The 72089-nt window shown below is 41.5% G+C and overlaps 2 protein-coding genes across 2 annotated transcripts in view; one reads left to right on the forward strand and one right to left on the reverse strand.

The window, feature by feature from the left end:
* LOC144250789 (nuclear RNA export factor 2-like) overlaps window positions 1-5714 on the forward strand; it is a 12332-nt gene extending 6618 nt beyond the window's left edge. The window contains exons 11-20 of the mRNA XM_077793896.1: window positions 218-286; window positions 372-427; window positions 567-674; window positions 808-866; window positions 990-1102; window positions 1197-1239; window positions 1823-1895; window positions 2649-2831; window positions 5482-5542; window positions 5670-5714. Coding sequence (XP_077650022.1) covers window positions 218-286; window positions 372-427; window positions 567-674; window positions 808-866; window positions 990-1102; window positions 1197-1239; window positions 1823-1895; window positions 2649-2831; window positions 5482-5542; window positions 5670-5714 — 810 coding nt within the window. The remainder of the gene's footprint in view (window positions 1-217; window positions 287-371; window positions 428-566; window positions 675-807; window positions 867-989; window positions 1103-1196; window positions 1240-1822; window positions 1896-2648; window positions 2832-5481; window positions 5543-5669) is intronic.
* A 34719-nt stretch (window positions 5715-40433) lies between these two features.
* Window positions 40434-52773, reverse strand: LOC144250792 (nuclear RNA export factor 2-like). Its single transcript, XM_077793901.1, has 20 exons — window positions 52679-52773; window positions 52312-52465; window positions 51948-52031; window positions 51730-51834; window positions 51533-51613; window positions 51330-51399; window positions 48358-48446; window positions 48131-48238; window positions 47836-47945; window positions 46331-46367; window positions 45870-45938; window positions 45729-45784; window positions 45482-45589; window positions 45290-45348; window positions 45054-45166; window positions 44917-44959; window positions 44261-44333; window positions 43325-43507; window positions 40606-40666; window positions 40434-40478 (listed from the first exon to the last, which is right to left on the reverse strand). The coding sequence occupies exons 1-20, from the start codon at window positions 52717-52719 to the stop codon at window positions 40434-40436; spliced, it is 1689 nt and encodes a 562-aa protein (XP_077650027.1). The 5' UTR covers window positions 52720-52773.
* Window positions 52774-72089: the final 19316 nt, after the last annotated feature.

Raw genomic sequence — 72089 nt, forward strand, 5'->3', positions numbered from 1 at the left:
CACACACCCATACACACCCACTCACAGGGTGCATATACTGGTAGAGATTTCCAAGAGCTCATGATGCAGACACCAAGTGTGATCTCACCCATGGATTTTCCAGGGCCTATTTATACGTGGCCTCTGGCCCCTGTTTCCCCTTGGGCCTGTTCAACTCCTTGCTCATGCAGTGCCACCACCCTGAGCTGCACTGCTGACTTCCTCTTCCCTTCTCAAGGATGGCCAGGAGTTACCCACACCAATTGTCGTCAACCTTGAGGCCCCCAAGTTAATAAAACCCTGCACGGTGAGAAAGAAGCACCAAAAGAGATGGGGGTGTTGCAGGGTAGGCTCTAGCCACCACAGAGACTAAAATGACCTTTTAATTCCAGGAAGACTCTAAAGGAACTGAGACCCTAAAGAATCTAGTTCTGCAATTCCTGCAAGAGTAAGTCCCCTGAGACCTTGAGGAAGGGGAGGCCTGGGACAGTGTGGGCTACCGTAGCACAGGTCTGCACATAGGAGTTTTCTGGTCTCCTCTGGGCCCTCAGCCACAGAGTTAGCCTGTCCTCTTTGCTCCCTCACAGGTATTACTTGATCTATGATCACGGAGATCGAGAGGGTCTCCTCAGTGCTTACCACAACAAGGCATGCTTCTCTCTGACCATTCCCTTCCATCCTAAGGACTCAGCCCAGTGAGTATCTGTGATTAGCTCTGCCCTGGTCTGGGGCACTGTGACTCCCCCCACATCCCCGCAGACACATGCCAGCTCCTTGCCACACTGGCACTGGCTGGACCACGATTATTTGCTCCTCTTTTTCTCCTAGGAAGAGCTTGTGCAGATTCGCCAAGGATAGCAAGAATATGAGAAAGCTCAGGAATTCCTGTAAGTGTGTGATGGGGAAGACTGGGCAGCGGCAGCATAAGGGGGTGTCAAAGGGTCAGTCACGGGGGTCAAGGGCAAGGGTGTGGCAGCCCCCCTCATCTTTGCTTCTCCTGTCCTCTACAGACCAGTGGAAGCAACTGAAGCACACAAAACATGACATCTTGGATACCCTCTGCGTGCTGCCCAAGACTCGGCATGACCTCAGCTCCTTTGTGGTGGACATGTGGTTCCACACGGTGAGCACCTGCTTCCTCCCTGGGGTGGGACCAGAAAGCTGGAGGAGGGTAGGAGGTTAAGCAGATCCTGAGTTCCTGCATTGCCCCCTTTCAGGAAACAATGCTCTGCTTCTCTGTGAATGGTTTGTTCAAGGAAGGTGAGTGTCTATACAACCCCCTCAGATCGCCTGCTGCTCCCTCCCCTGGGTGGGCACCCTCTCAGAACTCCCCCAGCTTCCCTGATTCTGGGCCTTTCCTTCCTGTTCTTCCCTGGGGGCTCTTCCCTCGGTGCTCCCACTCTGCCCACAAAGCATCCTGGTCTGAACGTGGTCCATGCCTGTCTGCCCCACAGCTCCGGTGTGTGTTAGGGACATAGGCTGTGGGGTTCCATGGCTCTCCTCCCAGGTCCTTACTCTGTGGCCTTGGACCAACTAACTTGACCTCTCTTTTTCGCCATTTTTAAAATGGGGCTAGTAGAACCCATCTCTTGGGCAGGTGTGAGATGAAGATCAAGTGAACTTTTGAAGTGGTTTTCACAGGGCCCAACATGTGGTAGGGGCCCTATCGCTGGGAGTGGATTGTTCCAGTTGTCTTCCCCATTCCTGCTGTGCCCTCCTGACTCCAAGTGAACAATTGTCTGGGTCTGGCCTCCTCCAGTGGAAGAGCCCGACTGGGGGATGCTGTTTGAGCATGTGTAAAGCATGTGCAACTCCAAGGGAGTGTTGTTTGTTGTCCTTGAAGTGGAAGGAAAGTCTCAGGGATGTGTTCATGCCTTTACCCGGACCTTCGTTGCTACTCCTGGCAGCAATTCCAGGTGAGTGCTATGGGGCGGGTGAGAGCACCATTCTCAGCCTGGGACCAGTGGTATAGGAATGTGGTGGCAGAGTCATCAGGATATTCTCCACATAGTGGAAGACCAACAGGTAGATCCAATGAGCAGTCTAGCCTAGTGGTTAAGACTAAGGGCTTTTAACGGGGAATGACAGTTCTCTTCCTGATCCCAACACTCACTATGTCCTTGGTCAAATTACTTGACCTTTCGGTGAGACCCACTGTCCTCCCCTGAAAATGGGGACAAGAGTACCCAGGCTCTGGGGCTGCTGTGTAGGAGAAAATGCATTGGGGTTAAATCTACAAGTCCACTGGGCATGGCGGCACATGCCTGTAATCCCAGCAGCTTGGGAGGCTGAGGCAAGAAGATCACGAGTTCAAAGCCAGCCTCAGCAAAAGCGAGGTGCTAAGTAACTCAGTGAGACCCTGTGTCTAACAAAAACAATACAAAATAGGGCTGGGGATGTGGCTCAGTGGTTGAGTACCCCTGAGTTCAATTCCCAGTACCACCCCCCCCCCGCCCCGCAAAAAAATCTACAAATCCAGTGAAGCTGGTACAAAATCTCTCCAAAGGTGGGCACTATGGGTAGGAGCCTAGGAATCTGGGAGGCAGCTATAGTAGGGATATTGGAGGAATCCAGATGCTGCGTGGCAGTGGTTAAGGAGGTAGGCAGTGTGGGGTTATCTGCCTGGCCAGTTGTTTCAGGGAGTATTTGTTATTTTTTTCTCTCTCCAGCCTGTGCATCGTAAACGACCAGCTGCTTGTGAGGGATGCCAGCCCTGGTGAGATCCAAAGTGCCTTCTCCATCCCCATGCCCACACACTGCTCCAGCTTCATGTCCACCCTCTCCCAAGAGCAGCAAGAAACTGTGCAGGCTTTCTCCATCCAGTCTGGGATGAAACTTGAGTGGTCTCAGAAGTGAGTGTTGGGTATAAATGTGAGTGGGGCAGGGGAGTGAATAATGGAAACTCCCAGGATATTTGGGGGAAAAACCTGTGGGTATTTGTTGCTCAGTAAAAGTGGGCCCATGAAAAAAGTAGCACACTTTTTTACTGATGTATGTAAAGTATATCAAAAATAGTATAATGCTCAAATGTCATCACCTTCCATAAGAAGAGTCCAAAAGAACCCATCATGACAAGCCACTAGAACAAATATACAAGTTCAGCAAGTATTCAACATCAATGCACAAATTTCATGGGTATTTCTATGTACTTGCAGTAAACAATCCAAAATGAAATTAAGAAAACAAGCCCATTTACAGTAGCATCAAAAAGGGTAAAACAAGGCTGGGGCTGTAGCTCAGTGGTAGAGTGCTTGCTTAGCATGGGTGAGGCACTGGGTTCGACCCTTGGCGAAAGAAAGAGAGAGAGAGAGAGAGAGAGAGAGAGAGAGAGAGAGAGAGAGAGGGGGGGAGGGTGGGAGAGAGGGAGGGTGGGTGGGTGGGAGGGAGGAAGGAAGGAAGGAAGGAAGGAAGGAAGGAAGGAAGGAAAGATATTGTGATCACCTACAACTAACTAAAAAAATATTTTTAAAAGGATTAAAACACTTAGGAGCAAATGTAATCAAAGAAAGTAAAATCACATGTGCTGAAATCGTTGGCAAAGCATGGCTGAAGAAAAAAAGTAAAGAAGATGTAAGTAAGGGGAAAGACATCTCATGTTCCCAGGGTGGAAGACGTAATGTCAGTAAGGTGCCAGTGCTGTCCAGAGGAATCTTCGGATTCAACACAACCCCTACCAAAATCCCCAATGGTTCCTTTGCAGGAGTTGACAAGGTGATCCTAATGTTTATATGGAAATGCAGCAGATGCAGGATAGCCAGAATAGTTTCAAAGGAAAAGAACAATGTTAGGAGACTCACATTACCAACTTCAAAACCTGCTACAAAGCTGTAGCAATCAAGACCTTGTGGTACCAGCATACACACAAACATGACTCTATGGAAATGAACTGAGAGTCTACCTAATGCACCTTTACATTTATGGCCCAATTGTCTATCATCTGGGCTGTTGGAAAAAAGTGCCATGGAGTTATAAAATCAAAAAGGCGTGAACAAGGGGCACCAGGATGATTGAATATCCACTTGCAAAGCCATGAATTTGGACCCACACACCCAAGTCACACTGTAAGCAAACAGTGACTGAAAGTGATGAAGGACTTAAAAGAGCCACAGCTATACAACCCAAAGAAGAAAACATGGGTATAAATCATCATGACCTTGAATTAGGCATCTATTTCTTAGGTACACGGCAGAAACTCAAGGAACCAAAGAAGAATAGGTAAATTGGACTTCCTAGAGTTCATAGAATTTAAAAGCTTTTGTACATCATTGGATTCTATCAAGAAAGTGCAAAGACAGCTGACAGAATGAGAGACAGTTTTGCAGATCACACATCTGGCAAGAACACATGAACGTTTCTTAAAACTCCACCATAAAAAGACAAACATCCCAGGGAAAATGGGGAGAGGGCTTGACTAGGCATTTCTCCAAAGAAGAAATGCACACATGGCCACAGAGCCCTTGAAGAATTTCTCATCATCATTAGTCAGTAGGGAAATGCCAAGCAAAGCCATAGTGAGTTGGCTCTTCACATCCAGTAGGATGGCTTTAATTAATAAAATGAAAGTGAACAAGTGTGGCTGAAGATGTGGGGAAATTGGAAATCTCCCATTATACTGGTGGGAATATAAAATGGAACAGTCTCTGGGGGAAACATTTTGGCAGTTCCTCAGATAGTTAAACACGGAGTTACTGTATAGCCTGGTAATCCCACTCCTGAGTATATATACCATGAGCAATAAAAACGTGAACTCAAAAAAATTTTACTCGAATGTTTGTAGCAGAATTGTTTGTATTGGCCAGAAAGTAGAAACAGCTCAGATGCCTTCTTGCTGATGAACGCATAGGTAAATGTGGTACATACATCTAGCGGAATATCATTCAATCGTTAAGAAGAACATAGTGCTGATACATGCTATGTCAAGGATGAATCCTGACAACATCATGCTATGTGAAGAAAACAGTCACAAAAGGCCACGTACTGTATGGTTCTGCTTATATGAAATGTCCAGGATAGGCAAAGCCAAAGAGACAAAAAGCAGAATAGTGGTCGCCAGGGAAAATGGGGAGTGATATAAAGCTCTTGGAATCGGGTAGGTGGCATGGCTGCACAATCTTATGACTGTGCTACATGACCACTGAATTGTGTACCTTAAAAAAGTAAGTGCTGCAATGTATATCTGACATCTCAATTCAGACACAATTGGCCAGTCTTCCTCTTTGAATTTCAATTTGTTATTTTCTTGAGCATCTTTTCTTTATCAGTATGCTCGAGCTCCTTTATGCTTTTGAACACCCCTATTTTTCTGCTTTGAATTTGGGTGAGCATGAATGTTCATGACAGACATTTTCGTTTTCACAACATCTTTCTTCCTCATTACAGTGGTCCTCATTCTGGCACGTGCATCCCAGAAAAAGAGCAGCGTAGGTTAAGAGGTGGCATTTTGTGGCCAGCGTGTATGTCCTGTGGTAGTAATGGAGACCACCTGTTCTTGTTCCTCTGCAGGTGCCTGGAGGACAACCAGTGGAACTACATCAGAGCTGGTCAGGTCTTCACTATGCTCCAGGTGAGGCCTGGGGATCAAGTGGGTGAAAGATGATGTCTCTAGGCCATTGGGAAGGTAGAGACCATGTGGCCTAGGAATGGAACTTGGGGCACCTGCCTCTTCTGACATCCTGACTCCTTCCCTCCAGAACCAGGGAAAGATACCAGGGGAGGCCTTCAAACAGATGTCCTGAAAGGAGCCCTTGGATGCCATCTTCCTCTTCATGTACATTGTAGTTTTCTGTCACCAACTTAAGTCCACGCTCATCGCTGGGGTTGCAGGTCTGGCTGACTAAGAAGTCAGAGTTAACTTGTAGGCCAGGTAACATAACCTCCCAAATGGCTAGTTGTTATGTGTGTTTTCCCCACCAAAGATGGCTGTTTATCTTTACAATAAAGCTTGATATTACATGTTGTGTGCTTGTGTGTCCTGGGTTTCTTCTCTCCTGATGCAGGCATGAGCCAACAGGGCCAGGACCGAAAGGCCCTGTGCACCTCCGCTCCCATCCCGTAGACCCTGGCTGTTCTTAAGCAGATCCATCAGGCTTGCTCCAAGACAGTTTGTGAATAAATCCTCATGAGAAAAGACACATGCTACTTCTAGTGATTGGCATTTGGAGATTGTGAGACTGTGAGATGCTCTCCCCAGAGGCCTGCAGAAGCAGCCATGTGACCTGACACAATGGGGGCTTCTCAAGGGATGCTTTCTGGCTGTTGGGGGCTGTGGAAACAAGGAATGATTGAGGCATGGAACAAAGCAAAATAGGGAGGTACTTGAGGGCTGACGTATTTTACTTCTCTTTCCTAATATTTTTAGATTTTCATACACCATACCAGGTTCAGCTTTGTTTTTTGTTTGTTTGTTTTTTGTTTTTGCACAGCTGAATAGGAATCGGGCCTCTCTGCATCTCTGCCCTAGCTTCCGTTTATCTACCCCACATGCCTATCCCACCCTCTCCTCTTAGGCTGCTCCCCTAGGAATCTTCTGTTAGCACCTATAGTTGGTGTGGAAGGAGTAGTCCATTCAGGATGCCCAGCACATCCTTCACAGAATTGGAAGAAGATCCTCCATATCTGTGATTTTTTTTTTTTTTTTTTTTACCATTGATTGAATCCATGGATACTTAGCCACTGATCTACATCCCCAGTCCTTTTTTATATCCCATTATATTTATTTTCATTTTTATTTTGATACAAGTTTTCACTAAGTTGCTCTTGTCCTCGACAAATTACTGAGGCTGGTTTTGAACTTGTGATCCTCCTGCCTCTGCCTCCTGAGCCATGGGGATATGTCCATATTCTTTAGTTGTTTCAGACACTCATGTTTTACCTCCATATGACAACAGCAGTAGTCCAAAATTTCATTTTGTGGATAGTTTTGTGGAAATTTTCCCAATGACTTATGGTTGGCAGTTCCAAATTTCAGGAAATTATTAAATATGACATCTGTCCAATTTATTGCCCACACTTCTGGAATGCTTTTACTTTTTTGGATATAAAAATAATAGTAATACAAAGTTTTCAAGTTAAAATCCTAGAAATGATGACACCTGTGAAGTACCACCAGTTGACAATAATTGCTGCATTTTTTGTATGTTTTGGCAGAAGTAACTTGACACTTTCCATTCATGATATATGTTTACATTAGGGAGCCACATATCAGAGAAAAGAGTGTTTTTAAGTAGTATCAAAATAGTAAGTATTGCTTCAGAATAAATGTAAGAAATTATAAAAATTTTTACCCTGAAAATAAAAACATTCATGACAGGACACAAATATATATATAAATGCATCACATGTTAATGCATCAGAAGAATTAACAGTAGTTAAAATTTCCAATTTATCTATTATACTGCATGGCACAAATTAATATTATTCTTAGCAAAATTTCAATGAAATTCTTCATCAAAATAGAGAAAATTACTACAATTCATTTGGAACCATACACAACCCCTAATAGCCAAAGATGTATTGAGAAACAATTTGGAGGTTTCACACTTTCTGATTTTAAATTATATTGCAAAGTTGTAGTAATCAAAGCAGTCTGATACTGGCATAAACATACAACAAGAGAACAGAATAGAGGGCCCAGAAATAAATCTAAATAAATATGTTTGCCTAATTGACAACTTCACCAAGATGATGTAATTGGAGAAAGATAATATTTTCAATGATTCTGGGGAAGTTTATTTAAAACAGTTAAACCCTAATCATATGCCATAAATAAAAGTAAATTCAAAAATGTATTGAATCCTAATATAAAGCCTGAAACTATAAAATATCAAGAAGACAAATACAGGGAATAACTCCTTGACTTTTGCCTTGTCGTTGATATATTGGATGTCACACCAAAGCTCAGACTAGAAAAATAAAGAAACTATATAAATGGGACAATATCAACTAAAAAGATTCTGCACAGCAAATTATACAATAAACAAAATGAAAAAATTAACATACAGACTGGGAAATTATATTTCAAACCAGGTATCAGATAAATGTAAAAAAATTCTTACAACCAAATAACATCAAAACCAATGTGATACTTAAAATTGGTAAAGGACATTAGAATTTTCTTCAAGTGATGCATAAAAATGAGTCAACAGGTATATGAAAATGTGCACAACATAACTAATTGTTAGGGAAATACAATTTAAAACTATTGTGAGATATATAGTTATTTTGATGGCTTTTATGAAAATAAGAAGACAATGTGGATAAAAGGGAACACTTACCCTGCTGTTTGGAATATAAATTCTTCCAGCCATAATGGAAAATAATATTGAGTTTTCTTTAAAAATTAAAACAAAACTACCATATGACTCAAACTAAAAAGTTTCTTCTCAGGAAAACGAAACAATCTGTTAGGTGAATAGAGAGGCTACATCTTGGGAACAAATCTTTACCCCTCACACATCAGATAGAGCTCTAATCTCTAGGGTATATAAAAGAACTTAAAAAGCTAAGCACCGAAAAAACAAATAACCCAATCAACAAATGGGCCAAGGACCTGAACAGACACTTCTCAGAAGATGATGTACAATCAATCAACAAATACATGAAAAAATGTTCATCATCACTAGCAATTAGAGGAATGCAAATCAAAACCACTTTAAGGTTTCATCTCACTCCAGTCAGAATAGCATACTCATACACTCATACATATGGAAATCAGTATGGAGATTTCTTGGAAAATTGAGAATGGAAGCACCATTTGACCCAGTTATCCCATTCCTCAGTCTATATATACCCAAAGTACTTAAAAACAGCATACTACAGGGACACAGCCACATCAATGTTTATAGCAGCACAATTCATAATAGCTAAACTGTGGAACCAACCTAGATGCATACACACACACACACACACACACACACACATACAATGGAACATTACTCAGCAATAAAAAAGAATAAAATCATGGCATTTGCAGGTTAATGGATGGAGTTAGAGAAGATAATGCTAAGTGAAGTTAGCCAATTCCCCCCAAAACCAAATGGTGAATGTTTTCTTTGATATAAGGAGGCTGATTCATAGTGGGATAGGGAGAGGGAGCATGGAAGGAATAGATGAACTCTAGATAGGGCAAACGGGTGGGAGGGGAAGGGAGGGGGAATGGGGTTATTAATGATGGTGGAATGTGATGATCATTATTATCCAAAATACTGCTATGAAGACACAAATTGGTATGAAAATACTTTGTATACAACCGGAGATATGAAAAATTGTGCTGTATATGTGTAATAAGAATTGTAATGCATTCTGATGTCACATTGAAAACACCTACAATATGACTCATATACCGCTTTTAGAATATACACCCAAAGGAAATTAAATTATCATTTTATAAAGACATCAGCAACCCCATGTTCACTGCAGCATTATTCACAATAACTGATATGGTAACAATTTGCATGTCCATCAACAGATGAATGGATAATGAAAAAATGCCTGTGTGTGTGTGTGTGTGTGTGTGTGTGTGTGTGTGTAAGGCCAGACCTCAGTCTTATCTCAGTCTTATGGGTTTAATAGGCATTCCAGAAAATTGAGAGTTAAAAAGTGACCGGTCTTCAAGTCTATATACGTAAGATAATGTACCTGGAGACAGGAAGTTGAGGAGTCAGCTCAGCCTTCTAAGACTATGTTATCAGAAGAGATACCAAGAAGCCAAAGATAGATAATGGAAGGTCACTAAAACTCACTGAGAACAGAAAATACTCTGTTCTGTTGTGAAAATCATATTAAGGACTCGCTCAGATGATAAGGGGCAGATGCCAGGTGGTGAGGGACAAGCCCATGCATAGAGAAGCCACTAAAGTAACCTACAGTTCACTTTATTTTATTAGCATAGAACAATCACAACCAAAGGCAGAGATTTAAGTTGGTAATGAAACATTCATTGTATGGAGAGGCATGATGAAGGAGAGCACAGACAGAACTAAAAATTCTATTGTTTATGCAATGATATCAGGAGACTAGGTCGCTGCATGAACCACAAATGCCATAAAAGCTATACACCTTTGTCTTTTGCTTGAGGTAGCCTAGGATTTCTGTACCCCACATACTCCCTCCCTGTGCTCAAGTGTAAGAATAGTCTTGTCCCTGTTGCACTGGTGCATCTGCCTGATTCTTCTAATACTCAACACAAGAAAGCACAGAATTCGTAACACATAGAGCTAAAAATGTAGCTCAGTGGTGAAGCCCTTGAGGAGCATGCATAAAGCCTGTATCCCCAGCACCTAAAAAAAATAAGAATGTGTATATATGGATACAAACATATATGCACAGGCATGTGCATGTGAACACAAACACACACACACACACACACACACACACACATTTTTCAGCCTTAAACTATTGTGGGAAACAGACCAGTTGAGAAGCAGCAAGCAGCACTCAGGAGAAATCGAACTTTATTTTATGCCATTTGTCACAGAGGAGAACAAACCCCGAATCCTGAACTCTTATCCAGTTTCTCACAATATTTATAGGTTACTTTGTGCCATAAAATTTCTAGTCTACATTACAAAAGGCCTTACTCCAGGTTTCTAGTGGGAAGTGTGTTTACAAAAGCAAAAAGCAATGAGAAACCAGCTGTCATAGGCATGGATGAATCTCTAGCTTTTTGTCTAAAGCATCTCACAGGGGTTTACATTTAAAAAGGGTAAAGTCAGACTCTTAGAGTCAGTTATTTACAACCTAAAGTCAGAATAGGAACCCATGGTTAATTAGGCTTCCTGGAGAAAGGCTCACAAAAGGGGAGGGAAACTGACCCTTTCCCCACACAATGTTTCTCACAATAACATTCTTGTAATTTCATTTTACAACCAGGTCTTGTTTTGCCATCTCATTCTCTCCTTTGATGGGTTTTTAATGTTTTTAGGAGGCATCACTTCTGTCCATGTCCTCTACGTTAAGCCACTGGTAACTCTGGAGGACCATTTGTAACTTTATGGCCTCCAGGTGTAGGAGACAAATCAGGTCAGTATGTTAAGGATTCAGGGACAAAACAGGAATGCCAGGAGGTACATGACAGAAAACAGACCTATACAGAAAATAAGAGTATTCCAGTTTTTGCAGTGTGTAGATTAGTCAGCTTCCAGAGTGACTGAAGTAGGGCCCCTTTTTTCCTCGGGGCCCCTTAGGGTGCAGCTTGTTTATTTTGAATTGTCAACTTTCCTGGTGCAGCTGAATTGGGAATGCACTCCCAAACATATGGGGCTGGTCTTACCCAGCAGCAATGACTCCAAGGGGCCAAAAGTAGGGGTAGATAAAATGACAGTGAATAGACCCCTCCAGAGGAGGTTTAGGGGCTGGACATTCCATTCTTTTACCAAAATAGCATCTCTTGGTTAAAGGGATGGGAAAATGTTTTTCAATTTTTAGATCTTCTCATATAACTCTTATTATGGAAGAAGGGCACCCATAAAGAATCTCATAAGTGGAGAATCCTGTCTGTATAATAGGGCTAGAACTAATTATTAACAAAGCAGTTGGCAACATATGATCCAGTGTAGGTGGTTTTCCTGATACAGAAGTTGAAACTTTTAGGTGATATTTAACCCTTCTACATCAATTGTACCACATTATTCATGAATGCCAGCCCATGTGCCTTTGTACTTTGGTTATAACTCCTGGCAAGTGTTCAAGAACAAGTTGGTTAAAATTGACTTTGTCTCTATCTACTATTGAGAATCTGCTGAGCCGGGTGCAGTCATGCACACCTGTAATCCCAGTGGCTTGGGAGGCTAAGGCAGGAGGATCATGAGTTCAAAGCCAGCATCTGCAAAAAACTGAGGTGCTAAGCAACTCAGTGAGACCCTGTCTCTAAATAAAATGCAAAATAAGGCTGGGGATGTGGCTTAGTGGTCGAGTGCCTGTGAGTTCAATCCCCAGTGACCTCCCCCACCAAAAAAAAAAAAAAAAAAAAAAAAAGAATCAGCTGAGATTCCTCAGGGGGCCACGCATGGGAACTTGGAAGAAGCCTCTTAACTTCTCTAGTGCTATCTGCTAGGATAGGTCAAGGTCTTGCTGATCGTAAATGGCTTTCTTTGGAAACATTAAGGGACATTTCCCTCTCCAATGATCCTCCTCTTTGCAGAATGTACACTGATTGCCTTCCTATTTTCAAGGGTCCCATTGATCCCCCTGATGCGGGAGTCATGTGGCCCAGAATTGTAAAGCCCTTAGAGAAGTCCTTTCTCTTGGCAAGCTGACTTCGGAGGGCAAGGACCAAATATTGGCTACTTTCCTTGGCCCTTTTTCTTTTCTTTTTTTTTTTTTATATTTATTTTTTGGTTGTAGTTGGACACAATACCTTTATTTTATTTATTTATATGTGATGCTAAGGTTCGAACCCAGGGCCTCACACGTGCTAGGTGAGCACTCTACTGCTGAGCCACAACCACAGGACCCTTTTTATTTTTTTAACGTTAGTCTCCATGTTTTGGTTTTATTCATCTGGCAGGCCAGGTTCAGGAGTACTGGGTTTTAAATTTAATGTCTAAAATTTTACAGTTATTTATCTCTTCCATTTAATTGAGGTAATTATTATACCTGAAGTCAGACTTATATTTTATCTAGCCTATAGGTGATTGCTCATTATCTCAAATTAACTCAGGTTATTAAATTAGAAGTTGCATTTCTGGAAAGCACTGAAAGACAACAGTTATAAAATTTACAAGGAAAATACAAAATGAAAATACAAAATAAGAGTAAAATATATATTTGATTTGTATAATATCTATAAACTAAGAAAAGCAATTTTCATAATCCCAAACCTATACTTAGCTATATATTATATTCACAGTTTATTTTAAGATCACAGTAATCCTTATTAAAAAAATCTATTTCTTGAGCTTAACTTCAAATGAACTTGAACTGTTATCTTAACAAGGATTAAGGTGAGAGTCAGAGCCTTAACTCAAGTGAGGTGGCCTCTAGACAAATCTTAGGTAAGTTGTTTAATTTCTGAAGCTGAACTCTTCCTCCTTTTAAAATATTATTTTATAAAGTTTTCATATATTGTTTCTAAGTATGTATGAACATTAAATTAACATTATCCAACATTACATCTGAATCATGAATCAAACAAAGAGAGTTTATAATGCATTTTGTGGGAAAGTGGCAACATGTCTTTATACCCCATATTGTCAACCTTTAAATAAACCAGGCTCTCATTTTTACCTTCCAGAAATGCATCCAAGTTTCCATCCCAGTATAGAGTAACACAAAATTTTATTTATAACTTATTGATGACAGGTTATTTTTATTCAATTACAAATTATTAAATGACATAAATAATTTTCCAACTAAATTTGTTATTTTTCTTTAAGTCTGTAAGAGACTACTGCTATAGAAAACTTTAGTTTGGAGAACACCAGCTTGATAAAGTGCTATTCTAAACCTTATATTTTAATGATTTGAAACTTTGAAGGACATAAATACATCTAATATACAAAAAAACCCAGTAACATTTAGCATCGCAATCACACTGATGCTTTATATTAACCAAGTTTAACATTTAATACAAATTTAGAATCTATAGTGTAGTGTAATAATCTAAAATGACAGTTTTTTAAAACTAGAGTTGTACAAACCTTAATCCCTTTAAGATTAGTTCCCCTAAATAATAAAACCTAAAAGATACAAGAAATTATCTTGATAGATAAGATTAATGTTTTAAGAAATCCTTGTTACTTCAACACAGAATTAAATTCTGGTATATATCAGTGCATTAATATTTGACCTTAGGGAAAAAAAAAACCTTAAGTAGCTTTAACAGATTGTGCTAATTATATCCAATAGAATCACACAATCTTTTTTATATTTACCATTCACAAACCTTCTATAACTTACTTAGACATTCTACAACTTGTTTATATACTTAATTTTCACCTCTCTTTCATCTTGGACTTTAGCACAAAAATATTACTTTACCAGACAATACTTTCTCATCAAGAAACATTTCCTTTACTTTCTAATTTTCCACATTAAAATATATGTCCATACCTATAACTTTCTTTTTTAAGTTTTGAACCCTTTTAAAATTTATATTGTAAAACAATCCTTATGAATATTATCTAGGCATTTAAATTACAAAACAAATTTCATCCCAGGAGAGGGTTGGACAATCCAGCATATACCAAAACTGCGCCTTAATCTTTTTTCTCCCAGGTTGCATTCAATGGGTTGAAATACAGGATTTTTTTGGTGGGGGGCATGGTTATTGAAGATTGAACTCAGGGGCACTTGGCCACTGAGCCTATTCCCAGTCCTTTTTTGCATTTTATTTAGAGACAGGATCTCACTGAGTTGCTAAGCATCTCGCTTTTGCTGAGGCCGGCTTTGAACTCTCGATGATCCTCCTGCCTCAGCCTCCTGAGCTGCTGGGATTACAGGCATGCACCATCACACCCAGAGAACACAGGATATTTTTTGAGTCTGACCTCTCTCCCTTATAATTATCCAATGCCATCAACATTTAGTGAGTTCCCCACTGTCAATTGTACCCAGAGTCTCTTTTAGGTTCCTTTCCTCGCATGAGGCATATTGGTATTCAATGGAGTGCTGCAGTCTGGCTGGGCACAAAAATAACAGGGAGGTCACGAGCCACTTGTAGGTTCAAACAGGAACTACTTTATTGCCAGAACCCCACGGGAACTCTCCAGAACTCTCCGGAAACCCCGAGAGAACAAACGGGAACTCAATGGGAACTCAACGGGAACTCCGCGAGAACTCAAAAGTAGTGGGCACCCAAGGTAGCAGGAGCCGCCTTATTGCCGTACAGCAGAGGTCTATATACACAACTGAATACGCAGCTTGTTTCAATTTAGCATCATCCAGTTACAACAATCAGTCATTATCTTAATATTTATACACAGCTTAACTTAATTATCATCTTAATGGCTCACTGGCATTACTGCTCAACCACTCCTTCTGGCAAAATGCCAGGCACCATCTTGACTTGGTTGTGGCTCTCAACAATGGAGGAAGCCCTTTCCTTTAGGCTTCCTTGAAGATTCCTTTGTAGAAGCTTCCAACAAAATACAGTTTGATCTTAGTTTCTGTCTTTTTTTCTTTTCTGGGTGCAGTTGTTTATCCTGCCAGTTTCCCCATATATTTGGTTTGATGAGATACTGTTATAGCAAGGATTTCTTTGCCCCAGTGACAGATATCCCCTGGCTAAATGGGGTTTCCTATGATCTTTAAAAGGGAGACTCTTTGTATCCCCAGGTCATAAACTAATATCCTTTATGGTCAGCAGCCTCCAACACCCATGGGAAAAAGGGGCTGGAAGTCAGGGTGGAGACTAGGGTCTCTTTGTACCTCTTTTATAGCCCAGGAATGTTTCCTGTTTTTTTTCCAGCCCATGTCTGCTGTCCCTGACCCACAGCAAGGTTATCTGTTGACCAACTGCCTGGGGCCAGGCTGAGAAACAGCACTGAGACTGCCAGCACTAGGTTGAAATGATTTTAAATCTTTTGTAACCCTTTCTTTTGATGTCCTTCATAACAGAGGCAGTATCTTTTGACACCTTCCACTTAGTTCCTAACTTTTCAGACTCTTTATCATGCAATTGCATAAAAATGCCTGTACATACAGAATCTTCCATATACTTTATACCCCTGACAGACCAACTCCAACTACAAAATTGTGTAATAATCCAGAAAAGATTGTGGTACAGTAAAACATATTTCTCTTAGATAGGTTTATACCTATAAATGGCTCATTCATCCAAGATCTTTCTTTCCAAGAGACTAACAGTAAGATCAATGTAGAATGGCCCATGTGTTAAAGGGCCAGGAACAGATATAAAAAATTGACAAGAGAGGATCACTGAAACCAGGGCTGACAGACAGGAAACTTTAAACAGAGCCTTGAGGAGGCCTGAAGTTTGAGTCAGAATACTCAAGGCCTTAGGAGTCCTGAGTCCAAATAAAACAACCATATTTTATCATCTTTTGATTTCTTTTTCTTTTATCCTAGGACTCTAATACATTAATGTGTGGGCTTGCTCTCATCCAGTGAGGAGGTCCACAGAACAGGGTAGAGGAGAGTGTGTCTGTGGAGTCGCTAATGAAGACCTCTGGAGAACAAGCAGAAAGCAGGTCTGATTTTATTGTGCAGTTACCATGTATATACTCAGGCAGTAGCTAAGCAGATTATAGGAAGCCACCAATGCAATTTCTGGCCAACTGTCCTTGTGGAGACCAACTGAGGAGCAGACTGTGGTTTAAGCGTTGGAACTGCAACACATGGCCTCATGCCCAGGGCTGTGCCTGTGGGGTAAGTGGTTTGCCACTCATGTGCCTAGCATGAAGGGAATGGTTGCAACTCAGACACCTTTAATGTATTCCATGTATGCAGTACTCCATGCACCTGTCCCAAATATTAACATAAGGCCCAGAGGGCCATCTGATAATTTTGGTGTATTTTCCCCTGCCAGCATTCTCTTTCTATGTTTTGTTTTTGTTTTTGTTTAATTTAGAGGGTCAAACTCCCCCCCAACAAGTGGTTTCTTGCACTCTTTCCCATCCTGCTCTCTTGAGTGTAGTCTTATTTCTAAGTAAAGGCTTAATTCCCCCTTATCCCCAATGGGAGCAAAGAAGGAAAACCATAGGAAGTAGTGTGTCTCCTGATATTCCTGGGTCCATCTGGTTCTCTTATCAGGCATTTGCAAAAGATTACAGGGTGGATTCCTGCAGTTTGGAGGCAATGCCTGTATTGTCCCAAGGCAGAATGCAGACCTCCAACCATCCTTAAAATGTTCAGGAACCTGGTCTAGTTGGCCTTTTAGATATCCTTCACTTGTCCCTCCTGTTTTCTAGCATTAGGGAGGAACTTGGCAGAATCCTAGAACACAAGAACAGATACAATTGTCATTTATGTCCCATAGCACTTTGATTTAAAAGTGACACTGTTTTTCCTCTTTTCCCCATGTTCTACTCAGTGCTGGTGTCACAAGACAAACAAATGGGGTCACACAAAGTACTCACCTAGCCACATTCCTGAAGGGAGCTTAGATGCTGACTAAAGGCATCTAAACCCCAGGCCTGGTCCAAGGTCCTATTATAGGATGGGAATTGCCATTATGCCATATGAAGTCACCAAAGAACCGAAGTTAGGACTCACTCACACTCCATGGTACAAAGCTGTGGAGCTACAAATAGTTTCACAATCACTCACACATGCACCCAATAATTTAAAATATTGTCTCCCCACTTTCAGAGTCCTTTATACTGATGACCCCTTGTGGGAGTCCCTGATACTGATTCCCTCTTTATGGGTGGCTGTGGGAGGTGATCAAACTCCCTTTCTGTCCTACAGATAGGCCTCGCTGAGGTCTTGGGGCCCAGGATTTTACCTTTATCCTGATGATTGTGCCAGAGTTGGTCTGACTCTCCAGGGAGTATGGGTGGTGATTGTGCCACAGAGGCACATGTCTGCCAGGTGAAGGACAACCTGAAACTATCAGGTGGTGCTGTCTTGTTTGATTTAAGGGGCACTGCACACTCCAGCATAAGCAGCCTACCACACTAGTGGCTCAAGGGGCCAATACAGTTATTGCATCCCAGTCAGGGAACCAAAATGAGGTGGGAAACAGATCAGTCAGAGAAGCAACAAGCAGCACTCAGAGAATTCAAACTTTATTTTACATCAGGGGCCCCAGAGAACAACCTCCAAATCCCAAGAGATGATTCATAGTTTCTCACAACATTTATAGGCTATTTGGTACTATAAAATTTCTAGTCTACATGACAGAAGGCCTTGCTCATTGAGAAGTGTGTTCACGGAAGCAAAAAGCAATGAGAAATAAGCTTTTTTTTCCATAGGCATGGATATTTCTCTAGCTTTTTGTCTGAAGCTCTCACAGGGGTATTTACATTTCAAAAGGGTGAAGTCAGCCTCTTAGAGTCAGTTATTTGCAACCCCAAAATGTCAGAGTAGGAACCCATAGTTAATTAGACTTCCTGGAGAAAAGCTGACAGAAGGGGAGGGGAACTGATCCTTTCCCTACGCATTGTTTCTCAAAATAACGTTCTTGTAATTTCATTTTACAACCAGGTCTGGTATTGCTATTTCAAAACAAGAGGGAAATCCTGCCATTTCCCATAATTTTAATGGACCTGGAATATATTGTGCTAAAGGAAATATGCCAAAGAAAGAAAAAATACTAATGCATGTTATCACTTATATAGAGAATCTTAAAATAATAAAGAGTGGTTATCAGAGATAGGGTAGGAGGAATGAGGAAATACAGGTCAAAGATTACAAACTAGATTTTCAAGAGGCCACGTGATGGTGAACAGAGGCAGGAGACTAGTATCTCACAAAGGAAGTTTCCAGCCTGACATAGTATTCATCTATTGTGGGGTCCAGAGTGCACCTGGTCCAGAGAATATATTGTGCCTAGGGGAACCCAGACTGGGAATACTGAGGAGAGAGAGCTTCCTTTGTTGCTGGTATCCCATAGGAGCAACTGGGAAGATGCCAGTAACCAGATTGGTGCATCTGAACTCCAAGTCTGCTCCTTGGTAATTCACATCAGTGGCTGTGGAACACTGTGAGGCCTGTGGAAGTTTAGACTCCTCACCCTAAAAGTGGAATTTTCAGGAGGCCCCTGAGACCCAAATATCCAGCAAAGATTGGTCTCTGTCCAGCAATAGGGGATGTGGATCAAATCTCAAATAGCCACTGACATAATTCCAAAGGTCAGCCAATATTAACCCCAGCTGCTGAAACTTCCACCTTAGAACTCAGCTGATATCAAAAAACCATTAGGAGACATAAATTTTCAGCACTCCCCAGTGTATCCCATCCTACACTGTTGAGATAGGATTTAGGATAAGGAGAGAAAAATGTGGAATCTTAAGGGAAATACCCTCAATCCATTGAAATGCAAAATTAAGCCATTGAGATACAGAAAACACAGTTGCAAACCTTGGTCCATGCCCTTTTAAAATGAGAGAATTACACAAGCCCAGGAAAACTGGCATGAAATTGTAAGCTGCACCCTGGATTCGCCTCCAGTCTGGTCCCTGACAGAGACCTTCTATAAATAACGAATCCCCCTCAGCCCAAATCAGGGCTACTTCACACTCTTGAGACAGCCCACATTCTCCCTTGAATGTGTATCTACCTTTCTAAATAAACCTTTGTCTATGCCTTTGTTTCACTGAAATTATTTTCTGTCACATATGCCAAGAACCCCACAGGTTGTGAATTAAGTTCCTCCTCTCCTCTGGGAATTCCTTGGACCCTTCTCCAGAGACATTTCTTATCCCATGACACTGTGAGATGGAAGCTGAGAGCTACTACAATCAGCTTTGGATTCAGGTCACAATGGTTGGCAGCTCAGTGAGAAATACAAACAAGTGGGACTTAACAACCTCAGCCACTGACACAGGGATTACAGAGTTCAAAAATAAATACAAAGAATGGCACAACAGCATAAGCAATGAATATCCATCCTTACCAACAGTTTTGGCCACCTCAGTGGAAACAAGCTTTTTATTTCTCATGAAGAACCTATTCTTGGTCTGGGGTTGTAACTCAGTGGTAGAGCACTTGTCTCACATGTTTGAGGCACTGGGTTTAATCCTCAGCACCACATAAAAATAAATAAAGATATTGTGTCCATTTACAACTAAAATATATATTTTTTAAAAGAAGCTATTCCTTCCATTTTCCTTTTAAATTTTTATTTGTTAACTTAGTTTTAGTTTTTTATTTTTTTCCCATTGTGTGTGATTGAGTCTTTGTGGGTATCCTTGTGTGTGAGTGTGTGTGTGATTCTCACTGGGCTGATAGGTTTGAGAATATATCAGTTACTAACAGTATTGCTATTCCTTGTTCCTCCTTTCCTCTGAGAGGGGATGGAAAGAATTGGGACACTTGAAGTTCATAAAGTAGTGATTCTGCTGCTGAGTAACAAAAGTCAGTCAAGTAACAGTGAACCACACTCCATAAACCACACTCCATAAACAAATTAGCCCCACTTGAACATCAATAATACATTAATAGAGGAGACCAAAAATGACCAAATACCAAGTAGGATCAACTAAAGGGGGACTTCAGCCCCCACACTTGGACATCTATGATTATAGAAAAAATCAGAGATGTTCCTAGACCAAAATATAACTTCTAACCAAATGACACATGCATAAAATAGGAAGGGAAATCCATTTCAACTGAAGCACAAGTCTAAGACCTCAGAAAACAATAGGAAACAGGTAATCAAATCCTCACTCCAAACTCACAGTCCCCCAAAGAAGGAACACACAGATATGAAAGTAGATAAATTTTCAGAGAAAGACTACTAAAAAGGTTATTATTAAAATGTTCAATAGACTAAAAGAAGATATAAGAAATGAATTAAGAAAACAAATGCAGTGGTTGAAAGATCATTTCAATAAAAAAACAGAGATACTGAAAAGTGAAAAATAAGATTTCCTAGAAAGAAAAGACACAAAGAATCAGATTAAAAATTCACTTGAAAGTATTACCAAAACATTAGATTGCATGGAAACTAGAACTTCCAGCCTTGAAGACATAGCATATGAACTTGAATAAGGAAATATGGAATAAGGAAATAAAAGACCATGATCACAATATATAAGAACTCTGGGACAACATTTAAAAAATAAACCTGAGAGACAATGGGATAGAAGAGAACATGGAAACACAGACTAAAGAATTAAGAACCTCTTTAGTGAAATAATAGCAGGAAATATTCCCAAGCTTAGTAAGGAGATGGACATCAATATACAGGACACATATCTAGGACTACCAATAGATAATATGAGAAAAGAAACTCTCCAAGACACATTATAATCAAAATACCTAATAGAACATAAGGAAAGAATATTAAAAACTATATGAGAAAAATGATAGTTTATATTTAGAAACAAACCAATAAGGCTCACTTCTGATTTCTCTACCCAGACTCTAAAAGCTAGAAGAACTTGCACTTAGATATTCCAAGCTCTAAAAGAAAACAATTGTTGATCAAATTTGTTACATCGAGTAAAGATTTCTTTCAGGATATATGAAGAAATATAAATGCAAAAATCCTTAATAAAATGTTAGCAAAGTCACATCAAGAAGATAGTACACTGGGGGATCCAAGATGGCCGGCCAGAGGGAGGCAGCATTCTGTGTGGCTCCGTGACCTGGATCTCAACTAGTGGGAATACTGCTTTGCTGAGAGTGATAGAGAAACCCTCCACAGCTGGTCCCATGCAGGAATCACAGTCCCCATTCTGTGAGGGGCCCTGGTCCTCAGCATTAGAAAAGGACTCCCAACTCCCGACTACTTCCCCATGCAGGTCTCACAGGTGCCTACCATCAGCACCGGTGCAGAATCACCAGAAGTTGTTCCCACGAAGGACACCGAGCCACTACCCATGCACACGACCTCCAGTCACCACTCCCGTGTGGACCCCCATCTACCAACGAGGGGCTCCCCTGGTCACCTCCATCTTGGGACTCGGCAGCTACTGCCATAGTCCCCTACTCATTGTAGCCTACCTGCATCTGGGGACATCACAGGCTCTGAAGAAAGCTTTCAGCCATAACACTGCATGCCACAGATCTCATCTCTGAACACATTGCACAATGCCATCACCCGGCTACCCCCAACCGATATGACACCCCATCACTGAAAGCAGCTGCCTCCATTTTGGGTCATCTCCACCACTATCTTTAGTTGGGACAACTACCAGTGTGGAACACTGCATAGCCAGGTACCCATAGTTTTCTAATTCCCCCCAATCCCCAGAAGCCACTAACTTAGCAGAGTGACTGCCCAATACAAAACAGCCTTCCACAACAGGTGTGCAGCCACCAGAGTGCAACACACAAGGCCCCTGGAGAGAAAGGTTCCTGACTAGGAAGTAGAAAGGGAGAGGGTGAGGGAAACAGGCTTTAGAGACTAATCTAGAGGGCAGAAACTGTGAGGTTTACAGGTGAGATGAGGAGATAAGACCAGGTGCCCAGTCACAGGATCAGACCCCCAAGGAGATCATTGAGGTGCAGTCTCCCAACGGGACCAACAGGTGCCATACCCCACTTCCAGGTGCCCTGAACCCAAGACCAACCCTCACACCCTGGTAACCCACACCATCCTGAGGGCAGAGACACCAACTAAGGACAATCTCACCTATTGCATGAGAAGGGAAGCAGGAAAGATACTGATCTCCAACCAAAACAATCCTTGTTTCTTCCTTCAAGATTTTTTTCTTTTTCTCCCTCTTTATTCTCCCACCCTCGCATCTCCAACTGATGTGAAACCAAGTACTTTGCATGAATCAGGATATTGAGGATGGAGATGACTGAATAGTATATTGCAGTTGTATTGTATATTCTTTTTCCCTCCAATTTTTACTATATTATTTTTTAATATATATCTGTGTTTGTTCTATGTATTCTACTGTCTTTCCTCTTACTTGTCTACCCAAAATTACTACCTCTCTATTCTCCTGCTTATAACTTTCTTTAGATTTCTCTTTCATACTTCCTAAGATATCATAACTCTATATCATCATCTCATACCTCCTCAGCATATCTTCCTACACCTCACTCCCTGTTCTTTGTCGATCATCAGAAACTGTGAACCCTTTTATAAACCTACTGATTTTGTTGTAGATAATAATTAAATTCACCATTTCTGTCCATTGTAACAACTATTTGTTTTTAGGTGGTATTTTGTTTATATTGGGATCTGTTAACATTGTCTTTCCTCTCAAATGAGAGGTATTGGAACCCTACAGGGGCACTAAAAACCCATAGGGCAAAAAGCGGTAACACCTCGGATCCCCAGAGCTAGAAAGGAAGGCACAAAAGCAACATGAAAAGACAAGGGAAGAATGTGCCCCAAACAAATCAAGATACCACATTATTAGAAACCATGGACAGCACAGCATATGAAATTACAGAGAAGGAGTTCAGGATGTACATGATTAAAATGTTTTGTGAATTAAAAGATGATATAATAAAGCAAATACAGGCAGCAAAAGATCATTTTAAAAAGAGCTACATAAGCAAATACAGGAAGCAAAAGAGTACTTCAATAGGGAGATAGAGGTTCTAAAGAAAAACCAAACAGAAATCTACGAAATGAAAGAAACAAATTAAAAGTTCAATTGAAAGCATCACCAATAGAGTAGACCACTTGGAAGACAGGACCTCAGACAATGAAGACAAAAATATATAATCTTGAAAATAATGTAGACCACACAATGAAAATGGTAAGAAACCATAAGCAGAACATTCAAAAATATGGTAAAGCATAAAAAGACCAAATTTAAGAGTTATTGGGATAGAGGGAGGCACAGAGTTCCAAACCAAAGGAATGAACAATCTATTCAGCAAAATAATATCAGAAAAAATTTCAAACATGAAGAATAAATTGGAAAACCAAATTCAATAGGCTTACAGGATACAAAATTACAACAGATCCACACCAAGCTGCAATTTAATGAAAATGCCTAACAAGTATCTGCAATTGAACCCTAATGCCTAGCCACTCTACGCTGACTTGGATGCATTCTGTCTTTGCATTGATGTAGGCATCACCACGATTGCGTAGCATTTGTAGATGTAGACTTTTTTTTTTTGTAAAAACACTAATGTATTTGATATTATTAAACATTTATTTGGAAAATTAAAAAAAAAGAAAATGCCTAACAAATAAAATAAGGAGGGAATATTAAAACCTACAAGAGAAAGGAATCAGATTACATATATGGGGAAACCAATTAGGTTATGTGCAGATTTTTCAACACAGACCCTGAAAACTAGAAGACGCAGGAACAACATATATCAAGCTCTGAAAGAAAATGGATGCCAACCAAGAATCTTGTATCCAGCAAAATTAAGCATTATTTGATGATGAAATAAAAACTTTCCACAATAAACAAAAGTTACAAGAATTTACAGCTAGAAAACCAGCACCACAGAACATCCTTGGCAAAATATTCTATGAAGAGGAAATGAAAAACAAAATGAAAATAAGCAGATGGAGGTATTACACTAAAGGAAAAGCTAATCAAAGGAGAAATCAAGTCAAGTTAAATAAAAAAAATAAACAAAAATGGCTGGGAATACAAATCCTGTCTCAATATCAACCCTGAATGTTAATGGCCTAAACTCACCAATTAAAAGAATTAGGCTAGCATATTTGATTTAAAAAAAGACCCAACAACATGCTACCTCCAAGAGATTCATCTCATAAGAAAAGACATACACAGACTGAAGGTGAAAGTTTGGGAAAAATCATACCACTCACATGGACTGCAGAGTAAGCAGGGGTTTCCATCCTCATATCAAATAAAGTAGACTTTAAACTAAAGTTAATCAAAAGGGACCAAAAGGACATTTCATATGGCTCAAGGGAACCATACACCAACAAGATATTACAATTATAAATATATATGCCCCAAACAATGGAGCATTTATGTTCATCAAACAAATCTTCTCAAGTTTAAGAGTCAAATAGACCACAACATAATAATTCTGGGTGGCTTTAACACACCTCTTTCACCATTTGATAGATCTTCCAAACAAAAGTTGAACAAACAAACTATAGAACACAATAATACAATCAATAGCTTAGACTTAACTGACATATACAGAATATTTCATCCTTTAATGAGTGAATATACTTTCTTTTCAGCAGCACATGGATCCTTCTCTAAAATAGACTATATATTATGCCACAAAGCAACTCTTAACAAATACAAAAAAGTAAAGATACTACCCTGCATTCTATCAGATCGTAATGGGATGAAATTAGAAATCAATGATAAAATAAAAAATAAAAAGTACTCTAACACCTGAAGACTAAATAATATGCTACTTAATGAATAATGGGTTGCAAAAGTCATCAAGGAGAAGATTAAAAATTCTTAGAGGTAAATGAGAACACTGATACAATATAGCAAAATGTACTTCATTGCATGGTGTTCACTCCTTAAAAGAAGAAAAATTCAACAAATAAGTGACCTAATACTACATCTCAAATCCCTAGAAAAAAGAGAACAAATCAACACCAAAAGCAGTAGGAGGCAAGAAATAATTAAAATTTGAGCTGAAATAAATAAAACTGAAAATGAAACAATTTAAAAAATTGACAAAACAAAAAGTTGGTTCTTTGACAAAAATAAATAAAATTAACATACCCTTAACTACACTAATAAAGAAGAGAGAAAAACTCAAATTATTAACATATGTGATTAAAAAGGTAATATCACAATAGACACTACAGAAATACAGAGGAAAACTTGTACTCCAATAAAATAGAAAATACTGAAGGCATCAACAAATTTCTTAAGTCATATGATTTGCCCAGATTGAATCAGAATGATATATACAATATAAAAAGACCTATATCAAGTGATGAGATAGAAGACACCATCAGAAGCCTACCAACCAAGAAAAGCCCAGGACTGGATGGATACAAAGCCAATTTCTGCAAACCCTTTAAAGAAGAACTAATACCAGTACTCTTCAATTTATTTCAGGAAATAGAAAAGGAGGGAGCACTTCCAAACTCATTCTATGAGGCCAATATCACCTTGATTCCAAAACCAGGCAAAGACACATCAAAAAAAGAAAACTTCAGACCAATATCTCTAATGAACATAGATGCAAAAATTCTCAATAAAATTCTAGAAAATCAAATACAAAAACATATCAAGAAGATTGGGATTCATCCCAGAGATGCAAGTTTGGTTAAACATATGGAAATCAATAAATATAATTCATCACATCAATAGACTCAAAGATAATAGATGCAGAAAAAGCATTTGAAAAAACACAGCACCCCTTCATGTTCAAAACACTAGAAAAACTAGGGATAACAGAAACATATCTCAACATCATAAAAGCTATCTATGCTGAGCCCCAGGCCAACATCATTCTAAAAGGAGAAAAATAGAAAGCATTCCCTCTAAAAACTGGAACCAGACAGGGATGCCCTCTTTCACCACTTCTATTCAACATAATTGTGGAAACACTGGGCAGAGCAATTAGACAGACAAAAGAAATTAAAGAGACATGTATAGGAAAAGAAGAACTTAAATTAGCACTCTTTGCTGATGATATGATTCTATACCTAGAAGACCCAAAAAGCTCCACTTTTTTTCTAGAACTAGTAAATGAATTCAGCAAAGTAGAAGGATATAAAATCAACACTCATCACTCAAAGGCATTTTTGTATATCAGTGACAACCCTCAGAAAGGGAAACAAGGAAAACTACCCTATTTTCAATAGCCTCAAAAATACTTTGGAATCAACTCAACAAAAGAGGTGAAATATATATATAATGAAAATTACAGAACCCTAAAGAAAGAAATCAAAGAAGACCTTAGAAGATGGAAAGATCTACCTTGCTCTTGGATAGGCAGAATTAATATTATCAAAATGACCAAACTTCCAAAAGCACTATACAGATTTAATGCAATTCTGATCAAAATTCCAATGACATTCCTCATATAAGTAGAAAAAGCAATCATGAAATTCATCTGGAAAAATAAGAGACCCAGAATAGCTAAAGCAATCCTTAGCAGAAAGAGTGAAGCAGGTGGCATCACTAAACCAGCCCTTAAACTAGACTACAGAGCAGCAGTAACAAAAACAGCATGGTATTGGCACCAAAATAGACTGGTAGACCAATGGTACAGAATAGAGGACATAGAGACTAACCCACAAAATTACAATTATCTTATATTAGACAAAGGTGCCAAAAATGCATTTGAGAAAAGATAGCCTCTTCAACAAATGGCGCCGGGAAAACTAGAAATCCATATGTAACAAAATGAAATTAAACCCCTGTCTCTCACTATGCACAAAACTGAACTCAAAAGGTTCAAGTACTTGGAATTAAACCAGGGAACCTGTGTCTAATAGAAGAAAAATAGGCCCAAATCTTCATCATGTTGGATTAGACCCCAACTTCCTTAATCAGACTCCTATAGCACAAGAATTAAAACCAAGAAGAAACAAATGGGATGGACTCAAACTAAAAAGTTTCTTATCAGCAAAAGAAAAATCTGTGAGGTGAATAGAGCAAATTTTTACCCATCATACATCATATATAACACTAATCTCTAGGGTATATAAAGAATTCAAAAAGGTAAACACCAGAAAAACAAATAACCCAATCAATAAATGGTCCAAGGACCTGAACAGATACTTCTCTGAAGAATACGTATAACCAATCAACAAATGCATAAAAAAATGTTTATCATCTCTAGTAAGTACAGAAATGCAAATCAAAACTACAGTCAGAATGGCATTTATCAAGAATATAAACAACAGTAAGTGTTGATGAGGATGTAGGGGAAAAGGTACACTCATACATTGCAGGTGGGACTGCAAATTGGTGCAGCCAATATGGAAAGCAGTATGGAGATTCCTTGAAAACTGGGAATGGAACCACCATTTGACCCAGCTGTTCTTCTCCTCAGTCTATACCCAAAGGACTTAAAAAAAAACAGCATACTATAGGGACACAGCCAAATCATTGTTTATAGCAGCAAAATTCACAATAGCTAAACTGTGAAACCAACCTAGATGCCCTTCAGTAGATGAATGGATAAAAAATATGTGGCATATATACACAATGGAATATTATTAGGCAATAAAAGAGAATAAAATCATGGCATTTGCAGGTAAATGGATTGCATTGCAGAAGATAATGCTAAGTGAAGTTAACCAATCCCCCAAAAAACAAATGCCAAACGTTTTCTCTGATATAAGGTGATTGACTGATAGTAGGGCAGGGAGAGGGAGCATGGGGAAAAAAGATGAACTCTAGATAGGAAAGAAAGGTGTAATCTTTGACCTGTATTTCCTCATTCCTCCTACCCTATCTCTGATAACCACTCTTTATTATTTTAAGATTCTCTATATAAGTGATAACATGCATTAGTATTTTTTCTTTCTTTGGCATATTTCCTTTAGCACAATATATTCCAGGTCCATTAAAATTATGGGAAATGGCAGGATTTCCCTCTTGTTTTGAAATAGCAATACCAGACCTGGTTGTAAAATGAAATTACAAGAACGTTATTTTGAGAAACAATGCGTAGGGAAAGGATCAGTTCCCCTCCCCTTCTGTCAGCTTTTCTCCAGGAAGTCTAATTAACTATGGGTTCCTACTCTGACATTTTGGGGTTGCAAATAACTGACTCTAAGAGGCTGACTTCACCCTTTTGAAATGTAAATACCCCTGTGAGAGCTTCAGACAAAAAGCTAGAGAAATATCCATGCCTATGGAAAAAAAAGCTTATTTCTCATTGCTTTTTGCTTCCGTGAACACACTTCTCAATGAGCAAGGCCTTCTGTCATGTAGACTAGAAATTTTATAGTACCAAATAGCCTATAAATGTTGTGAGAAACTATGAATCATCTCTTGGGATTTGGAGGTTGTTCTCTGGGGCCCCTGATGTAAAATAAAGTTTGAATTCTCTGAGTGCTGCTTGTTGCTTCTCTGACTGATCTGTTTCCCACCTCATTTTGGTTCCCTGACTGGGATGCAATAACTGTATTGGCCCCTTGAGCCACTAGTGTGGTAGGCTGCTTATGCTGGAGTGTGCAGTGCCCCTTAAATCAAACAAGACAGCACCACCTGATAGTTTCAGGTTGTCCTTCACCTGGCAGACATGTGCCTCTGTGGCACAATCACCACCCATACTCCCTGGAGAGTCAGACCAACTCTGGCACAATCATCAGGATAAAGGTAAAATCCTGGGCCCCAAGACCTCAGCGAGGCCTATCTGTAGGACAGAAAGGGAGTTTGATCACCTCCCACAGCCACCCATAAAGAGGGAATCAGTATCAGGGACTCCCACAAGGGGTCATCAGTATAAAGGACTCTGAAAGTGGGGAGACAATATTTTAAATTATTGGGTGCATGTGTGAGTGATTGTGAAACTATTTGTAGCTCCACAGCTTTGTACCATGGAGTGTGAGTGAGTCCTAACTTCGGTTCTTTGGTGACTTCATATGGCATAATGGCAATTCCCATCCTATAATAGGACCTTGGACCAGGCCTGGGGTTTAGATGCCTTTAGTCAGCATCTAAGCTCCCTTCAGGAATGTGGCTAGGTGAGTACTTTGTGTGACCCCATTTGTTTGTCTTGTGACACCAGCACTGAGTAGAACATGGGGAAAAGAGGAAAAACAGTGTCACTTTTAAATCAAAGTGCTATGGGACATAAATGACAATTGTATCTGTTCTTGTGTTCTAGGATTCTGCCAAGTTCCTCCCTAATGCTAGAAAACAGGAGGGACAAGTGAAGGATATCTAAAAGGCCAACTAGACCAGGTTCCTGAACATTTTAAGGATGGTTGGAGGTCTGCATTCTGCCTTGGGACAATACAGGCATTGCCTCCAAACTGCAGGAATCCACCCTGTAATCTTTTGCAAATGCCTGATAAGAGAACCAGATGGACCCAGGAATATCAGGAGACACACTACTTCCTATGGTTTTCCTTCTTTGCTCCCATTGGGGATAAGGGGGAATTAAGCCTTTACTTAGAAATAAGACTACACTCAAGAGAGCAGGATGGGAAAGAGTGCAAGAAACCACTTGTTGGGGGGGAGTTTGACCCTCTAAATTAAACAAAAACAAAAACAAAACATAGAAAGAGAATGCTGGCAGGGGAAAATACACCAAAATTATCAGATGGCCCTCTGGGCCTTATGTTAATATTTGGGACAGGTGCATGGAGTACTGCATACATGGAATACATTAAAGGTGTCTGAGTTGCAACCATTCCCTTCATGCTAGGCACATGAGTGGCAAACCACTTACCCCACAGGCACAGCCCTGGGCATGAGGCCATGTGTTGCAGTTCCAACGCTTAAACCACAGTCTGCTCCTCAGTTGGTCTCCACAAGGACAGTTGGCCAGAAATTGCATTGGTGGCTTCCTATAATCTGCTTAGCTACTGCCTGAGTATATACATGGTAACTGCACAATAAAATCAGACCTGCTTTCTGCTTGTTCTCCAGAGGTCTTCATTAGCGACTCCACAGACACACTCTCCTCTACCCTGTTCTGTGGACCTCCTCACTGGATGAGAGCAAGCCCACACATTAATGTATTAGAGTCCTAGGATAAAAGAAAAAGAAATCAAAAGATGATAAAATATGGTTGTTTTATTTGGACTCAGGACTCCTAAGGCCTTGAGTATTCTGACTCAAACTTCAGGCCTCCTCAAGGCTCTGTTTAAAGTTTCCTGTCTGTCAGCCCTGGTTTCAGTGATCCTCTCTTGTCAATTTTTTATATCTGTTCCTGGCCCTTTAACACATGGGCCATTCTACATTGATCTTACTGTTAGTCTCTTGGAAAGAAAGATCTTGGATGAATGAGCCATTTATAGGTATAAACCTATCTAAGAGAAATATGTTTTACTGTACCACAATCTTTTCTGGATTATTACACAATTTTGTAGTTGGAGTTGGTCTGTCAGGGGTATAAAGTATATGGAAGATTCTGTATGTACAGGCATTTTTATGCAATTGCATGATAAAGAGTCTGAAAAGTTAGGAACTAAGTGGAAGGTGTCAAAAGATACTGCCTCTGTTATGAAGGACATCAAAAGAAAGGGTTACAAAAGATTTAAAATCATTTCAACCTAGTGCTGGCAGTCTCAGTGCTGTTTCTCAGCCTGGCCCCAGGCAGTTGGTCAACAGATAACCTTGCTGTGGGTCAGGGACAGCAGACATGGGCTGGAAAAAAAACAGGAAACATTCCTGGGCTATAAAAGAGGTACAAAGAGACCCTAGTCTCCACCCTGACTTCCAGCCCCTTTTTCCCATGGGTGTTGGAGGCTGCTGACCATAAAGGATATTAGTTTATGACCTGGGGATACAAAGAGTCTCCCTTTTAAAGATCATAGGAAACCCCATTTAGCCAGGGGATATCTGTCACTGGGGCAAAGAAATCCTTGCTATAACAGTATCTCATCAAACCAAATATATGGGGAAACTGGCAGGATAAACAACTGCACCCAGAAAAGAAAAAAAGACAGAAACTAAGATCAAACTGTATTTTGTTGGAAGCTTCTACAAAGGAATCTTCAAGGAAGCCTAAAGGAAAGGGCTTCCTCCATTGTTGAGAGCCACAACCAAGTCAAGATGGTGCCTGGCATTTTGCCAGAAGGAGTGGTTGAGCAGTAATGCCAGTGAGCCATTAAGATGATAATTAAGTTAAGCTGTGTATAAATATTAAGATAATGACTGATTGTTGTAACTGGATGATGCTAAATTGAAACAAGCTGCGTATTCAGTTGTGTATATAGACCTCTGCTGTACGGCAATAAGGCGGCTCCTGCTACCTTGGGTGCCCACTACTTTTGAGTTCTCGCGGAGTTCCCGTTGAGTTCCCATTGAGTTCCCGTTTGTTCTCTCGGGGTTTCCGGAGAGTTCTGGAGAGTTCCCGTGGGGTTCTGGCAATAAAGTAGTTCCTGTTTGAACCTACAAGTGGCTCGTGACCTCCCTGTTATTTTTGTGCCCAGCCAGACTGCAGCACTCCATTGAATACCAATATGCCTCATGCGAGGAAAGGAACCTAAAAGAGACTCTGGGTACAATTGACAGTGGGGAACTCACTAAATGTTGATGGCATTGGATAATTATAAGGGAGAGAGGTCAGACTCAAAAAATATCCTGTGTTCTCTGGGTGTGATGGTGCATGCCTGTAATCCCAGCAGCTCAGGAGGCTGAGGCAGGAGGATCATCGAGAGTTCAAAGCCGGCCTCAGCAAAAGCGAGATGCTTAGCAACTCAGTGAGATCCTGTCTCTAAATAAAATGCAAAAAAGGACTGGGAATAGGCTCAGTGGCCAAGTGCCCCTGAGTTCAATCTTCAATAACCATGCCCCCCACCAAAAAAATCCTGTATTTCAACCCATTGAATGCAACCTGGGAGAAAAAAGATTAAGGCGCAGTTTTGGTATATGCTGGATTGTCCAACCCTCTCCTGGGATGAAATTTGTTTTGTAATTTAAATGCCTAGATAATATTCATAAGGATTGTTTTACAATATAAATTTTAAAAGGGTTCAAAACTTAAAAAAGAAAGTTATAGGTATGGACATATATTTTAATGTGGAAAATTAGAAAGTAAAGGAAATGTTTCTTGATGAGAAAGTATTGTCTGGTAAAGTAATATTTTTGTGCTAAAGTCCAAGATGAAAGAGAGGTGAAAATTAAGTATATAAACAAGTTGTAGAATGTCTAAGTAAGTTATAGAAGGTTTGTGAATGGTAAATATAAAAAAGATTGTGTGATTCTATTGGATATAATTAGCACAATCTGTTAAAGCTACTTAAGGTTTTTTTTTTCCCTAAGGTCAAATATTAATGCACTGATATATACCAGAATTTAATTCTGTGTTGAAGTAACAAGGATTTCTTAAAACATTAATCTTATCTATCAAGATAATTTCTTGTATCTTTTAGGTTTTATTATTTAGGGGAACTAATCTTAAAGGGATTAAGGTTTGTACAACTCTAGTTTTAAAAAACTGTCATTTTAGATTATTACACTACACTATAGATTCTAAATTTGTATTAAATGTTAAACTTGGTTAATATAAAGCATCAGTGTGATTGCGATGCTAAATGTTACTGGGTTTTTTTGTATATTAGATGTATTTATGTCCTTCAAAGTTTCAAATCATTAAAATATAAGGTTTAGAATAGCACTTTATCAAGCTGGTGTTCTCCAAACTAAAGTTTTCTATAGCAGTAGTCTCTTACAGACTTAAAGAAAAATAACAAATTTAGTTGGAAAATTATTTATGTCATTTAATAATTTGTAATTGAATAAAAATAACCTGTCATCAATAAGTTATAAATAAAATTTTGTGTTACTCTATACTGGGATGGAAACTTGGATGCATTTCTGGAAGGTAAAAATGAGAGCCTGGTTTATTTAAAGGTTGACAATATGGGGTATAAAGACATGTTGCCACTTTCCCACAAAATGCATTATAAACTCTCTTTGTTTGATTCATGATTCAGATGTAATGTTGGATAATGTTAATTTAATGTTCATACATACTTAGAAACAATATATGAAAACTTTATAAAATAATATTTTAAAAGGAGGAAGAGTTCAGCTTCAGAAATTAAACAACTTACCTAAGATTTGTCTAGAGGCCACCTCACTTGAGTTAAGGCTCTGACTCTCACCTTAATCCTTGTTAAGATAACAGTTCAAGTTCATTTGAAGTTAAGCTCAAGAAATAGATTTTTTTAATAAGGATTACTGTGATCTTAAAATAAACTGTGAATATAATATATAGCTAAGTATAGGTTTGGGATTATGAAAATTGCTTTTCTTAGTTTATAGATATTATACAAATCAAATATATATTTTACTCTTATTTTGTATTTTCATTTTGTATTTTCCTTGTAAATTTTATAACTGTTGTCTTTCAGTGCTTTCCAGAAATGCAACTTCTAATTTAATAACCTGAGTTAATTTGAGATAATGAGCAATCACCTATAGGCTAGATAAAATATAAGTCTGACTTCAGGTATAATAATTACCTCAATTAAATGGAAGAGATAAATAACTGTAAAATTTTAGACATTAAATTTAAAACCCAGTACTCCTGAACCTGGCCTGCCAGATGAATAAAACCAAAACATGGAGACTAACGTTAAAAAAATAAAAAGGGTCCTGTGGTTGTGGCTCAGCAGTAGAGTGCTCACCTAGCACGTGTGAGGCCCTGGGTTCGAACCTTAGCATCACATATAAATAAATAAAATAAAGGTATTGTGTCCAACTACAACCAAAAAATAAATATAAAAAAAAAAAAAGAAAAGAAAAAGGGCCAAGGAAAGTAGCCAATATTTGGTCCTTGCCCTCCGAAGTCAGCTTGCCAAGAGAAAGGACTTCTCTAAGGGCTTTACAATTCTGGGCCACATGACTCCCGCATCAGGGGGATCAATGGGACCCTTGAAAATAGGAAGGCAATCAGTGTACATTCTGCAAAGAGGAGGATCATTGGAGAGGGAAATGTCCCTTAATGTTTCCAAAGAAAGCCATTTACGATCAGCAAGACCTTGACCTATCCTAGCAGATAGCACTAGAGAAGTTAAGAGGCTTCTTCCAAGTTCCCATGCGTGGCCCCCTGAGGAATCTCAGCTGATTCTTTTTTTTTTTTTTTTTTTTTTTTTGGTGGGGGAGGTCACTGGGGATTGAACTCACAGGCACTCGACCACTAAGCCACATCCCCAGCCTTATTTTGCATTTTATTTAGAGACAGGGTCTCACTGAGTTGCTTAGCACCTCAGTTTTTTGCAGATGCTGGCTTTGAACTCATGATCCTCCTGCCTTAGCCTCCCAAGCCACTGGGATTACAGGTGTGCATGACTGCACCCGGCTCAGCAGATTCTCAATAGTAGATAGAGACAAAGTCAATTTTAACCAACTTGTTCTTGAACACTTGCCAGGAGTTATAACCAAAGTACAAAGGCACATGGGCTGGCATTCATGAATAATGTGGTACAATTGATGTAGAAGGGTTAAATATCACCTAAAAGTTTCAACTTCTGTATCAGGAAAACCACCTACACTGGATCATATGTTGCCAACTGCTTTGTTAATAATTAGTTCTAGCCCTATTATACAGACAGGATTCTCCACTTATGAGATTCTTTATGGGTGCCCTTCTTCCATAATAAGAGTTATATGAGAAGATCTAAAAATTGAAAAACATTTTCCCATCCCTTTAACCAAGAGATGCTATTTTGGTAAAAGAATGGAATGTCCAGCCCCTAAACCTCCTCTGGAGGGGTCTATTCACTGTCATTTTATCTACCCCTACTTTTGGCCCCTTGGAGTCATTGCTGCTGGGTAAGACCAGCCCCATATGTTTGGGAGTGCATTCCCAATTCAGCTGCACCAGGAAAGTTGACAATTCAAAATAAACAAGCTGCACCCTAAGGGGCCCCGAGGAAAAAAGGGGCCCTACTTCAGTCACTCTGGAAGCTGACTAATCTACACACTGCAAAAACTGGAATACTCTTATTTTCTGTATAGGTCTGTTTTCTGTCATGTACCTCCTGGCATTCCTGTTTTGTCCCTGAATCCTTAACATACTGACCTGATTTGTCTCCTACACCTGGAGGCCATAAAGTTACAAATGGTCCTCCAGAGTTACCAGTGGCTTAACGTAGAGGACATGGACAGAAGTGATGCCTCCTAAAAACATTAAAAACCCATCAAAGGAGAGAATGAGATGGCAAAACAAGACCTGGTTGTAAAATGAAATTACAAGAATGTTATTGTGAGAAACATTGTGTGGGGAAAGGGTCAGTTTCCCTCCCCTTTTGTGAGCCTTTCTCCAGGAAGCCTAATTAACCATGGGTTCCTATTCTGACTTTAGGTTGTAAATAACTGACTCTAAGAGTCTGACTTTACCCTTTTTAAATGTAAACCCCTGTGAGATGCTTTAGACAAAAAGCTAGAGATTCATCCATGCCTATGACAGCTGGTTTCTCATTGCTTTTTGCTTTTGTAAACACACTTCCCACTAGAAACCTGGAGTAAGGCCTTTTGTAATGTAGACTAGAAATTTTATGGCACAAAGTAACCTATAAATATTGTGAGAAACTGGATAAGAGTTCAGGATTCGGGGTTTGTTCTCCTCTGTGACAAATGGCATAAAATAAAGTTCGATTTCTCCTGAGTGCTGCTTGCTGCTTCTCAACTGGTCTGTTTCCCACAATAGTTTAAGGCTGAAAAATGTGTGTGTGTGTGTGTGTGTGTGTGTGTGTTTGTGTTCACATGCACATGCCTGTGCATATATGTTTGTATCCATATATACACATTCTTATTTTTTTTAGGTGCTGGGGATACAGGCTTTATGCATGCTCCTCAAGGGCTTCACCACTGAGCTACATTTTTAGCTCTATGTGTTACGAATTCTGTGCTTTCTTGTGTTGAGTATTAGAAGAATCAGGCAGATGCACCAGTGCAACAGGGACAAGACTATTCTTACACTTGAGCACAGGGAGGGAGTATGTGGGGTACAGAAATCCTAGGCTACCTCAAGCAAAAGACAAAGGTGTATAGCTTTTATGGCATTTGTGGTTCATGCAGCGACCTAGTCTCCTGATATCATTGCATAAACAATAGAATTTTTAGTTCTGTCTGTGCTCTCCTTCATCATGCCTCTCCATACAATGAATGTTTCATTACCAACTTAAATCTCTGCCTTTGGTTGTGATTGTTCTATGCTAATAAAATAAAGTGAACTGTAGGTTACTTTAGTGGCTTCTCTATGCATGGGCTTGTCCCTCACCACCTGGCATCTGCCCCTTATCATCTGAGCGAGTCCTTAATATGATTTTCACAACAGAACAGAGTATTTTCTGTTCTCAGTGAGTTTTAGTGACCTTCCATTATCTATCTTTGGCTTCTTGGTATCTCTTCTGATAACATAGTCTTAGAAGGCTGAGCTGACTCCTCAACTTCCTGTCTCCAGGTACATTATCTTACGTATATAGACTTGAAGACCGGTCACTTTTTAACTCTCAATTTTCTGGAATGCCTATTAAACCCATAAGACTGAGATAAGACTGAGGTCTGGCCTTACACACACACACACACACACACACACACACACACACAGGCATTTTTTCATTATCCATTCATCTGTTGATGGACATGCAAATTGTTACCATATCAGTTATTGTGAATAATGCTGCAGTGAACATGGGGTTGCTGATGTCTTTATAAAATGATAATTTAATTTCCTTTGGGTGTATATTCTAAAAGCGGTATATGAGTCATATTGTAGGTGTTTTCAATGTGACATCAGAATGCATTACAATTCTTATTACACATATACAGCACAATTTTTCATATCTCCGGTTGTATACAAAGTATTTTCATACCAATTTGTGTCTTCATAGCAGTATTTTGGATAATAATGATCATCACATTCCACCATCATTAATAACCCCATTCCCCCTCCCTTCCCCTCCCACCCGTTTGCCCTATCTAGAGTTCATCTATTCCTTCCATGCTCCCTCTCCCTATCCCACTATGAATCAGCCTCCTTATATCAAAGAAAACATTCACCATTTGGTTTTGGGGGGAATTGGCTAACTTCACTTAGCATTATCTTCTCTAACTCCATCCATTAACCTGCAAATGCCATGATTTTATTCTTTTTTATTGCTGAGTAATGTTCCATTGTATGTGTGTGTGTGTGTGTGTGTGTGTGTGTATGCATCTAGGTTGGTTCCACAGTTTAGCTATTATGAATTGTGCTGCTATAAACATTGATGTGGCTGTGTCCCTGTAGTATGCTGTTTTTAAGTACTTTGGGTATATATAGACTGAGGAATGGGATAACTGGGTCAAATGGTGCTTCCATTCTCAATTTTCCAAGAAATCTCCATACTGATTTCCATATGTATGAGTGTATGAGTATGCTATTCTGACTGGAGTGAGATGAAACCTTAAAGTGGTTTTGATTTGCATTCCTCTAATTGCTAGTGATGATGAACATTTTTTCATGTATTTGTTGATTGATTGTACATCATCTTCTGAGAAGTGTCTGTTCAGGTCCTTGGCCCATTTGTTGATTGGGTTATTTGTTTTTTCGGTGCTTAGCTTTTTAAGTTCTTTTATATACCCTAGAGATTAGAGCTCTATCTGATGTGTGAGGGGTAAAGATTTGTTCCCAAGATGTAGCCTCTCTATTCACCTAACAGATTGTTTCGTTTTCCTGAGAAGAAACTTTTTAGTTTGAGTCATATGGTAGTTTTGTTTTAATTTTTAAAGAAAACTCAATATTATTTTCCATTATGGCTGGAAGAATTTATATTCCAAACAGCAGGGTAAGTGTTCCCTTTTATCCACATTGTCTTCTTATTTTCATAAAAGCCATCAAAATAACTATATATCTCACAATAGTTTTAAATTGTATTTCCCTAACAATTAGTTATGTTGTGCACATTTTCATATACCTGTTGACTCATTTTTATGCATCACTTGAAGAAAATTCTAATGTCCTTTACCAATTTTAAGTATCACATTGGTTTTGATGTTATTTGGTTGTAAGAATTTTTTTACATTTATCTGATACCTGGTTTGAAATATAATTTCCCAGTCTGTATGTTAATTTTTTCATTTTGTTTATTGTATAATTTGCTGTGCAGAATCTTTTTAGTTGATATTGTCCCATTTATATAGTTTCTTTATTTTTCTAGTCTGAGCTTTGGTGTGACATCCAATATATCAACGACAAGGCAAAAGTCAAGGAGTTATTCCCTGTATTTGTCTTCTTGATATTTTATAGTTTCAGGCTTTATATTAGGATTCAATACATTTTTGAATTTACTTTTATTTATGGCATATGATTAGGGTTTAACTGTTTTAAATAAACTTCCCCAGAATCATTGAAAATATTATCTTTCTCCAATTACATCATCTTGGTGAAGTTGTCAATTAGGCAAACATATTTATTTAGATTTATTTCTGGGCCCTCTATTCTGTTCTCTTGTTGTATGTTTATGCCAGTATCAGACTGCTTTGATTACTACAACTTTGCAATATAATTTAAAATCAGAAAGTGTGAAACCTCCAAATTGTTTCTCAATACATCTTTGGCTATTAGGGGTTGTGTATGGTTCCAAATGAATTGTAGTAATTTTCTCTATTTTGATGAAGAATTTCATTGAAATTTTGCTAAGAATAATATTAATTTGTGCCATGCAGTATAATAGATAAATTGGAAATTTTAACTACTGTTAATTCTTCTGATGCATTAACATGTGATGCATTTATATATATATTTGTGTCCTGTCATGAATGTTTTTATTTTCAGGGTAAAAATTTTTATAATTTCTTACATTTATTCTGAAGCAATACTTACTATTTTGATACTACTTAAAAACACTCTTTTCTCTGATATGTGGCTCCCTAATGTAAACATATATCATGAATGGAAAGTGTCAAGTTACTTCTGCCAAAACATACAAAAAATGCAGCAATTATTGTCAACTGGTGGTACTTCACAGGTGTCATCATTTCTAGGATTTTAACTTGAAAACTTTGTATTACTATTATTTTTATATCCAAAAAAGTAAAAGCATTCCAGAAGTGTGGGCAATAAATTGGACAGATGTCATATTTAATAATTTCCTGAAATTTGGAACTGCCAACCATAAGTCATTGGGAAAATTTCCACAAAACTATCCACAAAATGAAATTTTGGACTACTGCTGTTGTCATATGGAGGTAAAACATGAGTGTCTGAAACAACTAAAGAATATGGACATATCCCCATGGCTCAGGAGGCAGAGGCAGGAGGATCACAAGTTCAAAACCAGCCTCAGTAATTTGTCGAGGACAAGAGCAACTTAGTGAAAACTTGTATCAAAATAAAAATGAAAATAAATATAATGGGATATAAAAAAGGACTGGGGATGTAGATCAGTGGCTAAGTATCCATGGATTCAATCAATGGTAAAAAAAAAAAAAAAAAAAAATCACAGATATGGAGGATCTTCTTCCAATTCTGTGAAGGATGTGCTGGGCATCCTGAATGGACTACTCCTTCCACACCAGCTATAGGTGCTAACAGAAGATTCCTAGGGGAGCAGCCTAAGAGGAGAGGGTGGGATAGGCATGTGGGGTAGATAAACGGAAGCTAGGGCAGAGATGCAGAGAGGCCCGATTCCTATTCAGCTGTGCAAAAACAAAAAACAAACAAACAAAAAACAAAGCTGAACCTGGTATGGTGTATGAAAATCTAAAAATATTAGGAAAGAGAAGTAAAATACGTCAGCCCTCAAGTACCTCCCTATTTTGCTTTGTTCCATGCCTCAATCATTCCTTGTTTCCACAGCCCCCAACAGCCAGAAAGCATCCCTTGAGAAGCCCCCATTGTGTCAGGTCACATGGCTGCTTCTGCAGGCCTCTGGGGAGAGCATCTCACAGTCTCACAATCTCCAAATGCCAATCACTAGAAGTAGCATGTGTCTTTTCTCATGAGGATTTATTCACAAACTGTCTTGGAGCAAGCCTGATGGATCTGCTTAAGAACAGCCAGGGTCTACGGGATGGGAGCGGAGGTGCACAGGGCCTTTCGGTCCTGGCCCTGTTGGCTCATGCCTGCATCAGGAGAGAAGAAACCCAGGACACACAAGCACACAACATGTAATATCAAGCTTTATTGTAAAGATAAACAGCCATCTTTGGTGGGGAAAACACACATAACAACTAGCCATTTGGGAGGTTATGTTACCTGGCCTACAAGTTAACTCTGACTTCTTAGTCAGCCAGACCTGCAACCCCAGCGATGAGCGTGGACTTAAGTTGGTGACAGAAAACTACAATGTACATGAAGAGGAAGATGGCATCCAAGGGCTCCTTTCAGGACATCTGTTTGAAGGCCTCCCCTGGTATCTTTCCCTGGTTCTGGAGGGAAGGAGTCAGGATGTCAGAAGAGGCAGGTGCCCCAAGTTCCATTCCTAGGCCACATGGTCTCTACCTTCCCAATGGCCTAGAGACATCATCTTTCACCCACTTGATCCCCAGGCCTCACCTGGAGCATAGTGAAGACCTGACCAGCTCTGATGTAGTTCCACTGGTTGTCCTCCAGGCACCTGCAGAGGAACAAGAACAGGTGGTCTCCATTACTACCACAGGACATACACGCTGGCCACAAAATGCCACCTCTTAACCTACGCTGCTCTTTTTCTGGGATGCACGTGCCAGAATGAGGACCACTGTAATGAGGAAGAAAGATGTTGTGAAAACGAAAATGTCTGTCATGAACATTCATGCTCACCCAAATTCAAAGCAGAAAAATAGGGGTGTTCAAAAGCATAAAGGAGCTCGAGCATACTGATAAAGAAAAGATGCTCAAGAAAATAACAAATTGAAATTCAAAGAGGAAGACTGGCCAATTGTGTCTGAATTGAGATGTCAGATATACATTGCAGCACTTACTTTTTTAAGGTACACAATTCAGTGGTCATGTAGCACAGTCATAAGATTGTGCAGCCATGCCACCTACCCGATTCCAAGAGCTTTATATCACTCCCCATTTTCCCTGGCGACCACTATTCTGCTTTTTGTCTCTTTGGCTTTGCCTATCCTGGACATTTCATATAAGCAGAACCATACAGTACGTGGCCTTTTGTGACTGTTTTCTTCACATAGCATGATGTTGTCAGGATTCATCCTTGACATAGCATGTATCAGCACTATGTTCTTCTTAACGATTGAATGATATTCCGCTAGATGTATGTACCACATTTACCTATGCGTTCATCAGCAAGAAGGCATCTGAGCTGTTTCTACTTTCTGGCCAATACAAACAATTCTGCTACAAACATTCGAGTAAAATTTTTTTGAGTTCACGTTTTTATTGCTCATGGTATATATACTCAGGAGTGGGATTACCAGGCTATACAGTAACTCCGTGTTTAACTATCTGAGGAACTGCCAAAATGTTTCCCCCAGAGACTGTTCCATTTTATATTCCCACCAGTATAATGGGAGATTTCCAATTTCCCCACATCTTCAGCCACACTTGTTCACTTTCATTTTATTAATTAAAGCCATCCTACTGGATGTGAAGAGCCAACTCACTATGGCTTTGCTTGGCATTTCCCTACTGACTAATGATGATGAGAAATTCTTCAAGGGCTCTGTGGCCATGTGTGCATTTCTTCTTTGGAGAAATGCCTAGTCAAGCCCTCTCCCCATTTTCCCTGGGATGTTTGTCTTTTTATGGTGGAGTTTTAAGAAACGTTCATGTGTTCTTGCCAGATGTGTGATCTGCAAAACTGTCTCTCATTCTGTCAGCTGTCTTTGCACTTTCTTGATAGAATCCAATGATGTACAAAAGCTTTTAAATTCTATGAACTCTAGGAAGTCCAATTTACCTATTCTTCTTTGGTTCCTTGAGTTTCTGCCGTGTACCTAAGAAATAGATGCCTAATTCAAGGTCATGATGATTTATACCCATGTTTTCTTCTTTGGGTTGTATAGCTGTGGCTCTTTTAAGTCCTTCATCACTTTCAGTCACTGTTTGCTTACAGTGTGACTTGGGTGTGTGGGTCCAAATTCATGGCTTTGCAAGTGGATATTCAATCATCCTGGTGCCCCTTGTTCACGCCTTTTTGATTTTATAACTCCATGGCACTTTTTTCCAACAGCCCAGATGATAGACAATTGGGCCATAAATGTAAAGGTGCATTAGGTAGACTCTCAGTTCATTTCCATAGAGTCATGTTTGTGTGTATGCTGGTACCACAAGGTCTTGATTGCTACAGCTTTGTAGCAGGTTTTGAAGTTGGTAATGTGAGTCTCCTAACATTGTTCTTTTCCTTTGAAACTATTCTGGCTATCCTGCATCTGCTGCATTTCCATATAAACATTAGGATCACCTTGTCAACTCCTGCAAAGGAACCATTGGGGATTTTGGTAGGGGTTGTGTTGAATCCGAAGATTCCTCTGGACAGCACTGGCACCTTACTGACATTACGTCTTCCACCCTGGGAACATGAGATGTCTTTCCCCTTACTTACATCTTCTTTACTTTTTTTCTTCAGCCATGCTTTGCCAACGATTTCAGCACATGTGATTTTACTTTCTTTGATTACATTTGCTCCTAAGTGTTTTAATCCTTTTAAAAATATTTTTTTAGTTAGTTGTAGGTGATCACAATATCTTTCCTTCCTTCCTTCCTTCCTTCCTTCCTTCCTTCCTTCCTTCCTTCCTCCCTCCCACCCACCCACCCTCCCTCTCTCCCACCCTCCCCCCCTCTCTCTCTCTCTCTCTCTCTCTCTCTCTCTCTCTCTCTCTCTCTTTCTTTCGCCAAGGGTCGAACCCAGTGCCTCACCCATGCTAAGCAAGCACTCTACCACTGAGCTACAGCCCCAGCCTTGTTTTACCCTTTTTGATGCTACTGTAAATGGGCTTGTTTTCTTAATTTCATTTTGGATTGTTTACTGCAAGTACATAGAAATACCCATGAAATTTGTGCATTGATGTTGAATACTTGCTGAACTTGTATATTTGTTCTAGTGGCTTGTCATGATGGGTTCTTTTGGACTCTTCTTATGGAAGGTGATGACATTTGAGCATTATACTATTTTTGATATACTTTACATACATCAGTAAAAAAGTGTGCTACTTTTTTCATGGGCCCACTTTTACTGAGCAACAAATACCCACAGGTTTTTCCCCCAAATATCCTGGGAGTTTCCATTATTCACTCCCCTGCCCCACTCACATTTATACCCAACACTCACTTCTGAGACCACTCAAGTTTCATCCCAGACTGGATGGAGAAAGCCTGCACAGTTTCTTGCTGCTCTTGGGAGAGGGTGGACATGAAGCTGGAGCAGTGTGTGGGCATGGGGATGGAGAAGGCACTTTGGATCTCACCAGGGCTGGCATCCCTCACAAGCAGCTGGTCGTTTACGATGCACAGGCTGGAGAGAGAAAAAAATAACAAATACTCCCTGAAACAACTGGCCAGGCAGATAACCCCACACTGCCTACCTCCTTAACCACTGCCACGCAGCATCTGGATTCCTCCAATATCCCTACTATAGCTGCCTCCCAGATTCCTAGGCTCCTACCCATAGTGCCCACCTTTGGAGAGATTTTGTACCAGCTTCACTGGATTTGTAGATTTTTTTGCGGGGCGGGGGGGGGGTGGTACTGGGAATTGAACTCAGGGGTACTCAACCACTGAGCCACATCCCCAGCCCTATTTTGTATTGTTTTTGTTAGACACAGGGTCTCACTGAGTTACTTAGCACCTCGCTTTTGCTGAGGCTGGCTTTGAACTCGTGATCTTCTTGCCTCAGCCTCCCAAGCTGCTGGGATTACAGGCATGTGCCGCCATGCCCAGTGGACTTGTAGATTTAACCCCAATGCATTTTCTCCTACACAGCAGCCCCAGAGCCTGGGTACTCTTGTCCCCATTTTCAGGGGAGGACAGTGGGTCTCACCGAAAGGTCAAGTAATTTGACCAAGGACATAGTGAGTGTTGGGATCAGGAAGAGAACTGTCATTCCCCGTTAAAAGCCCTTAGTCTTAACCACTAGGCTAGACTGCTCATTGGATCTACCTGTTGGTCTTCCACTATGTGGAGAATATCCTGATGACTCTGCCACCACATTCCTATACCACTGGTCCCAGGCTGAGAATGGTGCTCTCACCCGCCCCATAGCACTCACCTGGAATTGCTGCCAGGAGTAGCAACGAAGGTCCGGGTAAAGGCATGAACACATCCCTGAGACTTTCCTTCCACTTCAAGGACAACAAACAACACTCCCTTGGAGTTGCACATGCTTTACACATGCTCAAACAGCATCCCCCAGTCGGGCTCTTCCACTGGAGGAGGCCAGACCCAGACAATTGTTCACTTGGAGTCAGGAGGGCACAGCAGGAATGGGGAAGACAACTGGAACAATCCACTCCCAGCGATAGGGCCCCTACCACATGTTGGGCCCTGTGAAAACCACTTCAAAAGTTCACTTGATCTTCATCTCACACCTGCCCAAGAGATGGGTTCTACTAGCCCCATTTTAAAAATGGCGAAAAAGAGAGGTCAAGTTAGTTGGTCCAAGGCCACAGAGTAAGGACCTGGGAGGAGAGCCATGGAACCCCACAGCCTATGTCCCTAACACACACCGGAGCTGTGGGGCAGACAGGCATGGACCACGTTCAGACCAGGATGCTTTGTGGGCAGAGTGGGAGCACCGAGGGAAGAGCCCCCAGGGAAGAACAGGAAGGAAAGGCCCAGAATCAGGGAAGCTGGGGGAGTTCTGAGAGGGTGCCCACCCAGGGGAGGGAGCAGCAGGCGATCTGAGGGGGTTGTATAGACACTCACCTTCCTTGAACAAACCATTCACAGAGAAGCAGAGCATTGTTTCCTGAAAGGGGGCAATGCAGGAACTCAGGATCTGCTTAACCTCCTACCCTCCTCCAGCTTTCTGGTCCCACCCCAGGGAGGAAGCAGGTGCTCACCGTGTGGAACCACATGTCCACCACAAAGGAGCTGAGGTCATGCCGAGTCTTGGGCAGCACGCAGAGGGTATCCAAGATGTCATGTTTTGTGTGCTTCAGTTGCTTCCACTGGTCTGTAGAGGACAGGAGAAGCAAAGATGAGGGGGGCTGCCACACCCTTGCCCTTGACCCCCGTGACTGACCCTTTGACACCCCCTTATGCTGCCGCTGCCCAGTCTTCCCCATCACACACTTACAGGAATTCCTGAGCTTTCTCATATTCTTGCTATCCTTGGCGAATCTGCACAAGCTCTTCCTAGGAGAAAAAGAGGAGCAAATAATCGTGGTCCAGCCAGTGCCAGTGTGGCAAGGAGCTGGCATGTGTCTGCGGGGATGTGGGGGGAGTCACAGTGCCCCAGACCAGGGCAGAGCTAATCACAGATACTCACTGGGCTGAGTCCTTAGGATGGAAGGGAATGGTCAGAGAGAAGCATGCCTTGTTGTGGTAAGCACTGAGGAGACCCTCTCGATCTCCGTGATCATAGATCAAGTAATACCTGTGAGGGAGCAAAGAGGACAGGCTAACTCTGTGGCTGAGGGCCCAGAGGAGACCAGAAAACTCCTATGTGCAGACCTGTGCTACGGTAGCCCACACTGTCCCAGGCCTCCCCTTCCTCAAGGTCTCAGGGGACTTACTCTTGCAGGAATTGCAGAACTAGATTCTTTAGGGTCTCAGTTCCTTTAGAGTCTTCCTGGAATTAAAAGGTCATTTTAGTCTCTGTGGTGGCTAGAGCCTACCCTGCAACACCCCCATCTCTTTTGGTGCTTCTTTCTCACCGTGCAGGGTTTTATTAACTTGGGGGCCTCAAGGTTGACGACAATTGGTGTGGGTAACTCCTGGCCATCCTTGAGAAGGGAAGAGGAAGTCAGCAGTGCAGCTCAGGGTGGTGGCACTGCATGAGCAAGGAGTTGAACAGGCCCAAGGGGAAACAGGGGCCAGAGGCCACGTATAAATAGGCCCTGGAAAATCCATGGGTGAGATCACACTTGGTGTCTGCATCATGAGCTCTTGGAAATCTCTACCAGTATATGCACCCTGTGAGTGGGTGTGTATGGGTGTGTGCACGTGTGTTCTCCCTAGGGAAAATGTCCATGCCATGGAGAATCCATGCCCTTTAAGAAAAATGAGGGTCTGGTGCACACGCACACGTAATCTAGGCAAGGCCCACAAGGCCTGGGGCCAGCAAGGAGGTCAGGCATGTGAGTAAGAGGAGACAAGACCGGAAGTGCGTACTTACCAGGCGTAACAAATTGGGGAAACAATCCTGGATAGCACTGTGCAAATGAAAAATCTAATGAAGTGAGGTGACAGTGGAGGGTTGTGCACACTCTCTCCCTCTTGCTCTCCTCCCTCTCCCTCCCCCTGGGTACCTCCCATCTACACTGGCCTGGCCCCCTCCTCCAGGGCCCACCCTGCCTCCCTTACCTTCTTCCGGGTCCCCCCATGGAAGGCTCTGAAGGGAGCAGGGAATGGGGTGGGAGACCAGGGCTCTGCTACTGTGCTGGGTGTCCAGCCTTCCGCGTGGCATGGCCTGGCCTGGCCAGACCAAGACCAGGTCATACTCTCGCCTCCCAGGATAGGATGCTGGGTGGGGGTGGGGGTTTGGTGAGTGAGGCAGGCAGGGGAAGGCAGGGGTATGGCCACAGAAAGGGAGTGAAGGCAGGGGATGGAGGGATGGGGAAAGAGGAAGCAAAGCAAAGAGAAGGGGAAGATGCTGCCCCCTGGTGCTGGAGGTCAAGGCAGAAGTGAGAAGAAACCAGCTGCCCTACTGCAGCCCATTCCTTCACCTGCCCCTAGCTGGCCCTGCAGCCCCAGGCAGGAATGCAAACATGTACCTGCTGGGCTGGGGCCCACAGGATGCAGGTTCAGCCTCTGTCTCCTGTGTGGGCCCAGAGGGGGCCAGGTATGGGAAAAGGAGCCGCCCCCAGGGGAAGTGTCATTCCCAGCACCAATAGTGAAGAATCAGGCACCAGCTCAGCATGTGACAGAGGGTCTGTGGCCCCCTCTTATGAGCACCAGGTTCCCTCATGGTGGTCCCTGTGCACCTGTGCCTGTCTGAGTCAGTGTCTTGCCCAAGGAAGCATCTCGACTTGGGCTACCCAGGGCTGCTCTGAGGGACCAGGTGGGATGTGGAGTGGGGGAGAGAGCAGCAGTGCTCCTGAGTGGCCTGTGCTCCCGCCTTCTCCTCCTCCTCCTGCCCCTCCTTTGCCCTCTGCCTTCCCCTCCTGTCTTGGGAAGGCCTCTGCTCGCTGTCAGTGGCCCACCTCTGGCTCCTTGACTCAGGGAACCCCTGTTTCTCCCCAAGGAGGAAACAGTTCCCACCAATGGCTTAGAGGAACAGATGTTGTGATGGTAGCCACCCTGGTCCTCTGCACGGGCATAAAATCTCCATGTCAGCCTGGGACAGGAAGGGGGACCTTTATGGAACATGAGAAGAAGGGCCACTCATAGGACAGGGGAGGAAAGCCCAGCCCCATCTTCGGAGGGCTTGCTGGAGGAAGCCAGTGCAGAGGGGCGGGAAACACACCCCAGTCCAGCTGAAAAAGGGGAGCAGGTTGCAAGAAGGAAAGCAGACCTGTGGGCACAGCTGAGGGACACAGATAGAGGAGAGGGTGTGGCCTGTGATCCTTCCAGAGGGCCAAGGTTGCATCCTCCTGCAGAGGTGGACTTCAGGGGGAGCTCCGGCTCCCAGGAGGCAAAGGTCCCCAGGAAGGGTGACAGGTGTTACCAGGCATTATCTACCTTACATAAGCAGACTGCTCTGGGAAGTCACTGCACAGAGGGTTCCCTTCTAGCCACAGCTCTTCCAGCTCCATCCCTTTCAGCTTCTCCAACTCCTTGGAGGTCCTCAGCTGAGAAAGATGGGGAGGGAACCGGTTAAGGAGACCCAGGGAGAGAGGGACACCTGGGAACCTGCACCCAGACTCTGGGACCCTCACTCCAGTTGCCTTTGTCTGCCTCCTGCCAGCACCCTGCTGTGCACTACCAGCCACCCTCAATGCAATTTTTTTTTTTTCATCTGGCTCTCTCTTCTCACCTCATTTTTGGAGAGGTTCAGGATCTTGACATGGGGGGCTTTCTCTACAATGTCAGACAGGCCATCCAGCCGGTACAGTTTGTTGTTTTGCAAGTTCAGGGACAGCAGCTTGGGGGAGGAAGCATAAGAGTGATGGGGACTTTCTAGCACCTGGTGGGCACATCTGCCCTAAATGCCATCCCTTCCACCCGTCTATCTAAATACTGGCCCTGGGCCTAAGGTCTCACCTCTGGGAAATTCCTTTCAATGATCTGCAGGGTAGCAAACATGCAGTTTCTTCGATTCAGGATCATGTCAATGTCACAGCCCACCAGGTCTTTGGGAAGCCAAGACAAGGGAATCAGAAGGGTAAGAGGGGTCCAGCTGGATCAGTGCCAGCACAAACCCTCCCCACATAAGAATGAAGAAGAAGAAGAAAGAAGGAAGAAGGAAGAAGGAAGAAGGAAGAAGGTAGAAGAAGAAGAGGAGGAGGAGCTCAAACTATCCCAATTCGCCGAAGACATGATTCTATATTTAGAAGACCCCCAAAACTCTACTGGTAGGCTCCTGCAACTCATAAACAAATTCAGCAAAATAGCAGTGTTTAAAATCAACACCAATAAATCAATCATATTCTATACACCAAGGATATTGGCTGAAAGAGAAATCACACATACTATCCCCGTTACAATAGCCTCAAAAAATAAATAAATAAAATGTGTGGGAATCAACCTAATAAAAGAGGTGAAAGATACCTATAACAAAAACTACAGAATGCTAATGAAAGAAATTGAATTAGACCTCAGAAAATGGGAAGATCTCCCACGTTCCTGGATAGGCAGAAGCAAAATTATCAAAACGGCCAAAAGCATTATACAGTTTTAATGCAATTCCTATAAAGATCTCAATGACGTTCTTCACAGAAATAGAAAAACAATCATGAAGTTCATTTGGAAAAACACGAGGCCCAGAATAGCCAAAGCAATCCTTAGCATGAAAAGTGACACAGGAGGCATCACAGTAGCAGACATTAAATAATACCAAGGAGTTATAGTAATAAAAACAGTATGGTATTGTCACCAAAACAGACATGAAGACCAATGGAACCAATGGACCAATAGAAGACACAGAGACACACCCACATAATACAGTTATCTCATCCTAGACAAAGGCACCATTAACTTACATTGGAGAAAGGATAGCCTCTTTAAGGAGTGGTGCTGAGAAAATGAGAAATCCATATGCTATAATAGAACGAAATTGAACCCCTCTCTCTTACCCTTCAAAAGACTCAACTCTAAGTGGATCGAGGACATAGGCATTAGACCAGAGACCCTGCACTTACAAATAGAAAAAGTAAGCCCAAGTCTCCAACATTTCAACATGTCAGTCCTCAAGAAGACTCCAAAAGCACAAGGAGTAAAATCAAGAATCAACAAACGGGATGGTATCAAGTGGAAAAGCTTTTTCACAGCACAGGAAACAATCAAGAACGTGTACAGAGATCCTACACATGGGGAGAAAATCTTCACCACCAGTACCTCAGGTAAGGCATTAATTTCCACAGTACACAAACAACTCGGAAAACTTACTGAAGTGGCACCCCCTTTCTCCACAGAAAAGCCCTCTTCACCATGGCTGATTTTAGGACTGTCAGCAAAAGAGTCTCTGAGAAAGAGTCCAATGTAGATAAACTTCCTATTTTCGTGTCACCCTGTTTACTTGGCCACTGGCCGAGAAGATACCAGGACTCCAGGTGCTGGGCACCCCATTACTAGTTTTCACAAATGTATCCAGTATAGTACTTTGAAGAAATGTGCAAACAAGGCCTCTGGCCTTGAGCTGGGCTTCACAGAGATGTCTATATTTTTAAGATAAGATACAATTGGGCTCCATGGTAACAGCTGGCAGGGGGAGGAAAGAAAGGAGAGAAGAAGCTCTCCCCTTCTCAAGTGTTGTCCTTGAAGAGTTAACTTGCCCAGAACAGTGAAAGAAAAAGCTGCTATTATGTGAACTTCTGCAGACTGTGAACTTCTGGGCCCCTCCCCTTACACACTGGGTATAAAACTCTGAAACTCCCTGAACTCAGGGTTCAGGGGATTAATTGATTTCAGCAAAAGTTGTGCCCTCTGAACCTGGCTGCAGCCAAATAAAACTGTTTCCTGCTATCTTCGGTGCCTTGTCTCGTTTGTCCCTACAACATTACCACTCGAAAAATATATAAACCAATGCATAAATGGGCAAAGGAACTGAACAAACACTTTACAGAAGAAGAAATATGAATGCTCAAAAGGTATATGAAAACGCATCCAACATCTATAGCAATTAGAGAAATGCAAATCAAAACTACACGGAGATTCTATCTCCCTCCAGTCAGAATGGCAATTATCAAGAATGCAAGTAACTATAAATGTTAGCGAGGATGTGGGGAGAAACGTACTCTCATACATTGCTGGTGGGACTGCAGATTCGCGCAGCCACTATGGAAAGCAGTACGGAGAGTCCTTAGAAACCTTGGAATGGAACCACCATGTGACTCGGTTATCGCACTCCTTGGTTTATACCTAAAGGTCTTAAAATTGTTAATAGCATACTACAGCGACAAAGTCACATCCATGTTTATAGCAGCTCAACTCACAACAGCCAAGCTATGGAAGGAACCTAGGTGTCCTTCAAGGGATGAATGGATAAAGAAAACATGGTATATATACACAAGGGAATATTACTCAGTCATACAGAATAAAATTATGGCATTTGCCTGTGAATGGATGGAACTGGGGAATATGATGCTAAGTAAGCCAATCCCCCTCCAAAAACAAAGGCCGAATGTCATCTTTGATTTATGGATGCTAACCGCAAACAAGGGAGGTTGGAAGAGGAATAACAGAAATCCCCTGGATTAGACCAAAGGAAACAAAGGGAAGGGAGTGGGGAGCGGAAAAGGAAAGACAGTAGAATTAATAGGACATAACTTCCCTAGCCTTGTATTCGTATACATAACCAAGATAACTCCACATCCTGTATGACCACAAGAGTGGCATCCTAAGTAGAATAAGTTATACTCTATGTACGTATAATCTACTAAAATGCGTTCTACTCTCATATGTATAATTTAAAAGAGCAAATAAGAAAAACCCTCCCCAAGCTGAATCCCTACCTCCTCGTCCCAGGAAAACCCCTCTGCCCTCACCTGCCCTAGAATTACTGTGGTCGGTAATACCTGGATCAAATCGGAGCTTCTGGAGGTCGAGAGCTTGCTGGGAGACATCATATCGTTTTCTCATGGTCAACTGCAGAGGCAGAGATGGAGAAAGTGGCTCTGAGGCTGTGTGGGGGGCGTGGTGACAAGAGTCATCGAGTCAGGAGGTGAGAGCAGGTAGGATCTGGGGAGTGGGCACACAGCATGCCTTGAATCTGCACTACCTTTAGCTGCTCCACTTGCTCTGCTGAGAACTTATTCTGCACAGAGTAGGGTACAGCAGAAGGGCTGACTAAGACCAATATCTGTGGGAAGGAGAGGTAGGGTCAACAACAGGCCCACTAATCCCAAAGATGACAACCAGCCCCTAGTCCATCCTCCCTCCCCAAGACATGGTACAGGGACAGCCCCTAGCACACACCTTTACATCATTGTCATCGCAAATCTTGTAGCTGACATCCTTCAATGCAGAGGCCGTGCCTGCATCCTGGACAAAGAACCGGGCCCGATTTCTGATGTAGTGGAACTACACAGGCAGTGAGGGCAGAAGCAATGGTATCAGATGACAATGGCCCCTGCTGAGCCAGGCCTCTCCCCCTCCCCTGTGCCCACTCAGCTGGCTTCACCATCCTCTCTTACATCGACCGGGGTGAAGGGGACACTGCAATGGCCCTGGATTGAATTCATTAGCCATGCCTTGTCATACTTTCTCCCATATGGAATCTAAGGATAAAAAGAAAGAGTCAGAGTGGAGGAGACAGCAAGGAATTAGGATGGAGGACAGACCCAGCCAAGTGCTATTTTCTTGCCTAGCATTAAAAGACTTCTAAAGCATGAGTCCATGTTTCTGCACTCAATACTGATTTCCAGAATCCACTTTCTTTCCATTCGGAAGCTCTCCTGCAAGTGGAGGTGTGTGTTTAACGGATGCTGTTTAACGTCATTTTCCTTCTTTCAGGTTCCAGAAGAGCCTACTTAATGCAGACCTTTCCAAGAAACTCACTGTCACTTTGAACCATCTCCTCTTCACTCCATCTCGTATCTCCTTCCCCATTTCTCTCCCTCGAGTCCTTTCCTCTCTCCACAGAGTCACATGGGTAGGCTCTTCATCATGCCATTTCCCTCTCCTGTGGTCACGGTGGGCTGAATAAGGTGTGCTGGTAAAGGGGGAGAAGGAGGTTTCCATCAATGCTTAGGAAGGCTTCTACACCCCCGCCCCTCCTCCCTGATGCCAGGGTGAGAATGAGGACTGCTCTACCAGTATATGCCTCATCCACTGTTCTTCAGTTTTCCAGTGAGAGAAGAAAAGGAAGGCCACACAGAGTGGTCCAGGGGCTGCTGCCCACAACCCAGGCTGCCTGGTCACTTACTACCTGACCTGGGATTCATCATGGACATCCCTCATCCCCATGTTCCCATTATCCTCCTGGAGGCATGAAGGTGGAAGCTCATACCCAGTATGCTCATAATGAAGCTTCCTCCTGCCAGAGTTGCTCCAGGACAAACTTCCACATCTCTTCCTTCCATGAAGGGCACTGCATTTGTTCCTGTATTCTGAAACTGGGAACAAAAACACAAAGTATAAAGACACGTCAATGGTCCACTTACGATGTACCGCATCTTGGGCTAACACAAGGAAGGACAAGCAAAGTGTCAGTCTACCCCAAGAAGCAATCACACACACACACCCCAAATCAAACTCCTCTGTCTGTCCAGATAGGAGTGCTTTATCTCACAGGTGGTGCAATTAGAGGAGACACTGTGGAAGAGGAAGCAATTCTGTTGGACCTTTTACTACATGGAGCAGGACTGAAAAGGATCAGGGGTGCATCTGCCCTTGGGTTAGGCTTCAAACACATCAGGCAGCTGTCCTACCCCTGCCTTCTCTGAGGCTTCTCCGATTGCCACCAATGGCTGGGAGGCAACTTCCGTCACATGCCCAGATCCAATCAGCCCCCAGAACTAACTGTGAACAATCAGCTAGCTGAGTGAGCTTCCTTTGCTGGTGTAGTAAAAGCTTTAATGAGAGTTGGGAGGAATCCACCCTCGCCCTCAACAATACTCAGCTTGAAACATTCAGAGCAAGCTTTCCTTCTGCACAGCCTGCAATGCTTTTAGCCCACAACAGGACTCTTCCTAAACTCTTCGCTTCTGTAACAAGGGTCCGAATGACAAACTGGAATGAGCGGCTTCAAATACAATTCCCAAATGTGTGGGGACTTTCCTGTTCTCCCTCTGTTATTGATTCCCAGTTTCATTCCAAATGGGCAGGGAATGTCCTCTGTATGACTTCAGTTGATGTAGATTTGTTGAGGTGTGTTCGGTGGCAGAGAAGACGCTCTATCTGTGCAGATGGTTCAGGCACTTGAAAAAGATCCCAATTCGCCAATTAAAATTGTAATCATGGTAGAAAGGAGATCAGTAGAGCAAGAGCGAGCAGATCAGAGGGAGGGAGGAGGAAGGGAAAAGGAAGGTACTGGGGAATGAGACAGATCAAATTATGTGCATGTCCAAATATGGCATTCTGAATCCTGGCATCAGGTGATATTTGCACCAATGCACCAATGAAGATATTTCAAAAGGGTACTCTCCTGATGTTGATTACTTAGATCCTGTTACTGTATCATATCACGCAGGTCTTGTATATCATACCCGCTTTGCTGCCCAGGAATGCCAGAGTATGGAGCGCTGAAGGCCCCAACTCTCGCTGTAGATGTAGCTATTTCTCCATTCAGGTCCATCAGTGTTGTTTTTGTTGGTGTTGCTTTTGCCGTTTCACGTACTCTGAGGCTCTGTGTCTCGGTACCTACATACCTAGCATCATTACGTCTTCCCGGTAGATTGGCCCTTTTATCACTACGTAATACCCCTCTCTGTCTCTCCTTAATTGTCTTTGATCTGATTTTGAGTGTGTTGGACAATGCAGCCTGAGCCTCAAGGTGTGTGTGTGTGTGTGTGTGTGTGTGTGTGTGTGTGTGTGTATACACTCATATCATTTAGATTGTATCTGACCCTGGATTTTCTCCTAGGAGTCGGTTGCTTTTCAACCCCCACATTCCCCACCCAGATAATGAATTCATCAGGTGGCAAGACTTGAAACGTTCTTTTCTTCTTTGTTTGGGGGCAGGGATGGCATCTACAGAAATAAGATACTCTCAATTCCCTCTCCCACAGGTAGACTCTCTGGGCTTATTTTACTGATGCCAGAGTTGACTGAAAACATGTACCAGCAGAAGGCAATATTAGTGCTTTGGTGGAGATGGGGATTAAGGTAGCCAGAACGTCAGAAAACAACTTCCTCTTAGGCTCTAACCATGAAGATTCCCTAGGTGTGTGAGTTATACATTTCTTGATTTAATGATTCCCATTGCCTCAGGACACAGTTATGGATAGAAACTGGTCCGTTCCTGAGCACTCTGCAACATCCTGATGAGGACCAGGCTTCGGGTGAACACCTCCTAGGGGCAGGAGGGAGGGGCGATCATTGCTTTCACACAGTGAAATACGCTGAGTGACCTACTCTCAGCAAAGTCCTGTTCAGACTCTCCCTGATAGTCAGAGATATTGAAGACAAAACACACATATGTTCACATCCACTTACTGAACTCCCACATCTCAGCCCAGTCACTGGCTCATGGTCCTGCCATATGAGAGTATGAGAAATGAGGTAGAGCCTCTGACTGGGACCTCCTCAGGCTCCACTTCATAATACCGGAGCCTCCAACAGAGAAAGCACTAGTGAGTCTCCTTTATAATATCATGTATATTCCTATGTTACTTCCTGTTTTATTTTGGAGGTCTGCCTGAATCATCTCCATGCTTCCTCCTCCCTTCCAATGCCTTCCCTTGCCCTCCCCAGCACCCCCAGGAACACAGGAACTTCATCCTGCTTTGGTAGGGAAAACTGGTGCAAGAAGGAAAATAGCACTTGCCCAGTGCCAACCAACATTTTCTCAGTGTTGGGCAGACTCATTGCGTTTCCTTGACCTCCTCACAGATATCTCATGAGAATTGTATTCACAGTCCCTTTTGGATCATGAATATTAAGCTCACAGACATAGGGAACATTTCCCAGGATTTCTGAGCCCAACAAGAGGCAGAACTCATATTGTGTCCTCAGGATCTATTGGTGTGCTTCCACAGCCTGACAGCTCCTCCAACAGCTGCACTGTTTCTCCCTTAATGGTGAACTTCCAAGTCTCAAGGAAAAAATTCTAGGAGCTGGCCAGGGATTAGGTGTTATGCTAGTTGCTCCTGTTGGGGTGGGAACCTAGTTTCTTGGGCCAGGTGGAGACAGTGGTCTTGGACCAGATGGGAGGAATCTGCTTTGGCCTTGGGGTTTGCAAATTAGGAGTCACTTTTGGCTGGGAGTGTCTGGCATACGTAGGACCCAACTAATATTTATTTTACCCATGTGTGTCATGGGATCATCAACAAACCACTTTTTAAGAACACAGGCCTCTCTACCACTTCTATCCACACCTACTGGTGTATACCAAAGTGGGCTTGACAACTATTTCATAACCTGTTTGGAAATAGGCCATGCATGGAATCTTTCTTTTGCAAAATTGACATGTTTCAGTAATGTACACATAGAAATTAGAACTAAAACTATGTAGCTCCCTGTAGACTATGCTAAAACTGTAGATTTGCTGTCAGAGATGGCGGCTTTGGCTAACAGTGCTGACAGAAAAAAAGAAAGGCTTACCTACTGAGTTCAGCACACAGCTTTCTGGACGCATGGTGTATGCAGGAAGAATGTCCTGGAGTTGTAGGCACGTCTGTGGTCACTCATTTTTGTGACTGACTCGAAACACTGCCCTTGTTACAGAGGAAGGAATGCACATGTGTCATGGTATGGGTGTGAGTGTGTGGGCATGTGGGCACACGGGTCCACATGATCATATGATGTCCTTCTATACAAGGTTTTGGATACATATGTTCCAAATCATAGTGGTATCTGCACTGCCACGCAGAGCTGGAATTCACACGTATTTTCTTTCCATGTGTTATGTATTATATATGGCCAAATTTTGTTCCTTTTTCCCAATGTTCTTGTCAGTGCTTTTATCTTTGATAATGGTGTTTTAATACTTGACTGGGCGGCTTCTAATTAAAGTAGAAAGAATTCTTTCAAATACAGTGGGGCACAGTCCATGACTTGGCCAGGGTTAGAGCACATCCCCAATGAAGGAGGACATAGGAAGCAGTGGAGAACAGCATGGGCTTCACAGTAGGTCCAGGATTTGGGACCCTGCTCTACAGTGTCCTAGCAGAAGCATGTGGATATTTTTAAGCATAAGTGATGTTTCCCTAAGATTTTTATATGAAACTCACATTCCTACACATTCCTTCTCCTCTTGTGTGACTCTAATTTTCTACGATAAGCTTTGCCATCCAGTAGTCATTTTTTATCCTTTGACCTGCATATTTCAGTTTTTCAATTTATCATGTAAAATATTATCTGCCTAAATATGGCCAAATTTTGGCCCCCCTTTCCAGGCTCTTTGGCATGGAAGGATGATGGGTCCTCATAGTGTCAGGTATTGTTGAGAGGGGTAGAGAACAACTGCCCTTGGACTCGAGAATAGTTAGGGAAGAAGGGATATAAATACCTGACATAGGGAGTGAAAAGGCCAAGGGATGAAGATATGTGTCAGGAAGATGAGGGTGAGTTGGCAAGAGTATGGAACACACAATGAAACAGTCTCTGAGGAAGCAAATTCCTCCTGGAGATATGCACCCTCTGAAAACCTTCCTCTGTTTCCATGCATATCGTGTCTGGCTCTGTGACTTGAGGATGAACCCCAGAGAAAGGAGTTCCCACACAGTCTGAGAAAGGAGAGTCACTGCAAGGAAACAACACTCATTGATGGGTCTCGTAGACAGAAGTCTGAGGGTCTCAGACATAGATTCCAGCCACCAACCCATCTCTGTCCTCAGGACTCAGAGTGCTCTCTATGTCCCAGCATTCATTTCAGTCTCAATACAGAATAACACATTACTGGTTACAGGCTTAGGGTCTGAGGTCCCATGGATCAGGATTTGAACCCTGGTGCTGAATTCTATGGTCTTGGGCAGATAACTTTGGATTTAATACCTCTCTACCTCTCAAGGTTGTTATTGTTTTGTTGTTGTTGTTGTTGTTGTTTGGTTTTGTTTGGTTTGGTTTGAGGATTTTTTTTTGTCATCATCCTCATGGGGTTATTCTAAAAATGGAATGAGTTAATGTATGGAAATAAAAGGAGAATACCCGGAGAATGACTGTAATCTAATAAGCACTCTAATTCAGTCAGCTATTACCAGGTCTAGTACTTCTGGTGTTAAGTGGGAGATGCATATGTGCTCCCTGCATTTGTATGTAGTCCTCCTGGCAATGAGAAGGAAAGCAGATAGGGAATGGTGCAGGTTGCCATGTCAGCCATTAATGTACTTTACAAACTGAGAGTTCTAGACTACATTGGCCCCTGAGGGAAAGAATCTGACATATCAATTGAGGGCATTGCACATATAGAAAATGACAAACTCCAAAATAATGTGGCCTGGAAGAAGGAGTGAGAGAGAAGGCAACGCATTGATAACACTGATCCTTTCCCAAATCATTCTTTCCCATTGACAGGATAATCCTTGGAAATGAAACACAACATCCAGTGTCAAGACAATCCCTGGGAAGGAAAGGTCCATCAAGCCTAGAATGGCAGTCTCTGAGAGGAAGCCACAGCATTGATCCTTCTCAAAATAAATCCTTTCCCAGTGATAGTTCATTGGGACCATGGAGGGAAAGAGAGAAATACTGAACACTAAACCCAGACCCTCCATTCTTCTTCAAGTAAAAGTATTTCCCAATAAAAACAAATATCAAATTCTCACAAAACTTGTTTCCTGAGTGCCCAAACTGACACGCTCTATCAATAATTACTTCACCTCTGTGCAACCTATATAATCACAGACTCCTGCTTTGGCCAATGGCTTGTTTTCCATCAGGGGAGTGGGTCCACCAGAGGCATGACTCCACCTTTCATTAAAGGCTGTGCTGATCTGTGAAGTTAGCAACTGTCCTGGTCATTTTGTGCTAACAGGTGTGAAAGTAAAATGCTTGGAATCTGAAACAGGCATGTGAAAGGACTTGGTGAGGTCTTACTTTCCGATTTCCAATCTTTGGGCAAAAAAAAAAAAAAAAAAAGTATTATAATTTAAGGAAGCTCTCAGGTGTAAGTAGTAGACTCCAAGAAGCAGGAAGGAATGTTCATCAAGCCACATGATGCTAAGTGCAGAGATAAATGTCGGATTATGCCACCGTATGAGATGGTATGGTTCCTCACAAGAAAACATTTATAAAATAGCCTTTTGGCATTTGTGTGTGAACGTGAACCTCAAATCAGCAAAAGGAATGTGTGGATTGTCAACTGTGTGTATGAAGTCATGGCTATAATGCAGACTAGTTATGCTTTCATGTCTATGCATTATTTGTATCAAAGCTTGTTCATGGCCATGTCAGGGTTTTTTCAGGTGTCTGGGGAGCAGCACTATTCCTATCAAGCAACATACTGCATAAGAGTTGATAATCAGGCATGAGTACCTTCTGATAAATACACTTCATCACTTTAGACAATTCACCCAACTTCTTCTGATCCTAGGTGCCTCACTTGTGAAACTCAGCCACCACCTCAATTGTGGTAAAAACATACACAACCCACAAGTTTTCTATCAGTCACCTCTTTGTCCCCTGGCTCCATGCAGACCTAGACCTGCTTTAGATTCCTAAATATTCATTTACCTATTATAGAGTTCTGTATACACAGAATCACACACAATCTCCTGCTTGTGTCTGGCTTCCTTAACTCAGCATAGGATCCGTCTGTGCCCTTGACTTGTTACTGCTGAAGAGTATTCTATCACATGGAGAGACCAGAATTTGTTTACCTTTTTTATTAGTTATAGATGGACACAATACCATTATTTTATTTGTTCATCCTTATGTGGTGGTGCAGATGGAACCCAATACCTTACATGAGCTAGGCAAGCGCTATACCACTAAGGCATAACCTTGTCCCTTGTTTACCATTGATGATGTTTTACTGAAGTTGGAGAAGGAGAAAAAGTAGATCCTTAGGTTCAGCAAGCCATCCTTCTTGGGACAGTCTGTACTCTTTTATAATAGACAAACCTTCACCCTTTTGCACTCCTCTATTGTTCTCAGGAGATGTTAAGTCAAGGCCAATTTCAGCCTTTGCCATTTTTCCTATTCCTCAGGGCCAATCATTGGATGGGATGAGTTTTTGCCATCCCTTCCTTGCTGACCCTGGTTTGTGTCTTTCTCCTGTGGTGGTGGCCTCACTGCTGCAGGAGTGCTGGGTCCATGGATGCTTGGCTTTAATCCAGTCCTTCCCCTGGCCTTGCCAGTGGTTAAGTTCCATCCCAGACCCCACCTGTGGTGGTCCATGCCTTACCACAGTGATTTTCCATTTCCTGTTTTTTTAAATTAATTTTTTTAAAAAATGACAGTGGAATGCATTGCAATTCTTATTACACATATACAGCACAATTTTTCATATCTCTGGTTATATATAAAGTATGTTGACACCAATTCGTGTCTTCATACATGTACTTTGGATAGTGATGTCTATCACATTCCACTATCCTTGCTAAGCCCGTGCCCCCTCCCTTTCCCTCCCACCCCTTTTGCCTATTCATTCTTACTTCTACATGAGAATTCACACTTCATGTGTTTCAGCCTATTGCACATTTATTAGGTTTGGAACATTATTATTCCGAAACACAATTATAAAAATGCTACATTAAATGCAATACAAGATTGGACTCTCCCCATTTAAACTGTTCAGGTAGATGTAATCTTGATTACATGTTAGGGACACTTGGGGGAACTTGAAAGAAATCTGAGAAAGGATAAAAAGTGACAAGATGATTATTATTTCCAGACATGTGAAAGTGAGTTGAATTCACCTTCATATTCAAAAAGGTGCACTACATCCAAGCCACATTTATGCGGTGCCTACGGCTGCTTTTGCTTTACGCATGGCAGAGTTGAATTATTGCAGCAGGGACAAAATGGCCTGCAAAGCCCCACATATTCACAATCCAGCCCTTTGCAGGACAAGTTTCTGGAGCTCTGGCTTAGAGAAGCATCTTTAGAGCAAGCTCACAGGAACTCTGGTCAATGGCCATGTGTTCCTTTGGCTAAGCCAACACAGATGTGCTGGAGTACCCTGTGACTTCACTTTTAGGTCTTCTGTGGCAGACCCTAGGACAAGGGCAGTAAGAGAAGTAGAGTTTCATTTTTAATTATTTCACAGATTTGTAAGTGGGCTTGTATCCTAAAGAAATCCTCCTTATCTTGCATTTATCTGTATATGAATCAAAAAGAACGTAGATCATGTTCAGATGCTTCAAGAGCCAGGAAATCTTCAGATCAATCAACCACCTTCAAAGATCACTGTAGGTCAAACTATTATGACTACCCTTCTAGCCTTGCTACCCGTCACTTCACCAGGAATGTTGTACACTTCTATTTGGCCCATCAGATGAATGTGACAATGGCAGGATCTAGAATGGCATCTGTGGCTTATAGATATCCGCTGCTCCAAAGCACTTCAAAGATGACAACGCTCTCCTCACCTAAGCCTTTATCAATGGCACAGGGACAGGAGTGCCTTCAGAATCATTAACAAGCATCTGTCATGCCCACCAATGCACTGGCATCATCAATACTTCAAATGATCACAGCTGACAACTTCTGCATCTGTGTCACCATGGCATGTCACAGAACTCCACTATTTCTTCCTCTAATGTGAATCGGACTCTCATCATCTGTGCACTGACTGAGGGCAGATCATCCTTCCAGATCCCCATTTCTTGCAGGGTCTTTTGCTTGCAATCAATTTTCATGTCAAGTCCTGCACTATCCAAGGTCCTAACTCACCTTTGCCTATTTTTCACTTTTAAAAATACTATAAAAAATAAATTACCTAGCTTACAGAAGCTCTGTGAGGACCAGAAGAGCAGGCATGGATCATGCAGAGCCAAGCAAGGCCCACTCATCTATAGGTGTGCTTCAGGTGAAAGACCACTGTCGCAAGCCATCCGTGGGCTGTGTGTAGACTTTGTCGGTATCCCAGCGGAGTGAATAGCAACACCTGTTGTCTGGGAACTTCAGGTGGATATTCCCTCTGTGTAAGACTGCCCAGAGACCGTGTGAATTCATCTTCTGCTCTGCCATGTCCCACATAGCACCTGACATGGGTGTGACCTGCTAAGATGCCAATCATCCTGCTGCCTCCAGACATCACAAAGCAAGACTCCACAGTTGAAACCTGATCCCTGCCCTTAAATAAACCATTGGAGACATTTTCTTTTGCCTGGCTCCAGGACCTGTGTGGACTGGATCTATCAGGAGCTCTGCTTTTTAAAATACATTTCGACTCTTTGTCTTTTGGTCTTCATTAATTACTTTAGACTTTAATTTCTCAGCTGGCTTACACCTTCCTCGGCAGGAAGAACAATGCTACGATGAGATGCTGGCCATATCCCCATAGACCACTGCTGCCTGCTTTCCCACACATACAACAGAGACTGAGTGACTTGTACCATCACCCATGACTGACCCTGCATGTGGTTCCCACATTCTTCAGTGCTCCCTCTGAGTTTTATGTTGATGCATATGTTTGATAGAACTGTGGTCTCATTGGAGACACTGATTGCAAGGGGCTCTGGTAACTGAGTGAGAGAATAAGAGGGGGGAGAGTTCTCTGGCATGCCTGCATGCTCATGTGTGTTCATGTGTGCTTCTTTTCACTCTTAAGTCTCCATATGGCTTCAAAGCTTCTAAGAATGGCTTGAGTGTCCAAATAGCCACCATGTGGGACAATTTCATTGTGTATTTGCAAACCATGATAGTGTCTGCTATGTAAATCATTTATTCACAACAAAAGTGGCATTTTCTATTTGTTGTAAATTTTATGTGTATACTAGTCTTATATCCAACAAGCTTGATCTCTATTTTAATTTTATGTAGGTCCTCTTCAGTTTTACATGAAGATAATCACACCGACAACTTTGCTTATTTTCCTTTTATACATACATGAGTTTATAAGTATTTTTTTGTTGTAGTTGGACACAATACCTTTATTTATTTTTAGGTGGTGTGGAGGATCTAACCCAGTGCTTTGCATGTGCTAGGTGAGCACTCTACTGCTGAGCTGAAACCCAAAGCCCCTATTCATCCGATTTTTTAAAAAGAATTTGTAGTAGTAGACAGACAGAATGCCTTTATTTTAATTGTTTCATTTGTTTGTGGTGCTAAGGATCAAACCCAATGCCTCACACATGCATGGCAAGTGCTCTGCCACTGAGCTACTGCCCCAGCCCTGTGCATGCTTTTTATATATATACGTTTGAATGCAAGTTTGCAATAGATCTCTTTGCAGTGCTTTGTAGAATGCGTAGCAGCTGACTGCACCAGGTTCACTACTATGTTGAACAGAAGTCTCCATAAGATCCATCTTTGCTTCTCCCAATTGTGAAAGGGAATGCTTCTAACATTTCACTCGTAAGTGTGGTCCAGAATATAGTTTATTACTTTAAATACCAGTGGTCATTTTACAGAAATAATGTTCCCTTTGTGATGTGTGAAAAATTATTGTCATTATTGTGGTTTAATCCTAGTTGGTTAATTTACTGCATATTATTTTCACAGGATCTTTTTGTGATCATCATCCACTCTTTCTTCCTTTCTTCAGGCATTGCTTTAATTGCATTAATTTATATTATGGACCTCTACAAAGGCTAAACAAATGTCATGTGCTTGGGAGTAAGTCCAACTCTGCCATGTTGCAATACCTAGTTTAGCTTTTGTCGGAATCTATTTGCAGCTCTTTTTTTTTTGGGGGGGGGCATAGTACGTATTAATTAATTGATACTGGGTATTAATTCTGCCTTTACATGTTTTCCTTTTCAAGAATGCTTTTAAAAAATATTAAGATTTTTCTATTTCTTCAGTTTTGAAACTAGTATATTCCCCACAGTATCTCTTTTTAATCTGAAATTTCAAATAATCATCCTATCTTTTTCATATTATCTTGCCTTTATCGTCCTTTCTGTGACAACTAGCATGACAGCTTCTGCATTACAAGAGTGGCTCTTCTGTATCTTCTCACTAATGTTCCTCACCTGTGTGCCCACAGCTTTATAATTACCCAGTCTTCTAAAACTCTTGACTTCTATCATTTTAGTTCAACTTTATCACCTTGGATATCAGTGTTTTTTCTTTAATTTTCTGCTGTCATGTTTGTTATTTTTCTTTATTTTTTTATGACCAAGTGGAAAGACATGATGTTAAATTTTGTTAGGTAAAAGATCAAGTAACAGGGTTTTTGTCTACCACATGTTATATTTTCTATAAATTTTATACCTGAATGCAGCAAATATTCAAATATCCAATACACTGAATTGTTTTGAAAGAGCCTGTGGCTTGTCAATGTTTTTATTTATTTATTTATTTTTTTTTTTGGTACCGAGGATTGAACTCAGGGGTACTCAACTACTGAGCCACATCTGCAGCCCTATTTTGTATTTTATTTAGAGACAAGATCTCACCGTGTTGCTTAGTGCCTCACTGTTGCTGAGGCTGGCTTTGAACTCACGATTCTCCTATCTCAGCCTCCTGAGCCACTGGGATTACAGGCATGCCCCACCACGCCTGGCTAATATTGTTGTTTTTGACTCATGCCATCACACCTATTCAACGCAACTGTTAGGTAATCAGATGATTAAGGAAGGGGAGACTCTGTCACTAAATAAAGGAACTTTTATTATAAATATACCTGAACTTTAGTTAGCGAAGAGGGTATGGTGTCAAACGGGGTAGAGAAGAGGATCACTTTGAAATTGTACCTGTCTGCATTCAAATCCATGCTCTGTCCCTTATGGCTTTCATGCTTTTAGTCAAATCTCGAACCTCTGTTGGCTTCCAATCCTCTCTGTGGCAGTTAGTGCTGCTGTTTGCCAAGTGTTTTCATGCCCCTCTCTGGTAGGGCTGCACTTCCTGACTGCCCTCATTTAAGCAGGGCCATCTGCGTGACTAGCTCTGACCAAGCCCTTGTGAGCAATGTGTGCTATTTCTACATCAGAACATCTGCTTACTAGTGTGAGGCCCTCTGGGTTCTCCTCCACTCTGCACAATGACAGACCATTCTTAAGATGGTGGCTGCTCCATCCATTTCATTGTGCCTCTGAGACATTCCAATAAGAATCACTCAGGCCCCAACATCCACCATCCCTTGAAGGACACACACCTGCCGTGGCTATGTAATAGGAGTGAATAGGTCACTGAAGTTTTCAGATGCCTAGTAACACAGCATAATACAGCCCTTCCTCACTGTTATAGCTCGTCTCTCAAGAAAATAACACCCTCTCAGAATTTTTCTGAGAGATAAATGAAATAAATTACATGATAATGTTATCCCAGTGTGTGCCATATAATAGGGACTCAAAGTAATCACAGCTGAAGTTATTCAATAATAAAAATGTTATGAAAATGTGTAGATGATTTGTATCAAATGAGAGGTACTGTGCTTGTTCACCCTGAAGGTAAGACACATCCTGACTTCAAGAGTGGGACACTTCCCAGTGGCTTAGGAGGCTGAAGCAGGAAGATCACAAATTGACAACCAGTCTCAGCAATTTAGTGAGACCCTGAGTCAAAATTAAAAAAAAAAAAATAATTAAAAAGGCTTGTGTATGTGGTTTCCTGGTTAAGCACCCCTGGGTTCAATTGCCAGTACCAGAAAAAAAAAAAATTGGACACTCATTTGCTATGACAGATACTACTTCTTAAAAGACTTTCATTAGTTCTGTTACTTTTTGCCACAATTTTATCAGAAGCATGCATATTGGGGCTACCTCAGAAGAAGAAGTAAGTGAAAAGTTTCATGCAGGAGATGCTCCAAATAATGAAATAAGTTGAATTATGAGCAATGAGTAATTTCTGAAGGAGAAAAGTTTAAAAATATTATAAACATTCATCCCATTTTTTTTAGCAAACAAAAGCAGAAGATTTTTTAAATGTTACAAGATTTAGTCTGAACAGAGATTCCCAAATATTTTTTGAAGTACCACCTCTCTCAAAAGCTCTGTAGAAAAATGTTCCATTCCTATAGAAAGTAGGGAAACTCTCTCTCTCTCTCAGAGATTCATGGTACATACAAGTGAAGTATCTAAAATATTTATATTTATATACATTTATATATGTGTGTATAAATATATATTCTACAGTATGGAAATCTGTTTACCTTCATTTCTGTATGTCCCATACTTCTTTAGTGTAGAGCACATTTTTGTTGTTGTCCTTCAGCCCTAGTGTTTTGCAGAACCAACTTGAAAATGCAGAAATGAGAGAAAAATAGATTATTTAAGCTATCTGTTACAATACATCACAAATGACAACGTTCTTTAACCATTTGTCAGGGATTATTTTTAAAAGCCCCATTCTGCTTAAATGTAAGCAGAATCTTGTTATTGTTCAATTTAATCCAACACTACATTGCTGATGTATCAAATGTATTGCTTATGGTTTTACTTAATATTTTTCTTAAATCTATTCACCATAATTTTCCACCTGAAGGAAAGGAGGGAGTTTTGGGGAAGGAGTCTAAGAAGCAATGCTTAGAAAACCAGGGTGAAATTCACCAGAGTAACATGGCTCTATTACTTTAAGCTATTTAGAGACCTGAAGCAGAAAAGGCTTATTAACCCCCTCCCAAGTGGGCTCTTAAAAATGGCTGGATTTCAAATTCATTGCAGGAAGTAAATCCCGAATCTTCTCCTGATGGTTAACTTGGCAGTTTAGTGAAATATTAAAGCCTTTTAGAAATTTTACCCTCTCCCCCACTGACCCCGTTCTCCACCCCCCTGCCTCCCTCCTAAAATTACTTATTTCCTGAGCATATGTTTCAAACATCTCCTGGGAAACTAAGTCCAAGGAACAAAAAGAATCTTTACAGAATCAACTATGAGATGGAAATTACGATTAGTTCTGGAATCATCAACTGTAAGACCTGGCATCTAGGAGGGCTCTGGTATCCATGGATACACCAGGGGCAGAGGAGGGGAACGCGAGGTATAGATAGCAAATCTAGAGGTGTGATCACCGGCCAAGATCGGGTTGTAGCGAGGGTCTGAGGAAGGGAGCATGGTCCCATTGGGCTTCGAGAGCCCCGCCCTTGAGGGGTGACCGACAAATCCATGAGCCCCGCTGACTCTGCCCTGCTACCAGTCCCCAGGCTGGCGCTTTGCCTGCCTCCACCTCTCTTCCTACCCCCAACAGTTCCCTTGAGTCCACGACCAGGGGAGGACGCACACGTGCGCACACACACACACACACACACACACACACGCACACACACACGTGCACGCGCCATAATCAGAACTGTACAGAAGTTTAGCCACAATCGCAACCCCTCTCTTCACGACGCCCACTTGTGGCATCCACTCCACTACCCTTCAAGCCCAAACCCAGAGTAAAATTCTCCTCCCAGCTAATGTTCCTCCTACCAGGAAAACTGTCCACCGTGACAGGATATCAAAGTTTGTGGACCGGTTGGGATTTGTGACAGATTCGAATTAAACTTCAGCCAGAACACGCCACTGATGGCAGTTCGAAGGACCTGTGGCTTGTAATTCCGACTCCACTCGTCAGTAAGCCAAGATCCGGGCAGCCCACTTAAAGGGAAGTTCCTGGTACTTGACCTTTTGGGGGGCCACGTGGGTGGGGGAACCACCTGACGCACAGGGGTGTGGCCTTCTCAGCGTTCTGTGATACAGAGGGCTGAGTATCGCGAGATCATCGCGTGGCATGTGACCACAGGAACAACAGCTATAGGCTCGCTGTGGTGCTCACGTGACTGCGAGCGATTTGCCTGCGTATGAGAGGACTTTCTACAATTTTGTTGTTGATGTTTGTGATTTCAATTAAAAGAATGCTGAAATTTAGCAGCCTCTTCTTATTTGCCATCATAGAGGAAAAGTGGTCAATTGACACCGTTATGGTTCATCCTATTAGCTGTAGGTTTTCTTGACTATGTCTTTTAACAAGTTAACAAAGATACTTTTTTTGAGTTGTTTTCGGAATGTGTGTGGAATTTTCTCAAGTGGTTTTTCTGTGGCCATCATGTTTTTCTTAATTGTTAATATGAATCACATTGATTCTCAAAAGTTGAATTAGTCCATGTTTTATTCCTTAGATAAACCCCACTTTTTATTAAATTTTACACATAAATGGATTCAATTTGCTAATATATTTTGAGGATTTTTGCGTCTGTGTTTGCAAATAATACTAACCTAAATTTTTTTCTCATCTATTTTCTTGGGGTATCAGGGAATGACCAATCTCATAAAGTGAGTTTTAAAAGTGATCACACCTGTATCTTGGAACAGAGTTTTTTAGACCTGGTATTACTTTGCCTTACTTGTTTTTTAAATACCTATGTTACATGGTGTGGACTTAGATCTTATTGTTCAGAAAAGATTTTAAACTATTAATTCAATCTCTTTAACCTTCTTTAGGCTATTCAGGTTTCCTAATTCTTTTTCCATAGGCATTTGTCAAGGAGTTGCTCCATTTCATTAAATTTGTCAAATTGATATAATTTTTTGTAGTTTCTTTCCTACTCTTTACTGTTTTTAGTTTTGTAGTGAAATCTACCCTTTTATTCTTTTACATCACAGTGTGATGAAACCTTATAAAAATGTGTACATTTTACATAGATATACTATATGATGTCTCATATACCTGTATAGTAAAATGATTACTACAGTCAGACAGCATTTTTGTTTTGTTTTGTTTTAATACACCCACAACAGTGGAATGCATTACAATCCTTATTACACATATAGAGCACAATTTTTTATTTATGTATATAAAGTATGTTCACATCAATTTATGCCATTATACATGTACTTTTTTGCATTACAATTCATAATACACATATATACCACAATTTCATATCTCTGTATAGAAGGTATGTTAACACCCAATTCAAGTCTTCATACATGTACTTTGTATAATGATGACCATCACATTCCATCATCCTTGCTAATCCCCTCCCCCTCCCTTTCCCTCCCACCCCTCTGGCCTATCTCCAATTAATCTAATCCTCCCATGCTCTCCCTCCCTATCTCACTATGAGTCACCCCCCCCCCCCCCTTATGTCAGAGAAAACATTTGGCGTTTGTTTTTTGCGGACTGGCTGACTTCACTTAACATTATCTTCTCCAACGCCATTCATTTACCTGCAAATCGCATAGTTTTGTTCTTTTTTAATGCTGAGTAATATTCCATTGTGTATAAATGCCACAATTTTTGGCCATTCATCCCCTGAATGACATCTAGGTTGGCTCCACAGTTTAGCTATTGTGAATGGTGCTTCTATAAACATTGATGTGGCACTGTCCCTGTAGTATACTGTTTTTAAGTCCTTTGGGTATAGCCCGAGAAGAGGAATAGCTGGGTCAAATGGTGGTTCCGTTCCCAGATTTCCAAGGAGTCTCCATACTGCTTTCCAAATTGGCTGCACCAATTTGCAGTCCCGCCAGCAATGTATGAGTGTACCTTTTTCCCCACATCCTTGCCAACATTTGTTGTCTTCATACTAGCTACAAGCAGCACTTTCAATTTGTTTCTTGTAATCTCTTGGTCAATATGATTAAAATCTAATAAATTTCATTTTTTAAAAATACAATTCATATTTCTGGACATGTTATGTTCCTTTTCTCCTTGCTATTTCCTTATCTTTATTATGTCCACCATTCTACTTTTTTTGGTTTCTATTTGTTCTTATTTTTTTGTTCTTAAGGTGATTTGTGATCTTATAGTTTGAAGGCTTTCAATATCTTTAAAAATTCAAATTTAATTTTAATTTGACAGATAATAATTTTATATATTTATCATGTGGTAGAGCAAAATGTGAACTTTAGCATTTTTAGAGCTGACAGGCTGTGGTTTTGAACTCTGAAACACAGCAGCTCTGTTTTCTGACACTTAGCTACAATGGCTAACAGGTACCTGTAAAAGATAACCACAGTAGTAGAAGCAGGAAACAAAATAGTAGAGACAGAACAATCCTCCTTTAGCCTTAGTGCAGTAGAATCCCTAAGCTTTATGAGAAGCTAGGTTGTTGACATTTTTTTACCCATATAAGGATGTAGAATGCACCCTCCAATAGAGTTGCACTAACTCCCTTGCCTTGATGTACCTCCAAATTGCTTGTGTGTAAAAGTAAAAGCCCTGCTCTGCTCAGGGCTCAGACTTTAGGAATTATCCCTCTGGGCCATGGTGCCACTAATAAAGTGTTGCTTCCAGATTTCAGTGTCCTGACCCTCATTTCCTGCTATGTTTCTGGTGCATTGGCCAGGAAAATGGGAATCAGATATGGTGGTCTTTCACCTCCCTTGTTTGCTGGGGAACTGCTGAGGATGCCACAGGACTGGTCACAACCTCTGGAGCCAATGGGTTATTTCTCTTGCTGATGGGGTCCTCTCCCAGTGCTAACATTGTGGGACATGGGGCAATAGCAAAACTGGGTGAGACTTAGCAACCAACACCTGGAGCATAGCCTGTCTGAATTGGTAAGAACCCAGGTTCCAGTTCTATCATTCCTGCTCTTAAGGACAGAAGGGGAGCCTAATTACTTCCCATAGACACCCTAGTAAATCTGTCATTATATGTGGATTGATAGAGTGAAGATGTGTCAGAGACACTTGAGTAGTCCTGTCAGGAGTGGAACAATATGAGTGAAATGGTGTCTCTGAGGTCTGGAAATTGGGTGGAGAGCTGTTGTCATATGAAAGTGTGTGAATGAGATGGACAGTAGAAAGGTTCTGACCCAGCCAGGGGCTAAAGCAAGTGTTGACTTTCAACCCATGGTTCCATGGTGCCTCATACAGTCAAAGGCAAATTTTCACCTACATACATCTAGGTGGAAACTCCTGGTCAGGAGTTTATACTGCATCCTACTAAGATTAAGAGGATCCTAAGTCCCCAAGAGGTAAGCTGCCAGAGACAAGACAAGCAGCATTGTTTTCCTTTGTGTTTCAGACAAAAAAGACCCCTTGCCTTTCTTTCAAAACCCCACTCCCTTCTGTGTCTGTCTTGATGTCTGGTAGAGGGTGAAAATGGGTGGACAGGAGAGTAAGTGTACTCCTTTAGAATGTATGTTAAAGAATTTTTAGAAGGGATTTACTGCCGACACTAGTATTAAACTCACCCCTCAAAAACTAAGACTCTTTGTGAGATTGAATCAGGGTGGCCTTCTGAATGGTAAATTGACCAAAAGATTATCTGGTCTGTTTATTTGGTGGTCATAGAAAATTCAGGGCACCCAGATCAGTTTCCTTATATCAATATTTGGTGGGATCTAGTCAGAAATAAACCCTCATGGCTTAAGGCATACACAGAACATTCCAAAGTTATGATGACAAGGCTTATGGACACAGGCACCTGACAATGCACAGGACAATCCAATGCCCTACAGGCTCCCCAGCATTCTGCCACCAAGAGTGCTGACAACTCCACTGGCACCCTCACTCAACAGAGGCTTTCTTCTCTGAGTCCTCCCAGGGTTTCAGCGCCTTCCTTTAATATGTCTCATCAATCTCCATAGCCAAAGTTTAGAACTCTCCAACACCACCAAGGTGCAAGAAGACAGCTGGTCAGGCAGAATTCTGAGTCACTCCAGATGCCTCTAAGAGAGACATGAATTCCTATTTATCCTGACCAAGAGGGCCAAATTCAGGGAAGTGACCATGTCTTTATGTACTAGCCATTCACCACCACTGACCTTCTAAACTAGAAGCATCACACTCCTTCATTTACTAAAAAGCCCCAGACCATGATTAACTTGCTACAGTCTGTCATCCAAACTTATAAACCCATCTATTCAGATTACCAGCAACTGCTCTGGACCCTCTTCAACATAGAAGAACACTGCTAAATCACCCAGAGAGCCCTAACATGCTCCAACATGATGCTGGGAGTGCACATCAGTATGCCCCAAATCAGTTCCCTCACGAACATCCAGGATGGGATCAGAATGTTGCCAAAGCTACCTGGAAGCACTCATTAATGGCATGAAAGTGGGAAACAAGAAGACCATGAACATGAACAAGACTACCAAGTTCCTTCAAAGCACAAAAGAAAGCCCAAGCCAGTTCTATAAATTCTGTGTGAGACATTCCATTTTTATACCCCCCTTTGATGCAGCAGCTACTGAAAACCAAAGAATGATAAAAAATGCAACCTTTGTGAGTCAATCTCAGGAAGACTTTTTCTGAAAGCTCCAAAAGCTAGAGGATTTTGCTAGAATGAATGCAAGTCAGCTGATTAAAGTTGCTACCAAGGTCTTTGTCCACTGAAATTAAGAGGCCTGCCAAGAAAATGTCCAAAACATGAAAGAAGAAAATGGATATGTTGGCAGTGGCCCTGAGTGGAAGATTGTACAAAAGCAATCAAGAAAGATAGAAAAATAGAGGCAGACAAAACAAGAAAGAAAGAAAAAAGAAAAAGAAAGAGGCAGACAAAAACAAGGAGAGTCTTCATACAATTGAGTTCAACAGACTGAGATGCCTAGGGTAAAATCAATGTGCCCAGTGTCATAAGAAAGTCACTGGAAAAAGAATGCCCCCACAGAGTCAATGTGGTCATAAGAGTAAGGGGCAAGCCAGAAGGAGAAGACACTCACCCTTAGAATTTCTCAGGCCTGTGAAGGTTTT

Source organism: Urocitellus parryii, chromosome X, assembly GCF_045843805.1.
Source record: "Urocitellus parryii isolate mUroPar1 chromosome X, mUroPar1.hap1, whole genome shotgun sequence".
In the NCBI taxonomy this organism is placed as follows: Eukaryota; Metazoa; Chordata; class Mammalia; order Rodentia; family Sciuridae; genus Urocitellus; species Urocitellus parryii.

Excerpts from the sequence above, each read along its gene's own strand:
- LOC144250792 (XM_077793901.1), bottom strand. The coding sequence starts at position 52,719 with ATGGGGATGAGGGATGTCCATGATGAATCCCAGGTCAGGTA. Across the intron at positions 51,614-51,729 it reads GCGATGACAATGATGTAAAG|ATATTGGTCTTAGTCAGCCC; the intron begins GTGTGTGCTAGG and ends TCCTTCCCACAG. Across the intron at positions 45,785-45,869 it reads AGTTAATAAAACCCTGCACG|GAAGACTCTAAAGGAACTGA; the intron begins GTGAGAAAGAAG and ends TTTTAATTCCAG.